Source organism: Pagrus major, chromosome 18 (assembly GCF_040436345.1).
Source record: "Pagrus major chromosome 18, Pma_NU_1.0".
NCBI classification, from domain to species: domain Eukaryota; kingdom Metazoa; phylum Chordata; class Actinopteri; order Spariformes; family Sparidae; genus Pagrus; species Pagrus major.
Genome location: NC_133232.1, coordinates 14,149,612 through 14,205,793, shown reverse-complemented (window position 1 = coordinate 14,205,793; position 56,182 = coordinate 14,149,612). Strand labels below are relative to the sequence as shown.

The window sequence follows — 56,182 nt, the reverse complement described above, 5'->3', positions numbered from 1 at the left end:
GGAACCAGTTCTTTGTGTTTCAAAAACAAGAGCAAGTATAGGGTGTTCTGACTTATCCATGGGAGAATAAACAAAAGGTTGTAGGTAGAATATGGTCATGCAAAATAAGGCATTAATAAGTGCTTTATAATGACTAATAAAGAGCCAATATGCTGCTAGTATGCATATTTATTTTCAATATGTTCACCACCCAGTCTCTCACTGTCTGTACTGTACAGCTGCCTGCTGGAAACAAGGCTTTATAATAATGTATAGTAATAATTATAGCCCCATAATTTAGGCTAATAATTTAGGGTTGGTTAACCAAAACAATGCGCTGAAAGATGCTAGAACACTCTGCAGAACTGATGAGAACTTCAGGGATTGGGAATGAGGCTTCATTAATGTGACACTGTTCACATTACATTAACTTATTTGTACTATTGTTAAAATTTTCTCGAACATCAATATAATAATCTGTCTCAATAATCCTGTATCAGTTGGGCCCATGCTGGATGGATAATAGAAAAAGAAGATATGAATTCTTTGTTTCTGGAAAAACATAACTGGTCAGTCTTTTCTCTTTGTGTTATACCAAATAAAAAAACAAAAATATTTCTTTTTACATACATTTTATTTTGATTATATATACAGATATATATACGTATCACAATTTTCACAGTATGATTTGTTTTGGTGAGGATTTTCTTTGGAGAAATTATTTTATTTAACAAGTTATTTTTGAAATGTTTGAACAGAACCCAGTGCACTTTGTGTGTTTAATAAATATTTGAAGTGAAATGTCTGGTCCTGTTTGTTGTCATAGCTTTGGACTCAGTTACTGTAGTGATTTCATTGCTGTACTCTGTACACTGTACTCTATACACTGTACTCTATACACTGAACTCCATTAAATATATCTAATCAGTCGTCTTAGTTGATTGTCTGCTTTTCTGGGTTACTGTAACCTGGAGTTGGAAGTGGAACATCAAAGAAAGACTTAAGAGTGTGGTGTTGTAGGATTTGTAGGAGTGGAGTGATTTATCAGATCATATGCAGCTTCCTCTGGAGCCACACAAGGCTTTATACTTCTTTTTCAAATATGCAGTTTTACTCCCCAGGACCTGTGAGCACACTTCAACAGCTATAGCTGAGAAATAAATGCAGTGGAGTAAAAAGTACAATATTACCTCTGAAGTGTAGTGGAGTGGAAGAAGTAGCAGAAAATACCACTGAAATACTCAAGTAATGTACACATTCATGTACATTGTACTAAAGTACAGTAGTTGAGTAAATGTACTTAGTTACATTCCACCACTGTTCTCTACTAACCCATTCATTCTCTAACAAACTGGCTATAAGATTCATGCTGCAGCTTTGTTCCACTTCTGAACCATTATTTCAATAAATATAACTCCAATCAGAAAAGATCTTTTATTGATTATCAATACATGTCCTCTCTAGCAATATTTCAACGTTTAGTATTAACGAGTATGATCAGCTCGTTGTCATGCAGAGTAAAAGAGTAGGACGTTGTTCATTTACTTTCCAGCATTGCCTCTCACAAATGAGGTAACATTAACCAACACAGCGTGAAATTAACACCGAACAGACTCCACCGCACCATCTTCTGCTGAGCTGCAGAAAGATGCAGACGCTCACCTTTCTGTCTGCTACGTTACTGACTGAATTGGCCAATGTGTTTCTGTGGCTCTGATGCAGCATGCAATCTATGAAAGTAACTTGTACTTAAATTAGGTACAGTTACCTCAAAACTGTAGGCTACTCAAGTACAACATTTGACTAAATGTACTTAGTTACTGTTGGTATTTCACATATATAGATACATTTTGCTGTTTGGCTTTACATTCGAAAAGTTAACAGCAAAACCACTTTTCACAAACAATATCCCAGCTCACACCGTGGCAGCCGGTCCAGGGTGTGAGCAGGGAGAGGCTCTAACCAGATATCATGGAGTTTAAATATTGGAGGTACATTCATCATGTGGTCAGGAACATGAGTCCAAATGACACATTCTCACATCAACTCAGAGGTTTTGGTTTGTCAGTGTTCTATTTACAGGCGGTCTCTGCTGCCCTCAAGTGGTCTGTTGAGCACGTTGAAGAGAGAAAAAAAGAAACTGCATGTTTTTCGTGTCAATTTTGCAATTTCACCTCTGACAAAGATTGTAAGAACAAAACAATCTCACACATAGTTGGATGTCCTTAAAGGGCAACTCCACCAGTTTTACACATTAACACACATGTAGCTGTGATGACAGAAGATGTCCAGAGAACACATGTAGCTGTGTGATGACAGAAGATGTCCAGTGATGACAGACAGGATGATGTTCAGGACAGCACCGCTTCTGTGACACTGCTGCAGATGAGGACACATCTGGAAATAGATAAAGACAGACAAGAGGAATAACAGTTCATAACTCCATGCATATTTCTATTCCCAGAGGGAAGATAATGAGGCAGATAAGAGAGAATAAAAGTTGACACGTTCAGCAATGAAATGAAACAGAAATATAATATCATATCTTCTCTCGTCTAATAAGTTCGGCTGAGCTCAGCAGAAGAACTATTGATCCATATAAATATGATGAAAATACAGAACAAATGTATTCTAAGGAGAGGGCTCTCAGTGCATGCTGTCTCCTTTTTTCTCTCTGAAGACAAATGACAGATAAGTGGAACTGACAGTCAATATCTTCAGCAATGACACAATAATAAGAAAATTTCATTAGAATAGAAGTTCTGAAAAACAATAATGGAACAAGTATTTATATATATTTTGGAGTAAGATGGCTGACGGTCCACGGTGTCTCCTTGCTTCTCCCCGTGTCGTCTCTTCCTCTCTCATAAATAACAGATAAGGAGGAGTTTGAGTTTTTAATATTCACTGAGGTCAGCAGAAGAAGTATTGATCTGTATCAATATGATGATAATAACAGATGCAATGTGTACTTAAGGTGAAGGCTCACAGTCCACAGTGTCTTCACAGTCTTTTCTTGTCTTGACTCTTCTCTCTAAAGACAAATACCAGACTGGGGGGACGCGTGGTGATTAACTTCTGCTGAGGTCAACATCAGAACTTTTACTGTCTCTATGAATTAGAACTATCGATGATAAAAACAGAGTCAATGTGTTCTTATCTTTTTGAAGGAGAGGGCTCACAGTCTACTGTGTCTCCTCTTTTCTCTCTATCAAAGACAAATAAGAAGAAAGGAAGATATGGTTAATAACTTCAGCTGAGGTCAACATAAGAACTTTTACTATCAATATAAAGTGCTATCGGTATCAGAACTATCCATATGAATGTGATGATGTACTTATCTTTTTGAAGGAGAGGGCTCACAGTGCATGCTGTCTCATCTCCTCCCTGTAAAAGACAAATGGAACGAACAGTTAATAACTCCAGCAATCAAATACCAAAGAAGTATACAAAACATCTAATAATAAATATATACTTGCCTTTTGAAAAGAGAGGATTCACATGCAGCATGCTGTCTCATGTGCTCATCTCTCGTCTCGTCTCGTCTCGTCTCGTCTCGTCTCGTCTCGTCTCGTCTCGTCTTGGTCTGGACTTGTTTCTTCCTGTTTCCTGGTTTCTAAAAGAAAAAAATGACAGATAATAGTTCATAAACAACTTCAACAACCTGAAGAATGATTTCACTGTGTGACAATTCTGATAATACATTTGAATAAATGTATTTTTCTCTTTTTATATGAGATGGTCAGCACTGCATCCTGTCTCCCCCTCTTGTCTCATCTCAGCTCGGCTTCTGTCTCTCTGAAAGGCAGTTGGCAGAAACAGTTAATAACTTCAGCTATGAGACACACAGAAGAACTGTTGGTTAATATTCTAATAATATCATCAAATAAAGGTGCATTTGCCTTTAGAAAGGAGTGGGCTCACAGTGCATGCTGTTTTGTCTTGTCTTCTCCCAGCTGTCAAATACAAATGGAAGACAAGTTGAAGCAACAGTTAATAACTTCAGCAATCAAACTAAGAACTACTGATTAAGCTCTGATAACACCACAGAATAAATATGTATTCACCTTTTGAAATGAGAGGGTTCACAGTGCACGCTGTCTCTTTTGTTCGTTTCTTGTCTCGTCTGGTCTCGGTCTGGACTTATTTCTACCTTTAAAAGACAAATGACAGATGAGGAGAATGATGCAAAACTATTGATCAAGGTAGGAATTCTGATAACAAAATCACTTGTGCATTTGCCTTTTGAAATGAGTTGAGAGTGCATGCTGTCTCATCTCATCTCATCTTCTTGAGGAAGTTTGTTCCTCTGTAGTTTCACTATGTCAGACGCACAGGCAGCTCCAAAAACACTGCTCTGTGTGCTGCTATTATTGTTATTATTATTATATTATTATTATTATTGTGCAAACTATATACGGATGTACAGTCTTTACAAGGTGCAGAAGGTCCACGTGCACCCCAGTGCAAGACGCTGCCAGGGTCCTGGCCAGCCTCGCCAGACACAAAGGCCGACCCTGGGCACTAAAAACTAAAACTGCAGCCAGCATGAGGGTCAAAGACAGTCACGGTGTGAGTGTCTTTGCTGGAGACAGACTGCAGACAGACTGACAGACTGCTGCTCTCTTCCCTAGTGCCTTTCCTCTTCCTCTTCTTCTGAGGCTTTGCACACTGCGTAGACTCTTTAGTAAAACGGCAGAGAACTGACATGAGGACCTTGCCATCTGCTCTGTAGTCACTCACCTTCCATTTTGGATCCTAGTACCATTTTTGGATCATAACAATAAAATACAAAAGGTGTTTGCTTTAAGCCTGTGGCCCACCATTGACTTTTAGTTTTGGTCCTCCCAGGGAATAAATTTGGGGTGTTCATGTTCCTCTAAAACAAATGAGTATTATGTTACTTGGGCGCAATAGAGAGCTCGAGTCATGCCACTTCCTGTGGACCTCATGGGACTTTATTTAGGAAATAAATTGTACAGAGGTCAATAAGGAGAGACAAATACATGTTGATCCTGTTTGAGCTGTGTCATGAATCACACATATGATGCTTGTGAATTAAACCGAAAACATTGTCAAGTCAATAAAGTGTCAGTTTGTTGTAATGAAAGTAAAACCTCATGTAGTTTTGTGTTACAGCGCTCAGTGAACCACATCGTCTCATCAACACACATCACCAACACCAACATGGAGCCAACTGGGCTCAGAAAAGGTCGTAAACAAGATGAACATCACAATCACTCTGATCATATTGACAACTGCAGTTCTGTGAAAGGAGAGTTGGTTCTGGTTCAGTTCTGTGAGCTGCTGATATACAGGAGCAGCTCTACAATGTTTAAGTTACAGGTTTTAGTGAGCGTTCAACGAGACGACGTCACTGAAGAAACTGTTGGCTGTGTCCTCTTTATAATGACGTATTTTTTGTCTGATATTTCATTAGTTTGATGACAAACAGACTTCATTGACTTGGAAAATGATCTTTTAAATGACAAACATCATATGTGTAATTCATGACACAGTTTGAACAGGATCAACATATATCTGTCTCTTCATTCACCACCAGACATTTTTTTTCCCAAATAAGGTCCCATTAGGCCCACCGGAATGGGCGGGACTTCAGCTCTCGGTTTAGATGACACGTGCCTGACTACAACATGCAAAAACAATGCCGCTGTCCTTTCATCCCTATGAAACTACATCACCCACACTGCATAGCGTTTGAATGTCATCACAACAGGAAGTATCAGAGGCTGGGCCATCTGGGCAGTAACGTTGTTGGTGTATGAGCAGAGCAGTGTAGTAGGAAGAACCGAGTCCTGAAATCAGAGTGTCTGTCAGAGGAACGGTTCCCCTTCTGCCAGCGCCCATGGACGACGCCCAGGACCAACACAGCCCCATAAGGAACACATAAACCCGACGGCCGAGGCTTTGTTCCGTCGGTGTATCCCGGTAGACCGTTCACCTATGATGGAACGGGCGATGGAGCAGCTTAATGTACAGCTCAACCGGCTGACCCGTTCCCTCCGCCGGGCCAGGACCGTGGAACTCCCGGAAGGTAACGACCCAGGATGTACAGGCGTTAGCTAAAGCAGCGCGAGCTGGCGGCGTAAACAATGGTGTTCACGTGCGAATACAGTCACAGTGTGGTGTTAGCTCCGTCTGTCTCTGTCTCTGTCTCTGTCTCTGTGTGTATCTCTGTGTCCGTGTCTCTCATCACAGTGTGTATCTCTGTGTCTTAGTGTCTCTGTGTATGTGTCTCTGTGTATGTGTCTCTGTGTGTCGCTGTCTCTGTGTGTATCTCTGTGTCCGTGTCTCTATGTCTGTGTCTCTCATCACAGTGTGTATCTCTGTGTCTTAGTGTCTCTGTGTGTCTGTGTCTGTGTCTCTGTGTGTATCTCTGTCTCTGTGTGTCTGTGTCTCTGTGTGTATCTCTGTCTCTGTGTGTATCTCTGTGTCCGTGTCTCTGTGTGTATCTCTGTCTCTGTGTGTCTGTGTCTCTGTGTGTATCTCTGTCTCTGTCTCTGTGTGTCTGTGTCCGTGTCTCTGTGTGTATCTCTGTCTCTGTGTGTCTGTGTCTCTGTGTGTATCTCTGTCTCTGTCTCTGTGTGTCTGTGTCTGTGTCTCTGTGTGTATCTCTGTCTCTGTGTGTCTGTGTCTCTGTGTGTATCTCTGTCTCTGTCTCTGTGTGTATCTCTGTGTCCGTGTCTCTGTGTTTGTGTCTCTCATCACAGTGTGTATCTCTGTGTCTTAGTGTCTCTGTGTATGTGTCTCTTTGTGTCTGTGTCTGTGTCTCTGTGTGTATCTCTGTCTCTGTGTGTCTGTGTCTCTGTGTGTATCTCTGTCTCTGTCTCTGTGTGTATCTCTGTGTCCGTGTCTCTGTGTCTGTGTCTCTCATCACAGTGTGTATCTTAGTGTCTCTGTGTATGTGTCTCTGTGTGCGTCTCTGTCTCTGTGTGTATCTCTGTGTCCGTGTCTCTGTGTCTGTGTCTGTGTCTCTCATCACAGTGTGTATCTCTGTGTCTTAGTGTCTCTGTGCATGTGTCTCTGTGTGTGTCTCTGTCTCTGTGTGTATCTCTGTGTCCGTGTCTCTGTGTCTGTGTCTCTCATCACAGTGTGTATCTCTGTGTCTTAGTGTCTCTGTGTATGTGTCTCTGTGTGTGTCTCTGTCTCTGTGTGTATCTCTGTGTCCGTGTCTCTGTGTCTGTGTCTCTCATCACAGTGTGTATCTCTGTGTCTTAGTGTCTCTGTGTATGTGTCTCTGTGTGTATCTCTGTCTCTGTCTCTGTGTCTGTGTCTCTGTGTGTATCTCTGTGTCCGTGTCTCTGTGTCTGTGTCTCTCATCACAGTGTGTATCTCTGTGTCTTAGTGTCTCTGTGTCTGTGTCTCTGTGTGTATCTCTGTCTCTGTCTCTGTGTGTCTGTGTCTCTGTGTGTATCTCTGTCTCTGTGTGTCCCTGTCTGTGTGTGTGTCTCTGTCTCTGTGTGTCTGTGTCTCTGTGTGTATCTCTGTCTCTGTGTGTCTGTGTCTCTGTGTGTATCGCTGTCTCTGTCTCTGTGTGTCTGTCTGTGTGTCTGTGTGTATCTCTGTCTCTGTCTCTGTGTGTGTGTGTCTGTGTCTGTGTCTCTGTATGTATCTCTGTCTCTGTCTCTGTGTCTGTGTCTTTGTGTGTATCTCTGTCCCTGTCTGTGTCTCTGTGTCTCTGTGTGTGTATCTCTGTCCCTGTCTGTGTCTCTGTCTCTGTGTCTCTTTGTGTATCCCTGTCTGTGTCTGTGTCTCTGTGTGTATCTCTATCTCTGTCTGTTTCCTTGTGTCTGTGTCTGTCTCTGTGTGTCTCTGTCTCTATGTCTGTCTCTATGTCTGTGTCTGTGTGTGTCTCTGTGTCTGTGTTGCTGTGTGTGTCTGTGTCTCTGTCTGTTTCTGTCTGTCTCTGTGTCATACTATTCTACAGGCTGTGTGAACAGTGGTGTGTGTGACATGAGTTAAAATGCACTGTGTATATATTCAGTGTGTGACTCAGCTCTGACAGCCTAGCATACAGGAGCAGGCTGTCAGAGGGAGGTCCAGTGTTCTCCTGTTTACACCCTTTAACAGCAGCGATTGATCCAAATGGGAAACGTTTTCAGTACGTGTTATTTTAAAAAGAATTGTGCAACTTTTCTTAAAACTGGACCATTCATGAGAAAACAGACATTATCTTTAAGGTCGGCTCTTTACAACACATTCACACACACATTCATACCCTGACGGCAGAGGCTGCTCATCAGGAGCAGTTTGGGGTTCAGTATGAGTCTGTGAAAAATATTCCTCTGTGTATTTAATGAATATTTTATCAGTGTGTATATGTTAACTATAGAAAGTACAGCCTTTAGCTTGACAGAGGCAGCAAAGGTAAAATAGATCTCAGAGCACCTCTTTGGACCCCACTTCCTGTTGCTGTACCTCCATTTCTTCACAGTGTTGTTTCTAACAATAACTTCACAATCACATATTAGACTCCAGTCTTCTGCCTCTTTACCTGCATTAAGGAGACCTTAACAACAGAACCAGCAAACATTTAACACTCGCCATAGCGATTGTTACTACACGAGTATTGTGGCCAAAAATATTGACGATAACAAAATGATCACAATATCTATAGAAAAACAAAATGCTATCAGTCAAATTCATCTTTAACTTTTTTATATTTTGTGTTTCGTTTCTTTTTGGCAAATGAAAAAGTTTAGGGGCGTGTTTGTGTGTTTACAACCAATACACATTCAGGAAAAACACAAATCTTAGTGTCAAAATTAAGAATGACCAGTGATGGAATGTAACTTAAGAACAATTAACTCGAGTACTGTATCTAACTACAATTTGTTGTGGTACTTGAGTACTTCCTTTTTCCTCTACTGTATACTTCCTTTCCACTACATTTATTTGATAACTTTAGTTACTAGTTACTATGTGGATTCAGAGTATTCAGTGTTGATGGGCCATTACTTGTGATGTGTAATTAAGCAGATAGTGCTGGGGGCAGGACACTAAGTGAGACCACAGAGTGGTGACCACTGACAGAGAAAGGATGCTGTATCAGAGTCAGAGTAGTGCATTGTAAAATTAATTTATTTTGTAGGGAAATCAGATATGATTGTTTATTTTGATTAAACTTTCAAGAGTTTATTTTTAACAAAGATATCACAGGTATGTATTCCCGGAGTGTAAATCAGCACCACCAGTGCGGTGGAACTGAGTGGAACTGTAAAAACAGTGATGTCTTTGAGTCTGTGACATTTTGGTATTCACACATTTGTTGCATCTTGCACAGGTCTTGATGGGTATGAATAAAATGCAGCAGGGCTGCCAGTGATAATTATTTTCATTATTGATTCCTCTTCTGATTATTTTCTCAATTAATTTGTTCTATAAAAATGCCCATAACAATTTCTTAAAGCCCAAGATGATGCCTCCTGATGTCAAACCAACATTTCAAAACACAAAGACAGTCAGTTTGCACAGATACACAACAGAGAGGAACTGCACATCCTTAGATTTGAGCAGGTGGAACCACAAATAGTTTGTTTTGTGGTGTTTTTGCATAGAAAATGATTGAATTATTAATACAGTTTTTGTAAAAAAAAGTTTTCAAAGCAGCTTGAAATCAATTTTCTTTTAACTATACGATTAACCAACCTATGGTGTCAGCTCTAAAGTACAGTAAGAGGTTCAGTGTGAAAAGTCATAGAAAAAGTGCACATCCAAGCTTTTTCTTGCACTTCAAGTGAAAGCAGGTAACATAATGTCTGTTTTTTTGTGTTTCTGCCTCCACAGACAATGAGACAGCAGTGTACACACTCATGCCAATGGTCATGGCGGACCAGCACAGGTAAGCATCAAACTGTACTGTACAACAAGTGTAGTGTATTAATGTTGGCACAGTGTGATCCCAGTGGCTGAGGTAGAATCCATGTTCTGTGGCATGTTTACCTGCTTTTGCCAGTAGTAACAAGTCTGAGCATGTTTTTACTGTCTCTTGCACATCAGTTGCCCCTGTAGGGGAATGGTGATTGTATTGTTATTGTCTCCAGAAAAAGTGCTCTATTTGTTCCATCCTGTCTCTAAAAGGTCAGTGTCAGAGTTGCTGCTCAACTCCAAGTTTGATGTGAACTACGCTTTCGGACGGGTGAAGAGGAGTCTGCTGCACATCGCTGCCAAGTAAGATATTGTTCTTATTTACATGTAAGCCTTGAACTCTGCCAGGAATCTCCCTCCTGTTGAGTATATCTAAAAAAACTGCAAACAAGGACATGGGGAGTATGTGGGAGAATCTGTGTGAGGTTTAGCCTTGTATATCAGTAGTGTGTGCCGATGTGTGGGTCCATAGTAGCGCTAGACTGGCTGATATTAGCTTAATGCATGTCGGCTGATTATCAACAAGAAATTGCAGTAAAAAAAAATGCCAATGTGGGTTTGAGGTGATTTAGAAACAGTGTCACTGTTACATAGTTGGTCCATCAAAGACAGTGTGCAGTGGACTTTCTAACTGTAAAATGTCCTGCTCAAAAGAAACATTCACTTCTCCAAAGTGCCAGACCCACTCAGGTTGGTTCCAACATTGAACTGCTGTCAGGTCAAAGTGTAGATGAGCTTCTCTGCTTCTCTGAGACACTCTCTGTGGCTGGTCCCAGACAATCATGCAGGTGAAGAAGCTGAATGTGGAGGTCCTGGCTGGTGTGGTGACACGTGGTCTGGAGTTGTGAGCCCTGGCTGGATTCACTGGCAAATTTTCAGAAACCACATTGGAGACGCTTACCGTTGCAAAATGAACATCGAATTAACAGACAACAGCTCTGGTGGATGTTCCTGCAGTCAGCATGCCGACTGTACATTCCCTCAAAACTTGTGACTTCTGTGGTATAAAACTGTGATAAAACTGTATTTTAGAGCGGCCTTTTATTGTGACCACGCCTGTCAGGCGAAGGAGAAGTGCTCAATGACACAGATTGTGTTAACAAAATAACAAAATTGTGTTTAAAATCTGCGAGAAATAATGATTTTGTGTGCACAGAAAAAGTCTTTAAATCTCTGACATCAACTCAATGGGAGCAAAAACAAAAGTGCTGCATTTACGTTTTTGTTGAGTGAACATAGATGTATCATTATCAAATTAAAAAATTCCCAAATATTATCAAGATCAGCCTCAAAAAGTATTAGTTGGACTGTAAATCAAAGTGGGCAGGCAGAGGGGGGGCTTATTTGTGTTGATCATGTGGTTTCCATTAGGTGTCACATCACTGCAGTACACCTGATCCATTTCTCAGCAGCTGCAAAATCTACAGGCAATAAAGTGATTCTATTGATCGAGGGATGGGCACATATGGATCTCTACCCTCCTGATGATATCGGAGTGAAATCCATCATTACATTATCACTCTACACAAATCAGTATCTTGTATAGCACCCAGTAGCAATGTCAAAATAGGCCTGGGCGATATGGCTGAAAAGTCTGTCAGGATAGTGAAGTTTCATATCGGTCAATATCGACAATTATTTATCATTTTTAATGACCTGTCCTATTTTTTAATCATTTTTAAAGACCAGGCAAAAAAAGGTTGAATTTAACCTCTTTACTTTAGATGAAACCAATATGCAGCAGGTAACATGCAGCAAAGGGCTGCAGGGTGGGCTCAAACCCTGGGCCTATGCGGTGAGGACAAAGCCCCTGTACATGGGACGTGTGCTCAAATGAGCCCCGAGGGTGTTTAACTTGAAACAGATACAGGATGTGTTGATTTTTTTTAAAATGTAATAACAGGCCAATCAGGCGCAGCAGATCAAAACGAGGCATCGTACTGCATGCTACAAAAACAGCGTTTAACGCTAATGAGCTGCACAATAACCTGCACCATCTCATAACTGATGAGAGTCCTCTCTTGTGGATGCCAGTCTGAGTAGTTTAGTGGCACTGTGTGCACAATTCTCAATTCTAATATAACATAACAAGAACTAAGCACACCACCCATGGAGCTTAGCTAATCAGCTATCCCAAGGCTCCTGCTAACTAGCCACATGCTGCTAGTTCTTTCCACCTGACCCTACACCTGATAAAATGACGTTTCAGTTGTCTGGCACAAAAGCAGTAACCTATCCAACGTGTTCTTTTGCTGCATACATCAAGCTTTTTATTGAAACCTGTACTTAACTGAACACTCAATTAGTCATATTGGCAGGACTTGGAAAAACAGGATTAATAACTGGGTTTATTTTTTGGGTCACTCCCTTAGTTCCAATGAAAAGTGTCTCCAGTGAGGTCTATGGATTGTCCAAAGTAAGAGGGACACTGTTTCTAAACAGAGATGTAGCAGTTGATTCTTTGAATGTCATTGTTTAGTGGTACATACAGTAGAAGTTCAGGAAGTTTTAAGGCTGTTTCTTTGTTATTGACACATCTGTCACATATTAAGCGGAGGTGGTGCACTAAGTAGCTCTGTGTTCTGTGTCCAGCTGCGGCTCAGTGGAGTGTCTGGTTCTGCTGCTGAAGAGAGGAGCCAACCCAAACTACCAGGACATCTCAGGCTGTACTCCTCTGCACCTCGCTGCTAGGAATGGGTATGAGCCTGTATTAGGTTACATGTTTGTGTGTTCAGTTGATGTGACATTTGGTCCATCCACATGTCACAGTACTGCACATGTCCAGTTATTTGCTGATTCTTCTTATTTGGTTCCTGTCTGACCAATCTGCTATAATTTGAAGGTCAATAATGGAAAAACAAAACTTGTTTACATTTCATGTTACTAACTTCTCTTCTTTAGTGCAGATTCACTTGTACCAATTTATGTCAGGATAATCGTGAACTTCTTTAAAATTGTTTGCCTGTAGGTTAAAGGTGCACTATGTAGCTTTAGAGAAGAAATTCATCGTCAGTTTTGATATTTACAATATTAATGAGGTAATGATACAAACTCAATATGTGTCTTTTCCATCAGTGAATAAACAAGCTGTTCTCAGAGGAAAATAAGGTCCCAGAACACTGTTTGAAGCTAGAAAGGTGGCAGGGTCCGCCACACATAAACAAAGTACAGTATAAAGTGTGTTGTCCATTAAGGTCAGTTGTTTAGGCAGAAAGAAATCAGCCAATGAACATCTTTCTCTGCTCATTAACATTTCTAACACAAATCTACAGACTGCTCCTTTAATAAGCTACATAACAATGTAAAAAAAAATAGACAGTTGATGAGAAACTGAGCTGAGTCCACTAAAACCTTCACTCATGTCACTCACTGAAAGCTTCATCTGGAACGAAGAGTAGCTCATCAGACTGTTGTCGTGTGAACACATCTGAATGGATCCATTCCTTTGATGTCTCTTTTCAAATCCCTGCTTTTTGTTGAATCTCTTTACATGTAGTCACTTGTATTCAATGGACTGTCAAGGTAGTCATGGCTGTTAGGAGTGTAAAATGGCATGAAACTGACTGACTGTGTATGTGATGATACCGATACTAAACACTTTCCACTGTTCCCTCAGACAGAAAAAGTGCATGGGCAAACTATTGGAATATAATGCTGATGTCAACATCTGCAACAATGAGGGACTGACTGCTGTGAGTAGAATGGAATCCTCTGGCTGGGCTTCATGTTGTATTGAATGTATTAAAGACATTGTAATCAACTGTTATCTGTGTGACTGGTGGTTAACGAACTCCTGCAGTCAGGATAGTGACTGTCCATGTGAACCTCTGGTGCAGATTCATTGGCTGGCAGTGAATGGGCGGACGGAGCTCCTCCATGATCTGGTTCAGCATGTGTCCAACGTGGATGTGGAGGATGCCATGGGCCAGACAGCTCTACATGTGGCTTGTCAGAACGGACACAAAACAGTAAGCAAATCCAAATAATCTCTTTAATTGAAAAATGCCTTCGGCGTGATAAGTCCTTTGGTTCAAGCCAGTGACGTCCAGCTGGGTGTTGGGAGCTTTTTGGCCTGTAGTTTGAGAGCACTGCACCTGCAGTGCCAACAGTAAAGTCACCGTGGGAAATGTATTTTGTAACTGTAACTTGTACTGTTTTGTTCCCTCACAATACCTTTTGCTTGGTGTGACTATAGACTAGCTGGTTATGCCTGGTTTTGGAGCTGAAACACAACTTGGCTCTGACTATAGCTGAGACTGTGACTGGGTGGCCACTTTTTTGCAGCACCTAAGAAAGTAAAATTATTAATTAGCACCGGTCGCTCATCAAATCTACACTGGTGAATTTAACGATTTATTTCAGCCCCCAACCACCCGCAAGTCATGCAGTTTCCCTTATTTATAGACTTCCTTTTTTACACACACACAGTAAATAGAAGTAAAATAGAAGTCTAGCACCTCTGCAAATTAACCTCTTTTATGCTGATAACTGAAAAGAACAGAAAAGTTCATTTTGCAGAGGCCCTGCATGTTGTTTATACCCAAATTATGTTGTTATAAATAATACAAACTATTGTAATGTATACATTTTTTTATCTCTCACTCACCTCCACACACCAATCAGTCTTATCACCCAGTGATATGACCCAGATTTAGCCACTTTTGGGAAACACCGATCCCATTAACTCCCTTTTATGATGAGTCACACAAATCAGTTTTGTGTCTTATGCCAGTAAGTTACAAGCAGAGAGAAGATAGACCTTCAATTCGGTGGCCTACCTAGACATTTGTGCCATGCAATGTCCATGTTTGGACCTTTCGCACCTTTTCACTGGTGAAACTGCATGGCCTTGTAATGATGCAGCCTTGTGGTTGAGTTCCCTACTGTGACCATAGCGTTAGCCAACCACAGCAGAGGGCACACCCATTTGTGCTGTGCTCCCTGCTGGAGGATGGAGCTACTGTCCAACCCTGGCCCTCTTCTAGGAATTCTCATTTTAGAACCTTTTATCCTCTTGCTAATGATATAATTGTTATATAATGAGAATGTAGATACCTTCTTGTTATCCTGTATGTCAGTGAAACATTTCCCTGCATGTGATATTAGTGTGTGTTGTGTGTTCTCAGACGGTGTTGTGTCTCCTGGACAGTGGAGCTGACATCAACAGGCCAAACGTCTCCGGAGCCACACCTCTTTACTTTGCCTGCAGGTGAAGTCATCAGACATGTCGGTGTAATGTTAGTGATTCAGCGTGGTCTCACCTCACCTCTTTTGCACTTCCTCTTATTCACGGGTAGAGATGCACTTATGCATTGACATTTCCAAAACTGTCAGACTCTAAATTTATCAATATTCTTTCTTAAATATGCTGGAATATTAGGAATTGTGATATTCTAACATGCCCCTATTGCTCTGCATATTTGAGTGCCAGTATTTAACAGTCTGTTAGTCCAGTTGGATTGAAACAGGTCTTGTGTTATTCTGTAGCCATGGCCAAAGGGACACAGCACAGATCCTGCTCTCTCGCGGTGCCAAATACGTTGCTGATAAGAATGGAATCACTCCTCTGGATCTCTGTGTGCAGGTGAGTTTGTCACCACCTCTTAAATTTTCATACACGTGTTGTGTTACTCAGTTTATGATGAGCTCCTGTGGTCACTGTCCCTCCTGTGTGTGTTCAGGGTGGATATGGGGAAACCTGCGAGATCCTCATCCAGCATCATGGCAGACTGTTCCAGACCCTCATCCAGATGACACAGAACGATGATATTAAAGAGAGCATGGTATGATCAGTTTGTCTCTACGGTCATTGATAAACTTTGTGTATCGACTTCTATTGAAGTGTGTGTGTGTGTGTGTGTGTGTGTGTGTGTGTGTGTGTGTGTGTGTGTGTGTGTGTGTGTGTGTGTGTGTGTGTGTGTGTGTAGCTCAGGCAGGTTCTGGAGCATGTCTCTCAGCAGAGCGACAGTCATTACCAGAGGATCTTGACCAGTCTTGCTGAAGTGGCTACCACCAATGGACACAAGCTTCTCAGGTATAATTGTACTTATTTCATATACGTATTTGTTGGGTGGCTGTGGCTCAGGAGGTAGAGCGGGTTGTACAGTAATGGAAGGTTGCTGGTTCATTCACTGGCTGTACTGAACCCCAGATTGCTCCTGATGAGCAGGTTGGCACCTTGTGTGGCAGCCTCTGCCATCAGTGTATGAATGTGTGTGTGAATGGCTGAATGTGTTGTAAAGTGCTTTGAGTCAGTCAGTAGACTAGAAAAGCACTGTACAAATGCAAGTCCATTTATCTATTTTATTTGCTGTCTTTCTTTTAAGAAGAGAGCTTGATCAGTAGTTGAGTAGGTGATGACTTGATCATCCAGGACCTCTGTATCCTCAGGTGAGGTGACTTACACTGTGAGCCATTGAGGACATACAATGTCATCTGCCTCGTCACATTTTAAGGGCACAAAATGACATGAGCGTTATGGCTGTTTAAAGATGTGATGCTGCTACAGCACCCCCTATTGGCCAAATGGCACCAAATTTGTTGTAGTCACTCAGACGTCATCTCTACATGGCCACTGAATTTGGTTGGAATAGCACAGTGTGTGTTAAGAGCATATTGTATTTTTTTGGAATGTATGTAGTGTTTGTTGGTGTTTGTTATCTTACATGTTTTATTTTCCAATAAGAAAACAGGCACAACAGATCAGATCAGAATAACACACATTGAGTAACATCCCTGTCTCTGCTCTGAACTCACAAACAGCTAGCAGAAGAGAGAAAGCTCTCATAAATCGTGACTGTAAGTGACAGCAAAATGCATTAAATACTCTCACACTGAGCTGAAATAAATAAGGTAAATAACATAAAATATTTAGTTTCTTTCTCTTACTTCGGGCTGGCAGATCCATTGGGTGGTATGTGTATATGTGTAAATGTGACCAGCACAGAATTGGATATATCTGACACTGATCCACAGTCATGGCCGATCATGTTGAAAACCAGCCAATTCTGTTGATCCAACACTGAGCAAACCAGAAAGTGTTCTGCATTCAGTACAAATACAGCAAGACTGAAGGGAGCTTTTTTTCTACTCTAGATCTTTCTGAGATGATGTCTTTATGTTAGACACAGTGTGACAGCCAGCATCTCACAGGAAAGATAAACCCTGAGAGGAAATAGAGAACCAAAGATGTTTTAAGATGTTTTGACAAAATCACTATTCTTTGTTTTATCCAGCTGCTTCTCTGCTTCACTGACTGCAGACACATGGAAACATCATGCCTCCCTGCATGGCATTTATCTTATCTGTGACAGTGTGTTTCGTTTAATGTAGTTGTTTGTCCCACTGTCCCTCCTCAGTCTGTCCAGCAGTTATGAAGCTCAGATGAAGAGCCTGCTGAGAATCGTTCGTATTTTCTGCCATGTGTTCCGCCTGGGGCCTTCATCACCCAACAATGGCAATGACATGGGCTACAATGGCAACAAGACGCCTCGCAGCCAGGTCTTTAAGGTAAGTAGGAGTTGTACAGTATATACAGGATACTATGTTCTGTGCTATTTGCAAAAGTGTGAGATTACAATTCAGACCAAAATGATTTTTTCAATTCACAGCACACCAGTTATACTTTTTTAAAAGCATGATTTGGTTAATGCTTAATTCTGGGATATCTGATCAGAAATGTCTGCACATCGAAAAAAAAACACGAAAGCCAAAACAATAATCTGCTCTTTGTTTTTTGTTCCTACAATATATATATACATATATATATTTTTTTACTGATGATTGCTGTGCAACATTTCAATAGGTCCAAGTTTTTCACCAAGCTTAACACAGCACAAACCAACATGGTATTTTATGCTAGTGCAGTGCCCGTTAAAAACATGCTGTTGGGCACAGATTATCTGGTAATGTGAGGGGTTTACAGATCCAGTTTTAAGCCTCCTGAACTGCTCACAGACTCATCGGATGATGACATCGGTACTTTCTGAGCCGGACCACAACAAACAAAGAGAGAGGCATCCCCATGTAACGGTAAACATTCTCGCCCTTGAGGCAAACATTAGCTAGCATACTACTGTTGACAGATACTCAAAATCTCACCTCCAGTTCTCGCTGAAGAATAGAAAACCCGTTTTGACAGCGTCTCTCCACTCATCCAAACTTGTTTAACCTTCTGCTTTAGTTTTTTCTCACTGATCTTTGTTTTGTTTGTCTGCTCCCGCATGAGATCACATGATAGTGCTAAAGCCACACTCCCGCTGCTGCACAGTGCAGCGTTCACTGTTTATTCAAAACTTGAAGGGTTCTTGAGAAATTTGAAGGAAGTACATACATAATGACAGACAGAGATTCCTTGCTTTAAAGCTAGATATATCTCAAAGCTATGACAATAGGCAACACCTAACACATAACCACCCAGTCAGCCATGTTTTCCTGGACAGTGGAGTAATCAACAGCTACAGGTGACAACAACTGAGGAGTAAAACAAAAAAAAGACAGAACGTTCAGAACAAACCCCAAAGTTCCCCTCCACACATGTAGTGCAGGATACATTAAAGTGATCCATGTCTGACATGGTTTCTGAAGAAATGAAAAGTGTAACATTACATACAAACATTAAAATCACTAAAATGTCCTTTTTCCTTCTCCCTCATTAAACATTCCACAGCATATGAAAATGCAATTATTTTTCATTTCACAATGACACAAGATGTCTCCTACTGGAGTCTTCAGGTTTCCACATCACGCTTGTGTGTGCTGAATATTGGACCATGGTTGGCTTTCAAACTATTTGTGATGTTACAAATCGTGCTCGTAGGCCTGCCTCTTAAAATCACATTTTCAATGATCTCAGATAAAATTTACACTTTAAACAGCCTTTTAGTGAAGTGTCAAACTCTGCACATACACCAACACAGTGAAGCTCAACAAGAAGAAAAACACAGTTAGACTATTATGACAAATGTTATGGAGCACATAACCAACAATAAGGAACAGGAAAGTACAGAGATATGAGTTCATTTAGAAACAGTGTCTAACTTGTCCACCAGAGAGCACTAACAAGATTTATTTTGCATTGTAAAATGTCTCGTTCACTACATATCTAAGTTAGGGATGTAAAGAAACCCTTCCTATTAAAGAATAACTGAACTGTTTTAAAGTCATTCAGCCCCTTAGTACACTGTCTGTGAATGAGCACAAATTCTATCTCTATCTAAAAACAAAACTTTAATTTAAAAATACTTTCCCAATCTTTCAAATGCCTTTTTAGCTGCTACACAACTAGCTACAGTATTTAATAAGGAGAGAATTTTCAGTAATTAGCCCAACAGAACTTTTGTGAAACATAAATGTATGTAATTAAATGTAAATGTAAAAGCAGTTAGAGAAGCAATAAGATATAGTAGAAACCATTTATTTGCTGTTATGCCATTTTCCTCTAGAATCTCCTCAAACATGTCATGCAGAGTGAACTGTTCATGCCCTCTCTGAATTGTATCTCATCTCCAGCTCCAGCAGCAGGCCTGTTCATCAGTTGCGCATAAAGTGCTGCTGTGTGATTTGTTTAACATCCACATACAAGTCGGGGTCCATATATCTGGGATCCAGTGAGGTTGCAATGCTGAAAATGGGATCAGACTCTATTAGAGCAAAGCATTGTTTTAACACCACGGTCTGTGTCAGCCTGCACTTAGAAGACATCTCAGGGCCCTAACTGTGGAGATTGCGTCAGCAAATGTCACTGGAATATCTTGCAAATCGAAGGCATTCTCAGAGACAGTGTATTATTCCTACACAGGTGACTTTTTCTTTCACTTTTATTTGAGAACAAACCCAATGTGCTCAGAGCATGTTATGGAGTAAGTAATGGCTGCAGTCCGGGGCTGGACAGCCTGTGTACCCAGCGCAAAATTGCTGAGGCACAACGGATTAACCATGGCCACCGACATCAGTGAATGCCATCTTATTTGCTGATGGGCCAACGTCAGTCAGCATGGCTAATATCAGCTGATAGCAATATTAGGCAGATAAATTGGTGCATCCCTAATCTTGGTCAACAATCAAATTATTTTATAAGTTTTCATTTACCAGACCTGGTGACTCAAAAAGTCACTGTTATGAGCTCTGTGAACGAAATCACCTCCATTGTACTGACTGTCGGCAAAAATAACCTGAGTCAATCCGAGAATAATAACACAACTCTCTGTTGCTAGGTAGCACAAGAGGTTGGTCAGGAAATATGTAATTTACTCTGGACCCTTTAAAGCAAACTTCTGTGCTGGTATATCCTGAAGTCCTTGAAAATCCTGATTATGTCCTTAACCTCAAGTCAGTTCTCAGTAGGACTCAGTTCTTCTTTGAAATTACTCTTGCAATCCCAGATAAGGTGAAAAGTTGCTAAGGCCTTGAATGAAGCTTTGTGAAACCTCAGACCCCAAAGGTCAACATCCTTCCTCTCTGCTAATGTCTTCATTTCTTTTCTCTTTGATCCCCTGCCCTCCTGATGGTCTGGCTGCAGCCGTTGGAGCTGTTGTGGCACTCCCTCGATGAGTGGCTGGTGCTCATCTCCACAGAGCTGGACAGGAACAGGAAGAACCCGTCTTCCTCTTCCTCCAGCAGCGAGATAGCCTCTCTGCTTCTCAAACAGCGGGAGGTCGACCAATCCAGCTCTTCGCCGAAGCTCCCCTCCCTACTGGACCCACAGATTGTCATGGAAACTGAGGTGTATGCCGATGGGGAGGACGTTATTTCCATGACAGCCAGTCGTCTCAGCGCTGTGATCCAGGGCTTCTACATGTGCTGCTCCTGTCAGATGCCACAAGGGTCTGTGCTCAGCCTTCATCTGTTACTACCAACACTACTGCTGCACTAAAACACTGCCTGCATTAAGAGAAGCTACCCACTACCCAACATACATCCAGTGCAATCTGATGTCTGTGCTCTGCTCACAACTTACATTTAACTCTCTTTGTTTGAACCCTTTTCCAGGTAGATAATTATACTCAGTTAGGTCATAAAAGATGCATAAACAACAGCCAAGAGAGACTGTTATTGACATGCCTGCTGAATGAGCTGTCTTTGTTTCTGTTTTTGCTGCTCCGGTCCTTTCCATCATCATTTTGGCTACATGATATCTGATCATTTTCAGTGTGGAGATAGAAGTTCAGTTGAGCGATCTGATTGTAAAACAGATGCAGTTGATGAGATTTTCCTTTCTCACTCCATCTCCCCTGTTATTCACCCCCCTCTCTTTCCTCATTCAGAATGACGTCCCCTCGCTTCATCGAGTTTGTCTGCAAGCATGACGAGGTGCTCAAGTGTTTTGTAACCAGGTGAGTCACTGTGGCCTCGGGCCATACTTCAACCTCCTCACCCAGAGACTGAGTATCAATCGATCAACTTCTTTCCTCTTAATTTATTTCCACTCTGCTCTCTTGGTTCTTTCACTTCCTCCTGTCTCATTTCTCTCTCTGCCTCCTCTTTTTCAGGAATCCAAAGATCATCTTTAACCACTTTCACTTCCTCCTGGAGTGTCCAGAGCTGATGTCACGGTTCATGCATATTATTAAGGGCCAGGTAAGACACAATTAATTATTGTATTAAATGTTTTAAAGGTTTAAGAAGCTAAATTCAGTCAACCCAAAAATGTGTTCTGTTTACTTAATGACTAGTAAAACTCACTTCATTCAAACTTAACATAAACAAAATAAAATTCAACTCCACAGTGATTTGTCTTTCCACAATCACCTCTGGTTTGGTGGAAATAAATCTTCAATTAAAAATATTCTCTACACGCCATTTTCAACTGCTGCTGATGCCGGACTCTCCCTCTCTCTCTGCCTCTCCTGTCCCAGGAGTCATAGTCCTGATGGGAGCTGCTGTTAATCACCTCCTTACTGTATCCCCTGTTGTCAAAATAGAATCTGTCAGTCTCAGAGGCTGTGTTCAGCCCCAGTCTGGTGTCCAGCTCTGTTCACTGGTTGCCATGACTGAGGTGACTCCAGCCATCATCCATGGTTGCAGCATGGGCAGACTCCTGTTAGCTAATGTGCAGCTAGTGGCTACAGCCAAAGATAGCTACAGCAGAGAGTATAGTCAGCAGCAGTTAGCTGTTATGCTGCCCCCCATAGGTTTGGAGCTACCTTCAAATTCTGGCCATTTCTTACAAATTACACCTTTTAAAGGGTCTCAAAGTGTACCCTGTCAAGCTAATCAAGAGTCAGTACCTTCTAAAGTAAGTCATGATTTAGTAGCTCCAAAATACGTAACATTTCTCCCATCTACCTGCACTGCTTCATTTGTTTTTCACGCAAGTAAACTACACTGTGGCTTCGAAAGTGTTTACCTCGTTCTTCATTTTCTTTGACAAGTAGCTCTGAGTCTTTATGTTTGTATCTTCAGGGACTTCATGGAAAGTGACTTTGAAAGTCCCCTGTCTTCACTTCAGCATCATTTAACAGTGTTACAACCATGGCGATAACACTTGTCTTAAGTTCCATTTATACGGCTTCATAAATTTTAAGTGCTGCTCCGAGTTGTGTGCTGTTCACTCGCTCTTCAGTATTCATATTTGAGCTGCAGCATTCGTGCCTCGTTACCCATGGATTATGGCTCGCCTGGGAGTAGGCCCTTGTTTTAATTACAGACTTTAACCTGTGAATTTGATTTCATCTGCTGATTCCTCTCTCGGTACGCCCCGCAGCCCCAAGGGAAAAAGCCTTTCTTTCTCTTCCACACTCATCCTTCACTCTGCCTCCAACGCTTAGAGAACAAAGGCATATATTATGCAAATAGACCCCAGCCTCATCTCTGTATTACAGACAAGTATTTTAGCACTGAAAGCTCTCGGAGCCATCGGTTGAGACCAAAAAATCCACATTCTGAGAGTTAAAAGCACAGCGAAGTGGTAATTAGTCTAGGGAAGTGCTGTGCAGTGTGGGATGAAGTCTTGTTTTTCCCCTCAGCCCTTCAAGGATCGCTGTGAGTGGTTCTATGAGCATCTGCTGGCTGGCCAGCCAGACTCAGACATGGTTCATCGGCCGGTCAATGAGAATGACATCCTGCTCATCCACAGAGGTATAAAACTGCATTCACCACCATACACTTCCAATGTTCATGTAGAAAGAAAAGATTATACCAAAGTTGAATCACTAATGAAATTTACACTCCAATGTAATTTTGCCTCACCTTTATTGGCAAATGCAGACAGTCTGAGTTTTTGTGCCAATTGTTGGTACAGTGTGAACAGGTTTTATTTTGGCATTGCTTTAAAAAACTAAAAGGTTGGTTGAATAATAAAATCATGAGTTTTAGGGATTATAATACTCTGAGACATCTAATTGTACATTGTCCCTGCGGCACAAATTTTTTAAAGTAATCTACCAGGAATGCACACTCACATGTTGGCTAACATAGTGAACCATTGACACCTCTGCTGTGCCTACATAGTGGTCTGTGGATATGGAAATGAATGAGGGGCCTGTATTTTTAATGCACTGGTCATCTTAGTCTAAACAGCACACCTTCAGATCTCAATCCGTACTGACCTGTGGTTCATCTTACGGCTGAAGATATGCTTGCTTTTAAGAATGTGTTCTGGTGCGCAATAGGGCTGGCTCACGGTTCCTATGTTCGTTTGGAGTGTTGGTTGTGCACGTCCTCAGAAATTTAAGCTACACATATGCAAAATGCAATAGGCACATGGACAGTAGGAGCAGTGCTGGGCCAGTATGGGGCTGTGACAGGGTCTTCCGGATGTCCAAGCTCCTCACCCTATTTCTAAGACTGAGCCCAGCCACCCTACAGAGGTAACTCATTTTCGGCCTCTTGTATCTGCAATCCACCATTTTCCGGCAGAGAACCATGGCCTCAGACTTAGAGGTGCTGTACTCACGGAGTACCCCCCACAGTGCTCCCTGTCCTGTACTCTGTCCCTGTGTTTGCCGAATCATAAGGTCTTCTTGAATCACTCTTAGTCTGGTCTCTCCCCCGAGACCATTTTGCCTTGGGAGACCCTACCAGGAGCTATTGCCCCCAACAACATAGCTCCCAGGATCATAGGAAAACACAAACCCCTCCACTACAGTAAGGTGGCGATTTTTTGTGTGTGTGTTTTTTAAGTGCTCATTTACATTTCTTCTTAGAGCACAAATCCAATGTAACAAGTGTCCCATTTTTTCAGAAAAATGCAAACTTTTAGAACTAGTTTTTGTTTCCAAAAATGATTTCCAGCAACATCCACTGCAGATTGTTAGTTGTGTGTGGTAGGAACCAACTGCAAAAGTAGAGAGTAAAGTAAAGATGCTCCTTTGTGGATGTGATAAAGTGATAAAAATGTCTATTTCTACAGGGTGTGGATGTTTCCCTATAAGCAAGGTGACAATACATTGCCACCCTCTAAATGGAATTTGTCTCGTCTATAAAAGAAAGAAGAGAAAACATGTAGCTCCTTCCCTGACCACATTTCCCACCTGATCTCCCCATCTGTTACTCCTCAAAGATTTGTGTCACTGGGTACTAATTCAGTTTTTCTGTTTCACTAACAGAATCCATCTTCAGGAGTAGTTGTGAGATGGTTTCCAAGTCCACCAACGAGAAGCTCAAACAGGGCATTGCTGTTCGCTTCCATGGCGAGGAGGGGATGGTAGGTCTCAAAATTCATGACATTGAATGCTTTTCTATTGGCCTGTTTCAGCCGTCAGCTGATGGTCTCTTTGAATCCAGCCCAGTGAGTTGAGTTGTGGTGTGTGTTTCTGTTTGTTTCAGGGCCAGGGTGTGGTTCGGGAGTGGTTTGACATCCTGTCCAATGAGATCATCAACCCAGACTATGCTCTGTTCACTCAGTCAGCTGATGGTACAAGACATTTATCTTTCTGTGACAACATTCAAGTGACACACAGAACTTAATTGTGTAGACTGAAGGTGTGTGTGTGTGTGTGTGTGTGTGTGTGTGTGTGTGTGTGTGTGTGTGTGTGTGTGTGTGTGTGTGTGTGTGTGTGTGATTTACAGGTACAACTTTCCAGCCCAACAGTAATTCCTCAGTGAACCCCGACCATCTGAACTACTTCCGGTTTGCAGGTCAGATCCTGGGTCTGGCTCTGTACCACCGACAACTGGTCAACATCTATTTCACCCGCTCCTTCTACAAACACATATTAGGTAAAGGAATACAGCCATGTGTGTAGATGAGGGTCAGATCAGTGTTTTTAGGGTTCATCTTCCACCTTTAAAATTTGCTTGACACAGTTTGAAAAATCATCTCAACTCAGTCAAACTGGAACCTCTTTCAGGTGATAGTTGAGTCAGATTAAAGACCAGGTAAAAAGACACTCTGTATACCTTCACATCTTGCCTCAGCATGACAAAGTCAGAGATTTTCTGAATTATCAGCAGTGATTGTTGTCCGTATTTAGGTACAGTGTGCACCTGCAAAGTTCCTTTAGGCAAGTCTCTCAACTGTCAATTCATTCATTCATTCATTCAACCTTTATTTAAATCTGGAAAAATCATTGAAGGCAAGCCTTCATTTTCAATGATGCCGAGAGCACAAATAAAAACAGAATAGGTGCAAAAATGTGATAATAAACAGAAACAACGAACATAATTACAGAGCAAATGAACAGAATGGGTACATAAAAATGATACCAGATAAGAAGCAATATGACAGAATACCAATAAAACGGAAAAATGCTTGAAAAATGATAAGAAACTGCAAATGAACAAATGACATGACAAAACAAATAAAACAGAGGTGCATAAACGATAAATGGCAGACAATCATACAGGACAGCACGTTGTTAAAAACAGTTACATTCAAATGCAGTTTGAACTCAAAGTCTTAAACTGACCTATAGGTATAACTGTATCAAGTTTAAATGTACGTTGTAAAATGTTCCAAGCATATGGAGCACTGTAAGTGAAAGCAGTTTTCCCAAATTTAGTGTTTACCCGGGGAGCGTCGAGCATTATACGATCACTAGAGTGTGTTGAATAGTGACTCTGTGACCAGTTTAATAAAGAGCTGATATATGTGGCATGTTGCCCTTCAAGGCTTTAAAAAGAAACACAAACCAATGCCCCCGCGCCAGTTATTTCAGACTAAAATAACTGGGCCTTTATCTAAATAAATGAGAGAGAGCCATAACTGCACTTTGTGCATGTATAGAACCACTGGTCAAATCTGATAAAAACTACTTAAAAAGTTTGGTGACTTTGCCCCAGGATAAGGTTTAAATGCATTTTCCGCACGTTATACCTCTATACAAACTTCTTCTAAGGCTCAGTTGGAGTGCAGTGACATGATGTAACACCATCAGCCTATTCCATCATAGCCCATGGACCAATTTGAGAGTTATATGTCTTATGTTTGAATAACCTCATTCATTAATCCTGTGTATTAGCGTGATATTGTCAGTGCAACAGGATAACTGGCTGAAACATATGTTTCCTGGTTCGGCTGTAATGATTGGCTTTTGGGGGGAAGTAGCGGGATCTGTGTTATACAACCACTATCTCTGGCATTATAGACTTCTCTATTCAAAATGCTCTCTGAGGTGTGTGTCTGTCACTGGAGCGGCGAGTAGCTACTTCAGAATGACTTTACTAACTCCTTGAGGACATTATATATCCTGATTCATGCATTCTCACCATCTTGGTCCAAATATCAAAACACATTTATCCAAAATTGAAATATGAGCTAACATTTTTTGTGCATTTCTAAGGCTGAGAAGGCAGTCTCCTCTGTCCATTTATATACAGATATTTGAAATTTTATGTGCCTGGTTATGTATATTTAATATCTTTTAAGCAATTGCTGCGGGGAAAAGTCATTCCATTCAAACATTAAGATATGTCTTGGGGAAATTGGAATGTGAAGCCCCAGTGAATATCAAAGTTCACATTTTATGTTCATTAGGTTTTAAAAAAGCATTTGTCATCACATGATCCTACACCCCTTCAGCTTTGTTATATATTACAAAATGTATACAGTATATTCAAAGATGTTACATTTGGTGGACAGTTTTAGCATCATGTATCGTACTTTCTCCATGTTTAGTGTAAAATAATCTTGATCCAGTGGTCTTGATATTCCCAACTATATTAAATGCATGTGTGTGTGTTTTCCAGGTATCCCTGTGAACTATCAGGACGTGTCATCCATAGATCCAGAGTATGCTAAGAACCTGCAGTGGATTCTGGACAACGACATCAGTGACCTGGGTTTGGAGCTCACCTTCTCTGTCGAGACAGATGTGTTCGGGGCGATGGAGGAAGTGCCGCTCAAACCTGGAGGCACCAGCATGCTGGTCACCCAGGACAACAAGGTCAGTCACACGAGCACAGTCTGATGCATGATGTCACCGAGTGTCAACATGATGCAAGAATTTGTTTTGTTGGTGAAAGGACAAAGCTCAATACAAGGTGCTAATGCCCGATTATATTATTTTTGATTTTTATTATTATTATTTTATCTTCACTTTCATTTCCCTTTCCTCTCTTGTGTTTGTCTGCTTCTTTAGTTATACTTTTCTTTTCCTCTGTGTGCTGTAAAGCATTTTGGAACAACAGTGTAAAATGCTATATAAATAAAGTTGAGTTGGGTTTGTTTGAGATATTTTTCTAGTTATTCCTGAATAAAGTTCTTGTGTTTTTCAGAAGCTTAAAGTTGCCATAATGCAGAATTTGCTCATTAGCATGCCATGCAGTCACCGCTTCTCTGTTTTCCCACTGGTGCTCTGACCCACTGATCTCACCCAGCTGAGAAAACTGTCTCCCGTCACCCCGACATTCATCCCTATGCCACGTTTAAAAGGGTCTTCGTTTCTGCATCATATGTTTGTAACTTAGCTGTTTCAGGCCTCAGAAGCTTCAGATTTAGCTGTTCTGCTATGCCGAGGAAGCTGAGCTAAGAAAGCGCAAACAATAACGGCACAAATGAGAGAAAAACACTAACAGCAGGCCGGAAAAAACCCCCAAAAAAACTGAGTGTCTTGGACTGGCCTAACTGAGCTGGTTTGATAAAAAAATAATAAACGGGACATGGACAATGAATGTTAGTGCACTGAGCAGCTACAAACTTCTTTTCATTTTCTCTCCCACATGTCACAAATGCCAACAACTGCTGCGTCAACTACGGCAACTCTGAGGGGACACACTACTTTTTTGTGCTGTCTGGTGGGGGACCTTTTTAAATCGCAGTGTGACGATGGTACGGGGCTCAGAAGTCGATGACTGTCAACGTCTATCGGCCCAACCCAAGACACGAGAGTCGTATCATTCTCTAACTCTGTGCAAGAAAGCTGAATGGCAAACAATCATTATTTGCTTAGATCAGCTGATATTGTTATTATGATAATATTGTAACATGAATTTAAGCCTCATCATCCAACAATAACTTGAATCATCCCGTCTTCTCTTTTCCTGAATTATTTTTCTTTTCAAATTGAATCCCAGAAGGTGCTTCGGTTCTTTTGGCTAAGGAGGACACTGCACGTTGAGTTGTGTATTTTTGTGTGTCATACTGCAGCGTTGTGGCTGAAGGTGGCGTTAATGACCGGCCTAAGCTCCCCTCTGGTAAATTCATCCATAGTTAGTCTCCTATGAGCGATTGATCTCTCTCCTGCAGCTTATTGCCTGGAAGGGTCCTCATTAGAGAGTGCAGTTCTGCAGTGCTCCTGCAGATGGCAGTGTCTTTTAAAGAAGAGAGCAGTCACACAGGAGAAGGAAGAATAACTATGTATGAGCTCTGTCTCTCATCAGTGTTTCTGAAGGACTTTGATCTATGTGTGTGTCCTCTCTCAGGCCGAGTATGTCCAGCTGGTGACAGAGCTGAGGATGACGCGAGCCATCCAACCTCAGATAAACGCCTTTCTGCACGGATTCCACACCTTCATCCCCGCCTCGCTCATCCAGCTTTTTGACGAATACGAATTGGTTTGTAATCCTCCTCAGACTTCCCTGTCCTTCCCTCCTTTTCCTCCTTCTCCTCTCATCCATTGTCTTTCACAGTTTTACATTCTCCTTGTTCCGATTGGCCTTCCTGCTCGCCTCTGATGCAGGGATTGATTAGCCATTATAGGGTGAGCTGGGACGGCTGGGGTCACCTTGAAACCCCTCCCTCTTCTCCAACTCTATTAGAGGTTGTTTTTCTGTGTGTGTCGGCAGACTTGATGTCCTCACTCCTGCGGGGATCAATAGCATACCATGATGATTATCCCACCCTGGATTTGTTGGACATGCCTCGGTCATGCTGTCATTGCAGACAACTGAACAGCCTGTTTGTTTTTTCACAGCACAACAGCTGTTCACTGTTCTCTGATCAGTTCCTGTCAGACGTGTGAATGTTCAGTGAGTTTAAAGGGGCACTATGTAGTTTTGGAGAAGAATTATTATATTTACAATATTAATGACGTAATAATATAATATGAAAGTGTGTTGTCCTTTAAGGTCAGTTTGTTTATTCAGTTTATTCAGTCATGAAAACAAAGAGAGTTTGATTATTTAGTTTGTTTAGGCAGAAAAAAAACAGTTAATGAACATCTTTCTCTGCTCATTAATGTTTCTTCACCAGAACTACAGACTGCTCCTTCAATGATAAAGTTACAATATTTTATATGTATATGATTGTCAACAAATCCCACGTGTAGAGCCGAACCAACACTAAATGTATTAACTAACAAGTATTATGTGTGTCCAAAGTCTTCAGTTCTTTCTCTGTGCCATGGAACTCACACACTGTCCTGCTGCCCCAAAATTAAAACTATATATTTGTTTGGTGTCAGGGCTCCAGGATGCGACTATTTTAGTTATGCTGTGATTTAAATGAAGAAAAACATGTTTTCAACTTTTTTTTTCTGTTTACAATCATTTATATAATGTGTTAAGCATCTAAATGAATTATAGGGTGCCCCAGTTTTGTTGGCTTAGGTCTGCTCAGGAGATTTGTTGACAGTAAGAAAAATATAAAGTAACATCAGACTATGTTGTCTGAACCCAATCAGCAGTATGAGAACTTCACTTAAATAATAAATAATAAAAAAAAATGATTAAAAAGATTATAAAAAGTGATAAATAGAGAGCACTGGTATCTGATCAGCACTCGGCAGATGCTACAAGATGATGAAGCGTAATTGGTTTTGTAAAGACAAATGTGATCTATGAATCACTAAGAATGAATGAATGCAGCTGAGCTATCCTTAGTTAGCCAGTTTAGCATTCAGGCAGCCTTTAATGAATCATATCAGAGGTCAGTATTGGTTGATTAACACAAATTTGATTGTGTGTGTGTGTGTGTGTGTGTGTGTGTGTGTGTGTGTGTGTGTGTGTGTGTGTGTGTGTGTGTGCGTGCGTGCACAGGAGCTCCTGCTGTCAGGGATGCCAGAGATCGATGTGCAGGATTGGTGCAGGAACACTGAGTACACCAGTGGCTATGACCCTCAGGAGCCAGTCATCCAGGTGAGCTCTTCTGCTTCCAGCCTGGCGGATTGAATCCTTTCAACTAACAACTGTGTTTCACTTCAGTCATCTGGGGGTCGAGTGACATTGATGTGACCATCTTGTAGTCATAGATTAGTTTGAAATAATTCAAGGAAAGAAACATTTACCAAGCAAGGTGTCCGACATCAATGATTTAAATGTGGGACTATAAAGAACAGTTGGCTGATAGTTTCCTGGGTAGTTCTGCACCACAAGAGCAGAATCATTTATGTCCGAAGGGATGCAATGTGTCATCAAGCTTGATGTGCCCTCGATCTTCACCACTGTCTGTGATGTTAGCGTAACAGAGTTGACACATCTCTATAATAAGCTTTGCTTCACCTAACCTGGATATAACCAAGGGAGGGTTCATTGTCCTTAATTTGCTCAATTTAATTTTGTGTTCTGACCCATCTGGAAGTGAATACGTTGTCACAGCCCAGCACATTGAGTATCATTTCACATTTTGAACATAGATGGTCATTATTCCCAACTAGTAAAAAACAGTTATGGTTAATTAAACTTTACTTATTTCACTATTCACAATGAAATGCTCTATAAACCATTTATTAAACAATTGTAATGTGGTGCTTATAATACTTTAAATGGTTAATAAATAATCTGTAGTTCATCTATAAACATTATCTGTCTTAATAAATGGTTTATAAAGCATTTTACCAGTGATCTAACTATTGGTAACCCTTACCATTTATTAATGATGGTTATTATGAAGTGTTAAGAAGGGTGTGTTTTGGACCTGTTTGACTTGACCACAGGTCAAACAGAACCTTCTGGGTTATCTGACTCTCTCCTCCTGTGAGCCTGTGGCTAATCTGTCTGCATCTTGTTGCAGTGGTTCTGGGAGGTGGTGAAGAGCCTGACCCAGGAGGAACGGGTTCTTCTGCTACAGTTTGTCACTGGAAGGTTTGTCTGCTGGATTTCCACTCTGGTTCTACATACAGAAAAATGTGTGAATGTCTTATGCAGTGAAGTCTCCTTCTCTATCAGCTCCAGGGTTCCTCATGGTGGCTTTGCGTACCTAATGGGTGGCAGCGGTTTACAGAAGTTCACCGTTGCTGCAGTGCCATACACCTCCAACCTACTGCCTACCTCTAGTACCTGGTAATGACTCTTTGTATTCATGTTTATTCTATTATCCTTAACTTGTCATGGTCTCATGTCTCTGCTGGCACCTGCTGCAGTCTTTGCCCTCAACTGAGTCCAGTTGGCTTTTTGCTTGCCACTCTCTAGCAGGCTGGAGAGTCGGCTCTGTTGTCAGTTCCCCATAGAGATGTTACATTTTTTATATCTTTGTTGACAAGTGCAGGTTCTGCATATTTTACATTGTGTGTTTTTGCCGTGTGATACCATGATTAATTTCCAGGGTAGTTTCTGAAATGAATGATGTAATTGGTATTAATGACATTTATTGCTTCTAAGACAAATAAGTTGAAGCAGTTGTTAATTTCCAGAGGAACTTCTTTAAAAGAACTGTTATCTTGATGCCTGAAAAGGCAGCGATCCATTAAAACACAAGCACATACTTTTTTCCTTATGCTTTATGCTTTATGATGCATTATTGTTGAATTGTTTGCATAACCTGTAAACAAAGTTCACTTTTTTTTCTAGTGTACACTTGTAGTTAAGTAAGAGATAATGCCTGGCCAGGTGTCCATTAACAGGAATTAGAAGGCATTAATTCCTGATTATTGACATCTTGAAGTGTATTATCCTGCCTGTACCATGGTCAGCTGCCAAAGAATTTAGAAAATTAAGACTATTAATTGGTACCACTTTATAATCACCATCATTAATAAATGATAACTTTCTATATAATTAAACTTTACTTAATAGTTATTTTATTGTTAAAAACAATAAAATGCTTTATAAACCATTTATTAAGTAACTATAAAGGTTTATAAACATCATTTACAGCTTTACAATAAACATTTCATTGTTTGTTAACAGTGAAGTAAGTGTGAACTAAAGTATAATTAACTATATTTATGCCATATACCTTTAATGATGGTTATTATAAGGTGTTAACCATTAATTTATATTTTCATGTGTTTTGCGATCAAAGTTTTTGACAAGCAATAACTAAGTAAGGGTTTACCTAATATCTGGAACATTCATTACAATCCCATGAGGTTCTTATGCAGTGGAAACACGCTACTAGTAAATAGGATGAACCCAAGATACGACGTAGCAACAGAAGATAAGCCTTTGGCTCGGCTACTAGCCACAATGCTAACATTATGCTAGCAAGAGTTAAGATCAATAACATTGCGTGCGGTCGACAAACAGTAAACATCATCTGGCGGTATGTTCAACAACAACACTAGCCAGCAAGCTAGCCACTGTCCCCAAGGCAAGTTGAAGAGCGAGTGGGATGTTAGATGATCCCTTGGTACCAGTAAGGTGAGAGGGACGGTGTAGGCTACTTCCTGCAGCTTGTGTGTTACAGGCAGCACCCTTCAGTGAGGGACTACACTCAGTGTTGTTGTTGTTACTCATTTTAGATACAGGCCAGGCTAAAGCACAGTCATATAGAACGGAGAAAATACCTTACTCATGAATTAATCAACACCCTGCAGCCAATCAGAGTCGAGCATTCACCCAGTCCCAGACCAATATACATTGTACTTAAATGAGCTCTCTGTAGTTTGGGGGCAGAAATGTTAATGAGCAGAGAAAGATGTTCATTGGCTGATCTTTTTTTTCTGCCTAAACAAACTAAATAATCAAACTCTCTTTGTTTTCATGACTGAATAAACTGAATAAACAAACTGCGTTAAAGGACAACACAGTTTATACTGTTTACTTTGTTTATATGTGGCGGACCCTGCCACCTTTCTAGCTTCAAACAGTGTTCTGGGACCTTATTTTCCTCTGAGAACAGCTCGTTTATTCACTTATGGAAAAAGTTTGTATTAATACCTCATTAATATTGTACATATTAAAATTCTGACTTTGAATTTCCTCTCCAGAACTACACAGTGCTCCTTTAATTATTTAGTAGTGTACTAATTGAGCGATGTAGAACTGTTGTTAAATTAATTTCCATGAATCTTCCATGAATTTACAATATGTCAGTTTCTTTCCAGGAAATTATGGAAACTATGAGACCTGTAAAATTAAGTGTTGCTGAATATTTTGTCTCATGAGTTGCAATCCCAATTTAAGGTTACTTAAAAAGAAAAAACAGCTCAGATTGTATGGTATATGTGCAGGAACACAAACCTTTGGTACCGTTCTGCATTGACAGGCATTGATTAAACTACAGCTCAAGATGTCTCCCTCCTGTCAGGCTTTTGGAAATCCAAGGGATTGTACTGAGTGAGTGATTGCAACGGTGCTCACAGTTGGGCTTGTCTCAGACTCATCTTACTGGGTTTACAGCCTCGATTCAGTGTCATACATCACACTGTGCTGGTAACAGTACTGCTGAAATGGTTGTTTCACTCTTCACCAGAAGAAACAAAGCACTATAAGAGACATACAGACCTCGTACAAAAGCCACTCTAGAGCTTTACCTCTGGGACATTTGACAAGTATTACTCAGCACTAGAGGGCAGTGTGTCTCTTCTATATTGTTGGCATCTTCACACACTAAAGACACAGTCTGAAAACAGGGAGAGGTCTTTCTATGGCTGAATGTGCAACAGGTAATTTATATCACTGTAGGTCTGTCTTTTAGATAGGTATGAGACATCAGCGCTCCACCATTGGCTGGATAGATCGTCATTACCACTGTCTTGACCATGTCCACCCCCCTCCCCCTTTGTTTTCTTCTCTCTACAGTATCAACATGCTGAAACTCCCAGAATATCCAACCCAGGAGGTCCTGAGAGACCGGCTGCTGGTAGCGCTGCATTGTGGGAGCTACGGGTACACTATGGCATAAACATCATATCAGTTCCTGCTGCTGTGAGGTCTGCAAACTCTTGCAACACTCTAACCTCCTCCACAGACACTCTTTTTCTAGTCAGGCGCTGCTTTTGCTGGACAAAAAAAAAGGGAAATCCAGATTGTTGTAAATGAGCTGCTGGACAGGCACGAGACTGAACAAAGACCACAGCGTCTGGATCTCCACTCACACCTGTGCCACAACTTCTATTTTTTTTAATTAAAGTTGATATCTGGTAATTTATGCAAATGATAATGTAATATCTTTAAATTTGACTATTTTCATGCATACATTTAATCAAGAAAAAACTGCATTTATACCCTGAAGTCTCTACGTAACACAGGATAATCACGATAAAACATAGCTAGCAACAGCAAGCTTGCTGAATGTCATGTATTGATTGGATGAAACAGTGTAGAATTGATCAGTTTCAAACATGCAATCAGTCACCCTACATTATATCCACGTTACAGGTTCACAGTGCAGCAGGGCCAGTATAACAGTACCAACAAACTGGTGTAACTGTACAAATCTTCATCTTCGTGTTTTTCTCAGTTTAGGTTTAAAGACTCTGTTTGTTTTTTTGTTTTTTTACTTTGTCCATCTCCTGTTTTCATTCCTGGACCTTTAGCCCAGTCGCTCTTCTCTGAACTACCAGAACAACTTACCATCAGGGCTGGAAATGTATCACATGTTTCAGATACCAGTGCCAATATGTTTACTTATTTGTTTAATGTTATTGCATTACGAAAAAACCAAAATCTCTTATTTTGTTCAACAAAATAAGCCAAACTTGTCAGATGTTCCAGTATTTAAAATTTAGTAAAAACAATGCACTTATGGCCAAAAGCATGCAGACGGCCATTCTAGCTCTATGTGAGAGTTGATCATGTAATTTCCAAACCATGGACATTAACTTGCTGTTATATCAGCCTCTTCCAGCATCTAGTTTCAGTCTTTCCACCAGGTGTTGAAGCTGGCTGACACCAGAGGATCAGAGATGTTGGGTAATATAGCTTGGCTCACAGTGGGCGTTCCTGTTCACCCCTAAGATGTTGGATGAGGTTGAGGTCAGGGCTCTTTGCTGGCTGGTCAACTTCTTCCACAGCATACTGGGTAAAGCATTCCTATATCGGATATATCACGTAAGACCAGAATAAAACAACCATTTCTTGAAGTTTAGAAGCTGGAACCAGCAACTGTTTAGTTGTTTTGGAACTACAAAATATGAAAAATCAATAATTCAGGAAATACCTGATCCAAAACTGAGTCAAGACTAAATGTGACCAAACATTTGTGCCAACATTGAGCACTTTAAAGTGCTTCTTATCCACAGCAGACTGAAGGCATCATTTCCCTGCACTGCAGGGATAATTGGGATTTTAGATACGAGGCGGCCTGTGTGGTATGCTGCTGACTTTTTTTTAGGTTTTGCCTTGTTTTTTTAACATGGAATATCAGCCATTAGTGACTTAAGCTGTCTGTCCCTTTACAACACTCACCATTTAGGAGGACGGTAGTTAAGTAAGGCTAACTAGATCCACATATAGTGACTGCAACTGAGCAGGCCACTTGCTCCATGTGTTAGATAGAAGTCCAGCAGCCAAACTGTTTTTGTTGCTAGAGCTCGTCTTTTTTTCATTAATCCCCAAATTAACCTCAAAATCCAAAAGACGCTTGATGGCTTCTGTATAGTGTAGGCTGGTTCCAGTAGTTCTGCTCTGAGTATATTTAAATTTGAATACTCTGAAATGAATAAAAACATAAAGTATCCATTATTTCTCCATCAGCATTTCAGTCCTGTTTGGGTAAAGAAGGTCGAAAACAGCTTAACAGTTAACTGAAGAAATCAAATATGTGTGAATTAGAGTTTGTTTCTGTGCCTACCCACACTGACATCGCATGTATCAAATTACAATAATGACATTGTCAGCTGTTAAAATAATCAGGCTCACTGGCAAATACTAATATAGAGGGTGCTATCACTGTAGAAAAGTCCGTTAAAAATCATTTTGAGTAAGTATCATTTTGACCAAATAAGTACAAATGAACACCAAGGATAAACAGTCTGGACTTAGACTGGACTTATCCAGCTGTGACTGAATGTGTATTTGCAGAAGAGAAGACTAAAAACATCTCCACAGGTATTTGAATTACTGTACGGGCAAGATGTTTTCCATTGTCTACATACTGTAGCTGCATAAACACACCCTTCATCCCTGTAGCATGAAATGCATGTGTCATGTAGTTTACTATGTGAAATGCTTTGTCATTTCTAGGTGAGGATTTTGCTGTGATCTGTATTTGTGCTTCATGAATGAATAACAATCCTCTTTATTGATAGCTTTCTGTTTGTCCCTGTCTGTGACTTTGGCAAGGAGCAATACAAGATATCCACATGACAACAGTTTGGCTTGCAGTGCCAAAAAATAAAAGCTGGAATCCTTTTAAACACTTTTCTTTTTTTTTTCTTTTTGCAGATACAAGCATGCTGAAAATGTGTTTTTATTATTATTATTAAAGTGGGGATCATGTCATGAAGTTTCCCTTCGTTCCATTTGTAAAGGGAGAGTACACTTTGATTTATTATCTATCAGTGTTTGAATGCCTCGCCTGAAATGCTTTTGTAAATTGATGTCAATGTTTATTGAAAATGGAGCCTTTATACATATTTCTGTAAATATATTCAATATCAAATGATGTGTTTTACCATAAATATATCTTGTGCTTTGAGATTTTATCCAATAAAACATTTTTGACAATCCAGGTGATGTGGTAATGAAGCCAGCGAGCTGCAGATGAAAACATGTCTTATGTTTGTGTGAGGGTAGGAAAAGGGAGGCATTAAGAAGGCACTGTGTGTGTGTGTGTGTGTGTGTGTGTGTGTGTGTGTGTGTGTGTGTGTGTGTGTGTGTGTGTGCGCGCGCGCGCGCGTGCGCATGTGTGCGCACGCAGAGCCGTGTGTTTGCCTGGATAGACATATGTGGCCGCAGCGTGAGTGCTGTGTTGGGTCACCAGTTTAGAGCAGCAGGTCTACTGGTGCTAAATGGCCCCTAACCAGCATTCAGTGAGTGAGGGGCCATTTAGCACAGTAGACCTGCTGCTCTAACTGGTGACCCAACACAGCACTCACCGCTGCCCGGCCACATTGTCAGACCCGTCTGGCTTTTTGGAGCCCGGAATTGATACCACTCCAAAACACAACATCAACCACAGGCCCAATCAATGCCATGTCATAGAAATGTCAATCCTGTACATGTTTGAGTACTATGAAAGTTCTCTAGAAGGTGGTTGAATCGAATAAATACACAAAAGAAAAAAAAAAAAGAATAAAGCATTGATGGAAGCAAATAATAGCCAATATTGGTTGTGAACGCTGGAGGCGAGCCAGCATTGCAGTTTGGCTTATATCAAATTTTGATTTCTTCATTCTCACCCCTCTATTAGGACACTTCATATACTTTATACATACTGCGACTTCAAATAAATTAAAGTCACCAATTCAGTGTGGTGTCAGCTTTTTCAACAAACCCTAAAATAGTCCACATTTTTCATATATTCTTGGTATTATTCAAAGTTTTTACTGCCAGCAATGTGCATTTGGCATCAGCTTTTGTAACAGCCAGCGTTCACAACCGCAAGTTCTTCAGAACTTGCCTTCTCTAGTTATATATGATGTAATAAACCACTGCTGAAAACATGATGTCAAAAGTTAAAGGGGCACTATGTAGTTTTGAAGAAGAATTATTTTACAATATTAATGAGGTAATAATAAATAATACATAATATATATATATATATATATATATATATATATATATATATATATATATATATAAATAATAAAACTGTTTCCATAAGTGAATAAACGAGCTGTTCTCAGAGGAAAATAAGGTCCCAGAACACTGTTTGAAGCTAGAAAGGTGGCAGGGTCCGCCACATATAAACAAAGTAAACAGTATAAACTGTGCTGTCCTTTAAAGTCAGTTTGTTTATTCAGTTTATTCAGTCATGAAAACAAAGAGTTTGTTTATTTAGTTTGTATAGGCAGAAAATAATCAGCCAATGAGGATCTTTCTCTGCTCATTAACATTTCTAACACAAAACTACAGACTGCTCCTTTAAGTAGGCTACCACTGAAGTACTTTGCTTCAGAAGCCATCGAGATGAATTCATGTGGTTTCATTTCCCCTCTTTGAAACGTTTTATGTTTTAGAAATGTGAATGTTGAATATTTGAAAAACTATAATCAGGTTGCTCAGATTCAGTTTGATGAAAACTGATTTGATGTTTTGGCTGTGAGGCAGGTAAAAATATGGTTTGAAACTTGAACTTCAAGGCTACCAACAATCTCCTCCACTTGTATATTAGGTGGAATTAACACTTGAGTCACATGACGAAATGATGATGAAAAGGTTTTTGAAATGACTCACAGCAACTATCACAGAGGGAATCCAAACCACGTGAAAGAACAAGTTTCAGCTTTTTTAATTTATGTTTTGTTGATTGCACAAAAACTTCTGTACGATCTCCACAAAACCTGGAAGGTTGTCCTCGGCCCAGGATAATACCCCCATTAGTGTAATGGATGATGTGAGATCAAAATTAATGTACAACTTTCAATATAACATTAGTTTCAGTGAAGTTGGTAAACTAAAGACTAATATTTTTTTAATGGCATTTTATTGGCAAGTGCCCACAGTATATCAGGAGCAGACCACACAGAATCAGTGACAGTGTCTCACCTGGAGGGTAACATCCTTTATCTCTGACTCAACTGAAGGGTGGACAAATTCAATGCATCGCTCTGATATAGAATTCCCTGAGAGTGACAAAAGATTTCCCCCAAAGTTTATATTCAACTGAACTGTTTTCTCTTCAGAAAATGAGATGAACATTTTTAATATGCTGGAATATTGACTACATTTCTGCTGATTCCCCCCCCCCTTAAGATTTCCTTTTCAAGACGAGACCAAAACCAAGTGGAGGCAGTGTGACACAGGAGAGATCTTGGAAGTGAATTCACTTCATATTGAAGGTGTAATATGGAGTCTGTGGGGCAGCCTCTGTTATGTCTCTGTCTCCCATGTTTGCTGTTATTGACTGGTGCTGTCTAACAAAGGCATGTGATGAAAAATAACTGTGTTTCATGTAACTGCAGATAAATAGTTAACAGAAACCTTTACTCAGCGGATTGTGATCAGGGATTTCTCTTTCCTTTTTAAATATTACAGAAAAAGTCATGTAAAAAATTGGACATGATGAAGTTGCAGATTCAAGGCAACACTGTGACGACAAAGTACTCCATTTTTGCCACAGAGTTTCATAATATCATGCCAGGATCGTACTAAAGATAGTTCTACTTATTAATGGGGTTTATTCATAATTGTAGGCATTTGATATAACTTAATACAATATTACTGGAATGAAACGTTAAGACCAAAATGGTGACCAGGACATACGGGAAACGGGTAATATGAGATTTCTGATGAAAGCCTGCTCGACTGGTAAACCCATATATCTTTCTAACCTTACTCTTCACTGCCGTACCTGGTCCCCATGGCAACCCCTCCCCCTCACTAATAATGCACTGCACTCTTCTTTAAACACAGGATGCTTGCCATAGCAACAACTTGCTCACAACATAGTCTGGTATTGCCATGGTCACAACGTTTCAAGTGCTACCTGTTTCCTGCTGGCAGGTCTCAAACACAAAAAAGTGGAGCTTTCACCGAGCTCTGACATTTACTGCTGCCTCTGTGCCCTGTCAGTGTCACGGCCAGCACAGAACACTTTCAGCTTTATAGATCTACATTATATCTACTGTATATCTACCTGTATCTATCTGTCTCACTACTCTATGGTGTTCTGTAGTATTCAACAGCACAATGCTTCTTCATTTTGTTGTGTAACTAGTGTAGTGTAGTAATACTTTATGCTCCCACTGTGCAACCTTCAACTGATCCAAAACAAACAAGTTGTCTCTCTTCAAAGGAGGGTGTACTTGACTTTAGGGTTGGGTATACAGTGCAGTGGGAAATTTACTCAGACTGCATCTTCTACAGCAAAATGGTGCAGGGTAGACAGCAGCTAATCATATACCTCATCAGACTACATCCGGATGACGTTAAACCTTGTTTTAAATAGTCTTAATCAATAACATTCTGAATTAGACACATTGTTTTGCTCCTGGGCTGATGATGGAAGTGTTAAGGAGTGAGACGTTTCACTACTTTTTCATCTCTGTTGAGAGTGTTGACAATAGCAGAGGTGGCAAAGGTGCACACATTCATTACTCCAGTAGGAAAGACTGGTAAAAGTAGAAGTACCGATTCAACTTCTTTACTCAAGTAAAAGTGATATAGTAGCCTACAGGCTCTGAAATAATAATCAGTAGGATTTGTCCCAGCTGTTCCTGAACGCACCACAAAGACAGTTGATAGTTGAGTCTCATTCCCAGGACGTCAAATAGCCACATTTTGGGTTGGTAAAGCGTCCCGAGCAGCAACAAAGTGAGAAAATAAGAAAATCTCTGCAGATACGAGACACTAACACGCCTTTTCTCCCCATTCCAGCCTCCCTCTCTGTCTGTTTACGTCTTCTTACGTCTTTGTTTCGTCTCGCTGCGTCTGCCATGCGTGATGTGACATCAGTCTTGTGATGTTGGGAAGGCGGCGTGCGATGACGCCAAATAAAAATATTCCATAATTGACCTCAAATGCATCAAACTAAAGTAACGAGCCTGTTTTGAAAATGTGAGGAGGAGAAAGTTCAGATATTTGTGTTCAGATGTAGAGAGGGAAAATCAAAAGTTTAGATACCTGAAAAATCGTCTAAAGTACAGTAACAAAGTATTTGTACTTTGTTACTTCCCACCCCTGTGCAGTACCAATCAGACAGCTGACAAGGCTAAACCACTAAAAAGTGTTTACTGTTGTCTCCCTTTCAAAGTCAGCGCTGACTGAACGCTGCTTGAACAGAGACAGATCTAAAAGTATTCACAAGCCAGCCTCCTTAACTTACTCACATCATAGAATTGCGCCTGGAGAGTGGCAGAATTAGCGTGACCACCCAGGTCTCGCCGCAGGAGTAAATGCTGATTATACACATTCACATTGAAGACAAAAGCTAGGTGTCAGTGGGTGTTAGTGGGTACTTTGTCCAGTGCGAAAGGGGTATTATAAACATTTTTCTAGCACCACATTTCCTCCACTGGAATGGCACCCTAATTGGCCCTTTATCATGTTTTATTTTCCAGAGGGCATCCAAAGAGGGCACTAAAATAATGTGCCCCACACAATGTACCAGTTCTAGATTGTGCTCACTTAGCCACTGACCCTTTACCACTATTTAACCCATATTCAAGTCATATGGGACATACTGTACATTGCATTAAGTGCTAAATGCCCTGTTGGCATATGTTGTCTTTTTACTTGGGTTAAAGATTGAAGAGTGTGCTCTTACGGAACATATTGACATACATCTCATTCATTTGGCTTCAAGAATATATTACAAAATATATATTTTGATTATACATTGGTAAATATATATTTAGATTTTTATATATATATATATATATATATTTGTATATATTATTAGGTAATATATGTTTGGAAAATATACAGTAATGTTTTTTACAATATATGAAAAAAAGCAAAAATAGGTGTGTGCCCAAGTGCTATTATTCCATATGGTATGTGGGCTGGATGAACGTAGCTGGTGTGGGCCAGATCTCGGATGCAACACTTTTGCTATCTGGGTAACCTAAAACCAATTGTAATTGATGTAATTGTAACCTGTAATTGATAGTGTTAGCCAAGTTTATACTTCAGAACATTAGCAAGGAATAGAGTTCAGGATTAGAATACATTTATTAGCCAAGTACTGTACAGTATATTTGAACATACAAGGAATTTAGCCTGGTAGTTGCATGTATATATTTAACAGACAGAAAGAATAAAACACAATTCAAACCAATGAAAAACACATGCTGCAGCATCAGCTCCAACGCTGGCTGTTGTGAAAAAAGACAAGCACAACTGAATCCACTGAACATACAGTTAGGAAATAGACTGCTAGATAGCCAATGTTTTATTCTGTAGTCAATAGTAGTTGCCCCAGTAAACAAACCGACACTTTGGCTGTCACAGCTGCAGTGTCTCTGGTCTCATTAGGTAGAGTCGACAGGCCGGGTGGCGTAGCAATGGCATCCTGCATGTCAGCTCATCCTAATTAGCGCAGAGACACTCTGAAGAGCGGCTCCAGAGGATGAGTGACCCAGACAAGGGCAGCAGAAGACTGGGAGAGAACATGAGTGGGATCCATAATAACGCTGACATTGTAGTTGACATTAGCTAACGTTAGCTGTGATAGTGCATAGATAGCTGACATTGGCTAACGTCAGACCTTGGCAGACCTCTGGCAGACCAGAATAACAAATATAATGAATAAAACATTTTAATTCTGCCTGGTTTTATGTGATAAAACAACAGCAGAGAGAAACAGTCTTCATATACTTGCTGTTAGGGAGTTTCAAGTGAACTCCTATGAGAGACTGCTATATGATAAGGTCAGAGTGGAAGTCCGGTCCATGTGAGTAACGTTTCCTCAGTAGTATGCAGAAATACAGTACAAATCATACTCTCCTTGCCCGCCCCTCAAACCCCTCCTCTCCTTTCCACACCAAAACACTGACAGAAAGTTGACACTGAAAAAACACTGACATGAAGAAAAAATCTGTAGATTATCATCGAAAGAACATTAAAAATCCCCCAAAATATCAAAATATAATGAAATAACTTTTAATGTCTGTCTTTTAAGTTTTTAACGTAAAGTTTCTTGGATCAGTTCAGGTTTTGTTCAATGACAACTTCTATTTTTGATGCCAAAGTTCACTGTCACTGTTCTGGCCCTTACTTGTACTTCTATTTATTTATCTTTTTTTTCTTTTGGTATTTTTTCAAGTCTGTAATTTTAATTGACCTCTGCTTTTAAATCTGCTCAGTTTTGAGCAAACAAAAAGAAGTCACAAAGAACAACTTCTCAGACACAAGACAATTTGTGCATGAATATTAATTGCATATTAGGGACATTTCGTCGTTTTCCAAATTTGAGCTCATACTGTATATCAACCACGTTGCAACATTTACATCACTTCCTTACTCCTCATCATCTTCTCCTAGATCTATACACTTCACAAACACATTAAATGGTCCCCATATCTTTTCAAACATTTCTTGCCCCCCTTTTCATATACAGTTGAAAGCAGAAGTTTACATACACTGTATAAAAAGACACATAACCTTTTTTTTCTCACTGTCTGACATTAAATCAGACTAAACTTTTCCTGTTTTAGGTCAGTTAGGATTACCAAAATTATTTATATTTGCTAAATGCCAGAATAATGAGAGAGAGAATTTTTAAGACAGTTTTTTATTACTTTCTTCAAAGTCAGAAGTTTACATACACCAAGATTACTATGCCTTTAAACAATTTGGGAAAGCCCAGATGATGATGTCATGGCTTTGGAAGCTTCTGATAATTGACAACATTTGAGTTAATTACAGGCACACCTCAAACACACGCTTCTTTGTGTGACATCATGGGAAAATCAAAAGAAATCAGCCAAGATATCAGGAAGAGAATTGTGGACTTCCACAAGTCTGGTTCATTCTTGGGTACAATTTCCAGATGCCTGAAGGTGCCACGTTCATCTGTTCAAACAATTATAAGCAAGTATAAAAACTATGGGAATGTTCAGCCATCATATCGCTCAGGAAGGAGACAGGTTCTGTGTCCCAGAGATCAACATGCATTGGTGCGAAATGTGCACATCAACCCCAGAACAAAAGCAAAAGATCTTGTGAAGATGCTGGCTGAAGCTGGTAAGAGAGTGTCATTAGCCACAGTGAAACGACATGGGCTGAAAGGCCACTCAGCGAGGAAGAAGCCATTACTCCAAAAGCAACATAAAAAAGCCAGATTACAGTTTGCAAATGCACACAGGGACAAAGACCTTAATTTTTGGAGACATGGTCTGATGAAACTAAAACTGAACAGTTTGGCCATATTGACCATTTGGAGGAAAAAGGGGGAAGCTTGCAAGCCTGAGAACACCATCCCAACTGTGAAGTACGGGGGTGGCAGCATCATGTTGTGGGGGTGTTTTGCTGCAGGAGGGACTGGTGGACTTCACAAAATAGATGGCATCATGAGGAAAGAACATTATGTAGAAATATTGAAGCAACATCTCAAGACATCAGCCAGGAGGTTAAAGCTTGGGTGCAAATAGGTCTTCCAAATGGACAATGACCCTTAGCATACCGCCAAAATAGTTAGAAAGTGGCTTACGGACAACAAAGTCAATGTTTTGGAGTGGCCATCACAAAGCCCTGATCTCAATTCTATAGAAAATTGGTGGGCAGAGCTGAAAAGGCGTGTGCGAGCAAAGCGGCCTACAAACCTGACTCAGTTACACCAGTTCTGTCAGGAGGAATGGGCCAAAATTCCAGCAAACTATTGTGAGAAGCTTGTGGAAGGATACCCAAAACGTTTGACCCAAGTCATGCAGTTTAAAGACAATGCTACCCATTACTAATGAAATGTATGTAAACTTCTGACTTTGAAGAAAGTAATAAAAAATTGTCTAAAAATTCTCTCTCTCATTATTCTGGCATTTAGCAAATATAAATAATTTTGGTAATCCTAACTGACCTAAAACAGGAAAAGTTTAGTCTGATTTAATGTCAGACAGTGAGAAAAAAAAGGTTATGTGTCTTTTTATACAGTGTATGTAAACTTCTGCTTTCAACTGTATATGTCACTCTTGCCAAAGGAAAGGTTGTCAGCATTTGCCTCATCCAGTATACAACACTTGGCCTGCTAGTCTTTTCCCAAAACATTACAATCGATCTTTTGCCGTGCAGAAGACACATATCTATAATTATTCATTCAATTTTGGTGTATTTGTGGTCTTTTGGATAAAGTCCTAAAATAAAGAAATCAGGGTTCATTGGAATGTTTTTTAACATAATCTCTTCTGTTGCCTTTTTAACCTCCTCCGAAAAAGGATTTTACCTTACTGCATTGCTGCATACAATGAAATAGTGTTCCCTTCACCTCAGTGCATTTTGTACATAAATCTGGGATATTCCTATTATATTTATTTAATTTAACTGGCGTAATATATGTTCTAATGAGCCATTCATACTGTAACTGTCCAAATCATGTAATGATTGATTGGGTATGAGCTGTAGTGCATACTGATTCCCAGTCCTCTGACGAGATGTCTGTTTCTAGATCTTCTCAACATGCTTTCCATTTGTGATTTGAGTTCTCGGTTGAGTTGGATCGTAACAGACTGTATAGTTCTGACACAGCACCTTTACTTAAGCTGTCTTTAGACACAATTTTTTCCAAAGTAGATATTAAGGGTCTGGTTAGGACATTGTTTTGGCTCATTCTAATAAAGCTTCTGAGCTGAAGAAATGTATTACATATTTTCATCTAATTTCTTCAAGTGACATCATGCTTTTTGAGTTAGGTAGATACAGATACAGAATTTTTTCTAGTCCCTTTGATGCCCATTGTCTTAATGCAGCATCTGCACTTCATGGTGTGAAACGTTGGTTTCCCTAAATGGGACTGTACTGAGATAATAGATTAGGTTCTTTAATGAATTTTCACACTTCAAACCACACTTTGATCATATTTCTAACAATTGGATTAGTAGTTTGTTTTATCAAATTTGGCAATGTATCTCAATAAAAATAGAGAGGTAAAGGCAAACTCAAACACTATGATTCCATTTCTTTCCATTGTGGAATATCCCTTGTTGTGAAATAAATTTTAATAGATCTTAATTGTACTGCCCAATAATACCAAATTATATTTGGACATTTTAAACCTCTTTTATTACATGGTAGGTGTAGCGGGGACAGTCTAATCCTAGCTCGATTATTTTTCCATATGAATCCAATAAGAAGCTTCTAAACTTTCCTAAAAAAGTCATCAGGTGGAGGCAGTGGAACATTCTGAAATATATACAGCATTTTAGGGAGTATGTTAATTTTTATTATGTAAATTTTGCCAATCAAAGACAGGGGCAGGGACAGCCATCTATTAATTGATTCCATTGTTCCTCCATTAAAGGTTCATAGTTAGATTTAACAGTCAAAGCTAATTAGAACATAATTTCTATTCCCAAATATGTAAATTGATTTACCACTTCAAATTGGGAAACCTCTCTGAGTGGATTTTCCCTCTCTTTCTCATCAAGTAATAAGACCAAGGACTTGGTGTTATTGATCGTGTAGCCTGAGATGCCACCAAATGCTTTTATTAACTCTAGCAGTGCAGGGATAGCTGTACTAAGATGCGAGACAAACAAAATAACGTCATCTGCATATAGCGCTAGCTTATGTTATGTATGGCCAATTGTTTTTCCAGTTATTTCCGCATGCATTCGTACAGCTATTGCTAATGGTTCAATTTTGCTAGAATAATTAATAGTGGAGACAAGGGGCATCCCTGATGACATCCTCTTTTGATTGCGATTAGTTGATGTATTTTTGTTTGTTAACATTTCTGCCGCAGGATTTAAATACGGTAAGTGAACCCATTTTAGAAACTTAATCCCATATCCAGATCGTTCCAAAATATTAAAAAGATAAGGCCACTCCACCTTCACAAAGGCCTTTCGACATCTAAGATTCTAAACCTTGAATAATATTAAGGACCCTCCTAACTTTACAGAATCCTTGGCGTCCTAGGATGAACCCATTTTGATCCCTATGCATTAATCTGCTCAGTCAATTGTGAAATCACAAGTGAGTACTGTGTACAATTTGAATTCATATTTAAACCTTTCAGCTGCAAATGTGTTGCTAAAAAGGCTATCTGATCACAATCAGGCCAATGAAAACCAGTTGGATGCTTTTTAAAAGATCCCACAAGGACAAACAAACCAACCACCTCTAACACAGCCTCGTCTCCCTCCCTCTCCTGTCCCTGAAGCCATCATTGTTAACTGCACAGCTGTGTTAACTACCTAACTATACTTAGCAGCAACTTGCTTATTAAGTCACCTGAGCGACGAAGTATAAAAACTGTCTGTCCGAAAACTCTGTAAACCACAAAGAGTTGAGACAGTTTCACCAAAATCAGTGAAAAAGGTTATAAAGTTGCTGTGGCTGCAGCTGAATATACTTGGCAAAAATAACATGAATATCATCTTCCACTGCTGAGATCACTCTTGTGCATGCTTCTGCGTAGCTCCACTGTGACTGCGTCTAGGTCCCTTTCAGCCATTCAGAGCTTTGCCTCCCTCTTACATAAGGTTTAGGCTCATTTGAATAATACCACCCCCAATCTTAGTAACCCCGGCAAAGAGTTGAAGGCTACCTGTAGGACAGACCACTAGAGTTAGCATTATGTCAGCTGCTGCTTGTTGGCTGCACAGACGGGCACAGATTTAACGAGGGACCGTGGCGTTTCAACAATTGAAAAAAAGAGTGAAACCACAGGCCCAGTACAAAGCTAAGAACTAAACATGGGAGCTGCTATAAATGTTTTAATTTTCTCCCATCTGAGGATGTTAAGACCTGGTGGATTAACTTGATTTTTTATATGGAAATATAACAGAAATGTCCCTACAACGACTGGAAAACTTGAAATGTGTGTGTGTGTGTGGGTGTGATTGAGTGTGTATTTTGCTCACAAACGGCTCCTTTACTGTTCATATTGTAGTTCAGCCTGTTGAATCAGGCATTAGCATGTTTCTCTGCTTATGTGGCTACCCCCAGTCTTGGTTTAGAAGCAGTTCTTGTGGAGAGATACATGGTATAAGTGCAGCTAACTGGAAGCTAATAGAGTGGTGTAGTCTGTAAAAAGTGGAACTGGAAGTCAGTCAGCATTTTAGCACATCTGGTTCTCTCGTCTCAAAGTCGATGGCTTTTTTAATTGATTTTTGGTTAAATGTCTGAAATAAGGTGTGTGGTTACCACAGGCTGAAGATATTTACGTGTGTTGTTCTACGACATAAAATACATCAGTAAATGTCCCACAATATAATGTTAAGCGCTTATGTGTGTTAAAAATGGTTAGTGGTTGTTAACAAGTGTCTAAATGAGACTACAGAGGTTGTCGGGGACATTAAACGTCATCACAGCGAACACAGAGACTCATCTACTCACTAGTCCATCTTTACAGGCCCACTTTAGTATCATGTGTAAATATCATAAACTTGCGTTTGTCACAGAGATTATTTTCAGTGATATTCCAAAGTTCATTTAAAAAATCCCATAGGCTTTTTGTCAGGGGAACAAGGGCGATGCTAACTTCTGGGTTGGCTGACAAAAATACATCATTGCTACACCACTCTATGCATCAATAAAGCTGACTGGAGACACAGTGAGCGGTGCTGGTTCAGTGTGGTTTCACACTTACAAAAGTTGAAACACAGGCCTCAATCTCGCCTCCTCATTTGACAGTCGGGTAATAAACATGTAACGTGAACGTGTTATCATGCATATTGTAGAAATGTCAGTAGCACAAGTGCAATGGTACATAGTCTATAACACATACAAGTGTGAACCTATCGACTGAATGAATAGAAAAGGGGGCACTATTCAGTCTTTTGCTTCAGGTTAATGGTGTGCTAAATCACTGGTGTCCTTAATCTGCTCAAACACAATATGAGACACAACTGGAAATTAAGATAAACGATCTGCAACCTCTTCATTTTAAAAAGCAACAGCATTAATTAATGAATTAATCAATTTGAAAGCATGCATGTGTGTTTGTGGATAACAAAATAAGGGGGTGTGCTCTGCTGTGTTATTAACATTGTGAGTCCAGCAGTGAGAGCAGCCTCTCTGCTGCACTGTTAGCTCCGGGGGGTCCATCATTAAGCAGAAGAGTTTTTGAGGTAAAACAGAGCAACAAGTCGAACTAAGCTGGTCTTGTTTGTTACAGCTGGCTGCTGCTCTGAGTTTTTGTTTTTGGATCACTTCTCCGCTCCGTTAATGTTAGTGTTAATCTTTCTGGGTGACGTCGTAAAGGTATTCACAAACATGTTTTAACCCTTCACTTTTGTCTCGTGAAGATAATTATCCAGTCATTAAGTAAAAGAAATGCTTGCAACTGCTGGCTTTTTTTGAAGACGAACTTAAAGATAACTCTAGCATGTGCCTGTAAACTGTCCGGGTGCTGCACTACCTTCGCAGTTCAGATCCGCCTTTTTCATTCTGTCAGCATAGCACTAAGTAACATTTAGAACATTTTTGACTTTTGTGTATAGCTTCTGAATCATGGGAGATATGAATCCATATTCTTATGTGAATCGATTTCTTTACCCATCCCTATAGGAGGTCCCCGTGGGAAAATATACATGGGGCCTTTATGGAGCTGGAGGACAAACCCCAAAACCCATGTCCACATAGACATGTTATCAGGTATACTGGCCCAGTGGGTCTGCTGATGGATCTCCATTATCTTAATGAACTGTCCTCATGGAGAAATAGAGTTTCTGTGACTTTGATAGACTTGAAGGCAGAACTTAATTCTGCACATATTTAAGCAGCGTGACCTGCATATTGATTGATGTAACTGGCCTAATTTATTAACTTGCTTGGTCTAGCCTTTAATTAATTACGTTTAATAGACTACTGTCCCAATTAAAACGTGGCTATCAAATGGGATCCTTTAACTGAATTTCACCTCACACATAAAATAATTCAAAGGCTCGACATGAGCTTTTTATTACCCATGTATGTTGAAGTCAAACATCACATGACAGAGCGATAGATCAGACATTTGTTTATTCAATATTCTTGGACTTTCTATGTGAAACACACTGTGCATCATTTCCACAGTTTTAAAACAAAACACAGTGAAATAATGTGTATGTGCTCACCATGCCCATCTGCTCCTCTCTGGCTGTGAATCCCACACAGGTGCTCCACTCCCAGCGCCTGAACTCTAAACTGCTGCTTCTTTATCTGCTGGCTGAGGTTTTTCCTGATTGCTCCATGTCTTCATGGCAGAGATAGATTCACTTCTCTAGCTTTCCCCCTGTGGAGTTATTACCTCTGCATCCACACAGGCTGATTACATCTGTTCAGCCCTGCACTCTCACACACAGGAACACACTCTCCTGCTCAACTACACCCTGTTCCATTCTGCAAAACACCTTGTCCTGCCTCTTCCTCCGCAGTCCCTATCTTCTGACTTTCTCTTTCTGCCTCCCCTCCTCATTTTACAGCACAAGCACACACACACACACACACACACACACACACACACACACACACACACACGCACACACACACACAAACACATGCTCGATATTCAGCCCACATGTTCCCAGTCTTGCTCACACCACAAAGCAATGAGGCTGAAAATATGGTTGTGTACGATATAACTCCCTCGTCCCAGTGGCAAGACTTTGGCATATTTCACAAAAGCAATGATCTAACAGCAGGAGAGTCAGACAAGCACACATAAAGAGCACTGTAACACCTGAACACATAACTCTGTTTCAAGTTGCAGAGTCAATATTGCCCATGCTTTTACCGACTTCAGCCGACTCACCTCATGTCTCTTCTGTCCCTGCTGCCATGTCTCCATTGTCCCCGGAGTCACTGTAAATCACCTTCATCCTGTGTCCCCTGCCATGTTCAGTCTTAGTCTGGGCTCCTGCTATGTTCCCTGGGAGGCTGAGCTGAGCCCTGTTGCCTGTGATGGACCCCCATAATTTGAGGTTGCGGTCCAGGCAGACCCCAGTCAGCTGATAGGACCACTTAGCTCCACAGCTAACTTAGCTAACTTGCTAACAGCAGCCAAAAGATAGCTACAAAGCAAAGAGCACATTAAGCAGCAGTTAGCAGTTATGCTGCCCCCTATAGTTTCATTTGAATTCTGGCCATCTGTTACAAGTTACACCTTTAATGGCAGCTGACCATTAAAAAGATATAGATTATTACTAAGCCACAGGATTACTACACTGTACATTTTAAAAGTTGTCGTTTAAAAAAGTGTTATCAAGTAAAGTAGACAACAACTAAATTCAAGTTGTAAAATGATTAGTCTACTTTGCATTTCTACACTTTACAGATAAGCAGCCCAGATAACAGTCATGTCCGATCTAAAACCATCACACCCAAGCTGCCTCAGTAATTATAACTGCAGGCAGCTCAGTCCTCACTGGGGAGGAGTGAATGGTTATTAGGACTCACCTTGTCCCTTTGGTACCTTTGATTGGATTATGGGTGAAAGACGCAGGGGTGCATGCATTCAAGAAGCTTAGTAAGCATTTAGGAGGCAGAGATGCACTAAGAAAGTCAGCAGGAAACTGCTAGCTGATTTAAATTTGCACTGATCACAGTCTCAGGCCTCAGGGTGAACCTACAGCTGCAGTGGCCAGATGTATGATGGGAAACACAGAAAGAGCAAATGTAGTCAGTTTTCCAATTCTAAAAAGATTTAATTTAAAAATAAAATAAATTCCAAAATATAAAATAATCAAAGGCAGAATATGTGATAAAGCAAAAGAGAAAAAGGGTTACAGAGTCAGTAGAGTACATTCCTCCACCAAGGCCCAAAACACTATCAAATAAAACATTCGAAGCCTCAACCTGGGGATTTTTATTTGGATCTGCATCAAATTGTGGGCACTCATAGAGTGATAACCAGCCACTTAAATGTACCTGATCTTTTTCAGGATCTATGCATTATTCCCTAGTAGTGTTTCCCCTATATACAAATAGCAGCTGCGGTGCGCTGAAATTTGACTGTCGCTCCTGAGGAGAGGAGGAGGAGAAAAAAGAGAGGAGGAGGAGAAGAAAGAGAGGAGGAGGAGAGGAAAGAGAGGAGGAGGAGAAGAAGGAGGACTGGCGCCTCACATTGCCGTCAGACAGACCTTTCCTTTGGCACTTCATTCCCTCAACCATACAACATCTGTACTCCTATGCACTGTATTATGCCGCAGATCAGCTGTTTGGGTCGGAATTTTGGTGGCTGTCTGAGGAAGGTTAAAGCACCAAAATGCTTAAAATATAGCGTACACTTAAAGGGATACATATATTTTTAGGTGTACCTTCTTTTAGGTGGCTAAAATACTTCTTGCTGTTGGTGCTGTTTAGCAGTACAATGCTCTGCTTCCCTGTCGGTGCTATGCGCCAGTTCTCCACACAGGGTGTATGATGTGCAGGTAATACACTAGCCCCATTCACACTGCCCTTTCAGTGTGGGAATCATGCGCCTATTCTCTGCATCGTCCTCTGTGTGAAAGTTTCAGATGCGGAGAGAGGGGACAGTTTTGCCACAGCCTCCTGATCCGCCTCCAGAGGTAGTATCAAGAGGTAGTGTCAGAGGTAGTGTCAGAGGTAGTGTCAGAGGTAGTATCAGAGGTAGTATCAAGAGGTAGTGTCAGAGGTAGTGTCAGAGGTAGTATCAGAGGTAGTGTCAGAGGTAGTGTCAGAGGTAGTGTCAGAGGTAGTATCAGAGGTAGTATCAGAGGTAGTGTCAGAGGTAGTGTCAGAGGTAGTATCAGAGGTAGTGTCAGAGGTAGTATCAGAGGTAGTATCAGAGGTAGTATCAGAGGTAGTGTCAGAGGTAGTATCAGAGGTAGTGTCAGAGGTAGTATCAGAGGTAGTGTCAGAGGTAGTATCAGAGGTAGTGTCAGAGGTAGTATCAGAGGTAGTGTCAGAGGTAGTATCAGAGGTAGTATCAGAGGTAGTATCTGAGGTAGTATCAGAGGTAGTATCAGAGGAAGTGTCAGAGGTAGTATCAGAGGTAGTATCAGAGGTAGTATCAGAGGTAGTATCAGAGGTAGTGTCAGAGGTAGTGTCAGAGGTAGTGTCAGAGATAGTGTCAGAGGTAGTATCAGAGGTAGTATCAGAGGTAGTATCAGAGGTAGTGTCAGAGGTAGTATCAGAGGTAGTATCAGAGGTAGTGTCAGAGGTAGTGTCAGAGGTAGTGTCAGAGGTAGTATCAGAGGTAGTGTCAGAGGTAGTGTCAGAGGTAGTATCAGAGGTAGTATCAGAGGTAGTATCAGAGGTAGTATCAGAGGTAGTATCTGAGGTAGTATCAGAGGTAGTGTCAGAGGTAGTGTCAGAGGTAGTATCAGAGGTAGTATCAGAGGTAGTATCAGAGGTAGTGTCAGAGGTAGTGTCAGAGGTAGTGTCAGAGGTACCGGCGTCTGTGTGAATGAAAAAGCCGGAGGAGCGGAGCGGATGTGTGTCAAACTGATGGTGTTCACTGTCTGATAACTAAACAGGTCCTTCACTCATCAAAATAAAGAGAAATGTCCCACAGAGCAACGTTACAGGACCAAACAACAGTAACGTAGTAACTGGTAGAGTAATACCGCGGTTATACGTGGAGAAGTGTCTTCCTCCTGTCTGTCCTCCTGTCTGTCATCCTGTCTGTCATTCTGTCTGTCATCCTGTCTGTTATCCTGACTGTCCTACTGACTAGATTAACAGGAACAAACAAAGGTGAACTGCGAGCCTTCACTGCAGAGATAATGCAGAGTCTCTGTGTGAAAAGGGCTACTGACTAGAGATAAGTGCCTCAGGTGTTTCATGGTTTGTGGTAAGTCCTGGCTCCTTGTCACCTGACGACTCTGGCTCTGTTCAAGTTGGCCCCCACTGGGCGGGAACTTCATCATCCACTCTTTGTGCACATTGACTGCAGTGCCTTCATCAGCAGTGAAAGCCATCAATACAATTGCTCTCAGGTCACGGAACAGATAGCACTGATAAAATGTGATGTGGTTTGGTTGAGGGGCTTTTTAATTGAATTACTGTTCATTTATTGACAGCACGGGAGACTGGGGATGGTGGCAACACTTTGTTCATTTCTTTCAGTTAGTCAGAGACTACTTGAACTGGCGGGGGAGGATCTGACTGAGCATGCACAGTAAGAGTGTCTGAGTGTTTACCAAGTGTTTTTCTTGCCTAACCATGCCTTTACCATACTTTATTTGCCAAAATCACAATAATTCCCTCATTATAACTTCATGAATTCAGTATTTTTCAAGTTACAAAGTGCTTTACAAAGACATAAAACAAATGACCAGATAACTAATAAATAAAAGTAGAACTAATACAATTATAATGACAAATGAGGTTTAAATTTCTCAGACACATTCAAAGTATATGTTCAGCAGTAATACCCAGATGTGGGATGTGTGTCGTAGTACCTGGCAGCCCAGTGGCAGAGGTGAGTGTGTGCAGGTGACCCTGCCCGACATGTGTCACTCGCTCCTGCGCTCGATTAAGCCCTCCGTTCTTCTCAGTTTGCTGATGAAATGGATGAAACGGGTCTCAAGAAGATGAAACGTGCTGCCAAATTTCACTCCACCTGGTGTGAGACTATCCTCTTTATGGACATTTGCCTCCTACCCCACATGCCCGTCCTCTCTCTGCCACTCTGCAGACTTTAGTCCTGAATCATTTTATCCTTCCTCAATTCATGCACTCACAATGTCTTAAAGATGTTGACCTTTGATCGCCTTTTTTAGATTTTTTTGTACATGTTTTAAAATGTATTCTTGTGAGCTATGAATTAAAGACTAACTTAAAGTTATTTATTTTATTTTATTTTTTAATTGTATTTTATCTGTTGTGTAGGTTCATGTGGGGGTTGAGGGTAGGCCACTTGCCAATACCCCAGACAATCTTTTTCACAGCCTAATATTCACAGATATGCACAGGAGAATTTGAAAGTGGAGGATCTATAGTTGCCAATGGCCTCACAGAATGGATGGATATATGGATGGATCAAGAAAAAACATTTTAACTATAGCAGGTTTAACAGTCATTATGTAGTTTTAAAAAAGAAATTCAAACTCTGACTTTTAATATTTACAATATTAATGAGGTACACATTTTTCCCATAAGTGGATAAACAAGCTGTTTACATGTCCAGTTATTTGCTGATTCTTCTTATTTGGTTCCTGTCTGACCAAACTTCTATAATTTGAAGGTCAATAATGGAAAAACAAAACTTGTTTACATTTCATGTTACTAACTTCTCTTCTTTAGTGCAGATTCACTTGTACCAATTTATGTCAGAATAATCCTGAACTTCTTTAAAATTGTTTGCCTGTAGGTTAAAGGTGCACTATGTAGCTTTAGAGAAGAAATTCATCGTCAGTTTTGATATTTACAATATTAATGAGGTAATGATACAAACTCAATATGTGTCTTTTCCATCAGTGAATAAACAAGCTGTTCGAAGCTAGAAAGGTGGCAGGGTCCGCCACACATAAACAAAGCACAGTATAAAGTGTGTTGTCCTTTAAGGTCAGTTTGTTTATTCAGTTTATTCAGTCATGAAAACAAAGAGAGTTTGATTATTTAGTTTGTTTAGGCAGAAAAAAATCAGCCAATGAACATCTTTCTCTGCTCATTAACATTTGTTCACCAGAACTACAGACTGCTCCTTTAAGATAATCCGGTGCTTGACCAGATAAAAGAGAGGAGTTGAGTGACTAGTAGCAGTGACTTGACAGAGATAGACTCGTTAAAAGTTAAGAGTTTTCAGAACATATATATATTCAATACTGTAAATGCCTGTAAATATGAGCACACGTGTCCTTTTATATGAAGTATGCGACTTAAAACATTTGTTTGTAAATATATTTTTATCACAGAGGCTTAACTCCGTTCGCCCATCAAAGCGCATGTCATACAAATCGATTTGGGAATCAAAGAATGCATACTGTGATATTTCCACATAGATAGTACGCAATTCACGTACTATTAGTTCGATGCCAAGTTTTGGACATACCATCATATAGTATACTGCTTTAGTAAACTATACAGCATGTGGGTAAGGAATTTGGGATGCAGCCAGTGGGGAGGCGTCTTTCTCTCTGTAACATTACTGTAGAGATGTGCTCTCAGGTACAGATTGATTTAATGT

The 56,182-nt window shown here is 40.4% G+C and overlaps 1 protein-coding gene across 2 annotated transcripts; it reads left to right on the top strand.

Annotated features, from left to right (window-relative positions):
• Nucleotides 1-5,795: 5,795 nt before the first annotated feature.
• Nucleotides 5,796-37,016, top strand: hace1 (HECT domain and ankyrin repeat containing E3 ubiquitin protein ligase 1). 2 transcript variants are annotated; one of them, XM_073487059.1, is made up of 25 exons: nucleotides 5,796-6,034; nucleotides 9,787-9,841; nucleotides 10,081-10,170; nucleotides 12,460-12,564; nucleotides 13,484-13,559; nucleotides 13,704-13,835; nucleotides 14,994-15,076; nucleotides 15,355-15,451; nucleotides 15,549-15,650; nucleotides 15,795-15,901; nucleotides 17,226-17,376; nucleotides 17,824-17,898; nucleotides 20,387-20,691; nucleotides 21,132-21,200; nucleotides 21,357-21,444; nucleotides 22,833-22,944; nucleotides 24,414-24,511; nucleotides 24,634-24,721; nucleotides 24,877-25,026; nucleotides 26,995-27,191; nucleotides 28,669-28,800; nucleotides 30,223-30,321; nucleotides 31,196-31,266; nucleotides 31,351-31,464; nucleotides 34,147-37,016. In XM_073487059.1, the coding sequence occupies exons 1-25, from the start codon at nucleotides 5,944-5,946 to the stop codon at nucleotides 34,247-34,249; spliced, it is 2,790 nt and encodes a 929-aa protein (XP_073343160.1). In that variant the 5' UTR covers nucleotides 5,796-5,943; the 3' UTR covers nucleotides 34,250-37,016. The 2 variants fall into 2 exon arrangements, with proteins under 2 accessions (XP_073343160.1, XP_073343161.1); XM_073487060.1 differs by lacking the exon at nucleotides 17,824-17,898.
• Nucleotides 37,017-56,182: the final 19,166 nt, after the last annotated feature.

Coding starts and splice junctions, on each gene's coding strand:
- hace1 (XM_073487059.1), top strand. CDS start 5,944: ATGATGGAACGGGCGATGGAGCAGCTTAATGTACAGCTCAACCGGCTG. Junction 15,452..15,548: donor CTCTGGATCTCTGTGTGCAG/GTGAGTTTGTCA, acceptor GTGTGTGTTCAG/GGTGGATATGGGGAAACCTG. Junction 24,512..24,633: donor TCCATGGCGAGGAGGGGATG/GTAGGTCTCAAA, acceptor TGTTTGTTTCAG/GGCCAGGGTGTGGTTCGGGA.